General features: G+C 35.2%; 1 protein-coding gene across 1 annotated transcript; it reads right to left on the bottom strand.

Moving 5' to 3' along the window:
- Positions 1 to 26625: 26625 nt before the first annotated feature.
- Positions 26626 to 57277, bottom strand: LOC101892965 (histone-lysine N-methyltransferase, H3 lysine-79 specific). Its single transcript, XM_059127046.1, has 5 exons — positions 55093 to 57277; positions 33620 to 33771; positions 33323 to 33457; positions 32932 to 33189; positions 26626 to 28804 (listed from the first exon to the last, which is right to left on the bottom strand). The coding sequence occupies exons 1-5, from the start codon at positions 57261 to 57263 to the stop codon at positions 27207 to 27209; spliced, it is 4314 nt and encodes a 1437-aa protein (XP_058983029.1). The 5' UTR covers positions 57264 to 57277; the 3' UTR covers positions 26626 to 27206.
- Between the last annotated feature and the right edge of the window lie 14812 nt (positions 57278 to 72089).

The following is a 72089-nucleotide window of genomic DNA, read 5'->3' as shown; positions in this document are numbered from 1 at the left end:
TTAAAATATTGACCGATATCAGGTCACAGTAGGTAATTTGTATGAGAACCTTTCGATATCGGTCAAGATATTTATAATAGACCCTACAAAGTATGTATATTCTGGATCAGCGTAAAATTCTAAAACGATCTGTCCGCCTTTTCGGCTGTCCGCTATCTTTCGAACGAATTGAGATAGAAGGTTAACATTTTGCATACATGCATAGTTTACAAGTAGGCAGGTTAATTTCGTAAATGGGCCATGTCAGTCCACGTTTTCGTATACCCTCCAAATAACGGTACTTCCCGATATTCGGAATTTTCATGATTTTAGCTACAGTATTGACCGGCATTAATTGAAACTTCATATTTAAAGTTCGTAATGAGTACTACTTTATATTCTTGGACAAAATTTCCAAACCAAACTCAATACATCGTACTAACTTTTCAGCTGCACCAGTTATCTAGAATTCTAGAAACCAAGAGTGACCTCAATATTCAAGTTTCAGAATTCAAGCTCTGTCAATTAACTCAACGGTAAATTTAGTAACATTTAGAGCTTTTTGAACAATCATAGTACGCATTCCCAAATCACCGCCACTCCTACTCCCTTCTCATTAAACTTTATAACAACAGTGACCTTTATATCAAATTTCAGAATTCCAGCTCTCTCCTAGGACACATGTCCAAGATCACCTCATTCTCTCCACTCCAGACGCCACAGTGACCACGATACTTAATTTCAGAATTCCACTTCTATTATTATTGTCTAACACCCAAAAACGCATTCTGTGCCATTTTGCACTTTTCGTTCGTTCATAGTAGGCACTTTCAAGACCAAATCCTTCTCTCAAGTACAGGACACCTTCTTTCAAGTACAGGACACCATATTAAATATCCATATTAAATATCAGTATTTCAGCTCTATTCCATCTACCAATACCATTTGCAGTAACATTCCTTTATAACAGTTTAAGTACGTATTTTCAAAACAATGTCCATATTTTAACCTCATACAACAACAGTTTGTACAATTTAAAGGTTTGAACTCTTTATTTTTCCCATTACCAAATTTAGTTCTATTTAGTATAATTTGAGTACGCATATCCAAAGCAGACTTAACCACAGACACCAACAGTGATATCCATATAAAATTTTAGAATTTCAGATCTACTCCTTCACCCAATATCACATTTAGAAATATTTAGTACTGTTAGCAAAATTATAGCAAAACTTTCCACACTCAACTCGATCTCTCAATCCCAAATGCCAACAAAGACCTCAATAACAAATTTCAGGATTTCAGCTCTGCAATTCCCACTATAACCAAATAGTGACAGCCATATCAAATTTCGGTATTTCCTTCACCTAACACCAAACATAGTAACATTCAGTACTTCTCGCACAATTATAGTACACCTTTCTTAAACCACCTCTATATCTCAATTCCAGGTACCAATAGAGACCTCAATATCAAAATTGAAGATTCCACTGCTATCTCTTCACCCAATTACAAAATTTAGTACAATTTAGTACATTCCGTACAAATTACAGAAATTTATCTCTATCCCTTCGCCCAATGCCAAAAATGGTACCAAGCAGTACTGTTCGTAAATTATAGTAGACATTTCCGAAACCATCTACATATGTTCAGGCTAGACATGAATAGCGACTTTATTACCAAATTTCAGATTTCAAGCAAATATATTACTATTTAGTACTTTTTGTGCACTTGTAGTACACATTTACAAACCCACTTCTATGTCAGAAACCTACAAACAACAGAGACCCCAATACACAATTTTTAAAACTCCAGCTTTATCCGTTCAGCGTAAATCAAACTGTTCCAAGTTTAGTACAGTTCGCACACTTAGTACACATTTCCAAAACCACTTTCATACAGGGTGAGATACAAAAAACAAACGACAACAAAGTCAAAAGCCATCATTTTTAGCATTTTTTAAAATTTTATTGAATGAAAGCAAACAATGTCGGAAATGGCATCAAATTTCAGAATAAGTAAAGATTTGTTCAAATTGTTCAACTTTGGCACGAATTATGGCCTTAAAAACGGCCAATGAAACCGTTACACCCTGCCCGAATGTTGCTCTGTAGTATTTTGGCCCATTCCCGGCGAAGCGCTTGCTTGAAGTGATTGACACTTTGTTATTTTTTAGTGCCAACCTAGCTTTCCAATATACTTCGGACACAATAGTCCAACAGAATGGTATCCTGAGATTTTGGTGGCCATTGTGCGCTGGAAATGAAGCGAGAAGCCTCATTTTGTTACCATTCTTGGATGGCGCGTGCTGAGTGCGATGGTGCTGAGTCCTGTTGGAAAGTCCAAGGTCTCCTGCCAAAATGTTTGCGTGCCCAAGGCTTTAATAGACCCTCCAGAATATTATCACGATAATATTCAGAATTTATTCTGATCCCACGGTCGATTAATACGAGCGGAAAGCTACTTTCGGCTGTTATGGCGGCCCACACCATCACCATGGCCGGCGCTTGAGTTCTGGTGGCCAACCGAAAGTGCACATTTTCAGCTGACCTCTTTGGCAAGTAAACATTGCTGGACGTCGAATGTTTTCTCATCGGAGAAAACCAAATTTGGCAGTTCACCACTTTCGAAATTTTATCGAGATCGGTTCAGATTTGGATATATCTCTCATATATAACTTCGTCTGATTTACCTTTTATTGTGCACCAAACGTCTAATATTTGTCTAAATGGGACGGAACTTGGCACTTACGACCGAATTGAGCCTAGAAGCTAGTATGTCAAATTTGGTGAAGATCGGTTCAGATATAGCTATAGCTTCCATATATATTATTCATCCGATTTGTTATATTTGTGACCCACAACCGTAATATGCACTCCTTAACAACGATATTCAGGGAATATTGCTCCGAAATATCTTTGCTAAATTTTATCGAGATCGGTTCAGATTTGGATATAGCTCCCATATATATCTTTTTCCGATTTTAAATTAATTGTGCACCAAATGGGCAATACAATTCCGAATTTAAAAGATACAAATGCTTCGGCATTTTTTTATTCTTTTGAACTTTAAATTATGATTATAATCATGGCGTGTATGATTGAATTCTCCCATAAAAACTTTTAATTGTTATGCGCAACTCTACTAAATTAGCAAAGTGGTGTAGGGTATCATAAAGTCGGCCCGCCCGACTTTAAGACTTTCTTTACTGGTTTCTTTATGTTGCGGTGTAAGTTCTTTACTTTTTTGAATTTCAATGGCTCATTTTTCAATATTTACCGAATGGAATATTGCGATATGTTCAGCTCACGAGCCATTTTTCGGCCATTGCGACGCGGATTTCGATCAAGTCGCTTCTTTACATTTCGAACCATTTCTGCTGATGTTGCTGTTTTCTTCCATCAACTTCTTTGACGTCGGGCTACGCGACCAGTACCACGGTAACGAGCGACGGTACGAGACACAAAAGATTTATTAACATTTAAATGCCAGCCAAATATAAGTAAATCACACTATCACGCTTGTATTCCATCATGAACAACCAAAAAGCGTTTGTACGCTTGTAAACAATATAATGAGCTGTCATTGGAATAATTTTAGCAGCTGTCGGACGATTGAAGAAATGACAGCAGTCTGAAGTTGGTTGCAGTTTTTTCATCTCACCCTGTATATCAAACTTACTTTCCAACCTAGGTTCTCACACCAAATTTCAAGGTGTTAGCACTATCCGTTCACATAACACCAGGAAGATTATTACCATTTTATAACTTTTCGTAAACTTAAAGTTCTTCTAAAATTTCTAAAAATCCTTTGGTATATTTATCCAGCACTCCATCAGTGACTCATATTCTAAATTGCATTTAATCTCAAATACAAAGTGTTTAATTTTTAGCGAATGTTCGTACTCTCTTAGTACGGATTTCTAAAAATCACACGCCCACGCACCAAGACTGACTTTTGAACATTTACTGAGTTTTCTCGTAATTCTTTAGGAAATCGATTTCCTTACACAGTGCAATGTTTTGTGTGTCTGCTTGTGGGAAAAATTAAAAGCATGTTTAATTTTTTAACCAACGATTCCGGAAAATTTTTCCATTGCCCAAAAAAGAGTAATTTTAATATATGAGAAACAAGTATTGTAAAATGATCTCTATATGTATTTTAGACATTTGAAGAAGACATATTGTCAGGCATAAATTCAACGTCTACCGCAAATAATTCCCCTCATAAACCAACTTCACAATATATTCTCAAGGTATAAATTGTTTTGCCACAAAACTGCTGTGTGAAAAAAAACTTTTATTTTCAACATAGTTTTAACAATTCAATTACGGTTTTCGTGCACGGACATTATTATATGTAACGGAAATCTATGGACAAATCTAAAATTTGAATACGTCCAACACAAACGAACGAACTAACAACCAAACAGGGTCATTAAAATTCTTCGGATGTTTGCGACATGTTTCGAAGAATATTAAACAAATCCCTCCGCTCTAAGTCTTTCACTGGGATGTTCTTCTAAATTTAATTGTTTTAGAATTGTTTCGAAATTGTTGGCCAAAAACCAACGAAAAATCCTACAAAATAATGACGACATTTTGTAGAGCGGCGGCGATAAAGTTCAAAATAAAAAGTCATTGGCGTGGAACAAGAAATTTTAATGGTCAACAATGTACTTTATTTTCAATAAAAACCGCGAATATAAAATGCAAAGGAATGCTCACTGGTGCTGCTGCAAGTGATAAATGTTAAATGTTATACCCTTTAATTTAAAGTTGTGGTTTTCCATAAGAAAGCGAATGTCACGCGAAGCAATTAAATGTTATTATCCGTAATTGCAGTGGGATACATTCTATTTGAAAAGAGGTGTTGGCAAGGCTTGTAATATAATTAAATATTTATATCGTTGGTGAATTTATAGCCGCCCAGATGTCAGTACAAGTATTCAACTTTATATTTGAGTATTTAACGTTTGAAATGTCCAATACACAGGATATCAAGTCCATTTTAAGATAGCAACAATTTGATGAGGATATTTGTGATTTAAGCATTGCTTGTATTGACAACTATATATCCCAGTAAGATATAAGATAATGAGTTATTCTTAAGAAAATTTACAAGGCAAAATGAATTATTTTTATCAAATATAAAGAGTAAAGGCTGTACAAAACGGAAGGTCAGAGGTTTGAATCCATGGCGTCAGCAAAAAACAAAAATCGTGACACATGTACGTAGTAAAACAACTATAAATGTTAGAAACATTATCTGAGTGCATGGTTCGCCAAACCACATATAAGAAGATGGATCGGGTACATCAAACCATAAAAAAACCAGTAAAAAATGTCAAAAGTCTTGTAGTGCCGACTATGCGATACCCTACACCAATATGCATATTTATTAGAGCTCCCGTAACAAAAGAATTTATTTAAAGTAAATCAGATCACCTCTCAACATTTGGCTTTAGACCAGTTATATTTTGCTATATAGTGTATGATATTACTTGGAGAAGGGTTATATTAAACAAGTAAAATAGCAGTAAGTTTGGCGGGGACGAAATCTGAATACCCTCCACCATTTTTAACGAATTCGGAAATTTTGGAAAAAATTAAAATCCATTAAAAATTCTGTTATATTTTTAAAAGTACCGAATATCGGAAGGTGCCGATACATGGGGATATACGATATTGTGGACCTATATAGACAATTCTCTTTCAGGGGGTTAAGTACTCACAAGGGACTCCTTGTGTGGAATTTCAGACAATTTCATTGAAATCATAACAAGTAAAAAAGCAGTAAGTTCGGCCGGGCCGAACTTTGAATACCCTCCACCAGTTGGAACGAATTAGAAAATTTTCAAAAAATAAAATCCACTAAAAATTCTTTTAAATATCTAATATAGGATAGGATATAAAATATCTAATATAGGAAGGTGCCGATATATGGGGGGATATACGATATTGTGGACCTATAAAGACAAATCGATGTCTGCGTGTAAAGTACTTACAAGGAACTCCTTGTGTGGATTTTCAGATAATTCTATTGGAAAAAGTGGCTAAAATCATCAAAATACCGAATATCGGGGGTACAGTTATATGGGGGATATACGATATCGTGGACCTATATAGACAATTCTTTTTGAGGGGGTTAAATGCCCACAAGGGACTCTTTTTGTGGAATTTGAGACAATTCCATTGAAAAATGTGGATAAAATCGTCAAAATACCAAATATCGGGGGTACCGTAATATGGGGGCTATACGATATCGTGAATCTATATAGATAATTCTCTGCCGAGGGGGAGGGGGTACCGTTATATGGGGGCTATACGATATTGTGGATCTATATAGATAATTCTCTGTCGAGGTATAAAGTACCCACAAGGAACTCCTTGTGTGGATTTTCAGGCAATTCCGTTGATAAATGTGGGTAAAATCATCAAATACCGAATATCGGGGGTACCGTTATATGGGGGCTATACGATATGGTGGACCTATATAAATAATTCTCTGCCGAGGTATAAAGTATCCACAAGGAACTCCTTGTGTGGATTTTCAGACAATTCCGTTGAAAAATGTGGGTAAAATCATCAAAATACCGAATATCAGGGGTACCGTTATATGGTGGCTATACGATATTGTGAACCTATATAGATAATTCTCTGCCGAGGTATAAAGTACCCGCAAGGAACTCTTTGTGTGGATTTTCAGACAATTCCGTTGAAAAATGTGGGTAAAATCATCAAAATACCGAATATCGGGGGGTACCGTTATATGGGGGCTATACGATATTGTGGACCTATATAGATAATTCTCTGCCGAGGCATAAAGTATCCACAAGGAACTCCTTGTGTGGATTTTCAGACAATTCCGTTGAAAAATGTGGGTAAAATCATCAAAATACCGAATATCAGGGGTACCGTTATATGGGGGCTATACGATATCGTGGACCGATATAGCCCATCTTCGAGCTTGACCTGCCTGCAGATAAAAGAGAGATCTGTGCAAAATGTTAGCTTCCTATCTTAATTCGGTTAGACTGTAGCGTGATTACAACAGACGGACAGACGGACGGACAGGGATTAATCGTATAGAACATAGAATTTTACGCTGATCAAGAATATATACTTTGTTGGTTCTAAAATGATTATTTCGATGAGTTACAAACGGAATGACGAACTTAATATACCCTACATACTTTTTTGGTGGAGGGTATAAAAATACCGAATATCGGGGGTACCGTTATATTGGGACTATGCGATATCGTGGACCGACATAGCCCATAATCGTACTTGACCTACCCGCATACAAAAGACAGGTCTGTGCAAAATGAAATATTTTTATATTGGAGCTATAGCTATATCTGAACCGATTTTCTTCAAATTTGATTAACTTGCTGCCAGACTGAATTCGGTGGGATGTACCGAAATACAGGTCATTTTGACTTATATTAGCCATTCGGTTCCAAATCGGTTGAAGATATATGGAAGCTATATCTTAATCTGATTTTTTGTAAAAATGTTGATCTTTGGACCTTTGAGCAGAAGAATTAGACCAATATTGTCCATCTCCCAACTCGATCTAAGTTCGATAAAAATATTACGATGTACCAAGATTGTACTAAATCGCATACTCCCTTCGAAAGTTATGGAAATGGGTCCGAAACCTTTACTTTGATGTGACACGTTTCGGCCGTACCATTAACCACTCTTTGGAGAAAGTACGATATGATTGATTTAATCAAGAAATATTGGTCATAGACCCACCATTTAGCTGGCGTTAACCATGTCTCAACGAGCTGAATTGCTCTAGCTACGTGTATCCATTTGTATGTCTTTTATGTATTTTTTGTATAATCCTGCGAGTCCTAAATATAACCCAGACCACACCTATATATTGGAAATTTTGATTTTGTAGATTTTTCAAAACCTCTGGGCTATAACTTTATCAAAATTCTTAACAGAAAGTTTGTATATATTTTACATATCCGAAACAATCAAAGTATTTCATCCCTTGATATCGATAATGAAATTTGAAACCTTTACAAAAATTGACCTTACCACATCACTGTCTACTCCTTTTGTCCGGTCAGCACATGCCATTACTAATGGACGGTTGAACAAACCACAGAGCTCCGGTTATGCAACCATAACCAACCAATTCAATGTCCATCACATCACACACTGGGATGCGCCACAAAGTTTACACCCATTTTGGCAACCATCAGCCAGCTATGCGATTCAAGCGGCATACTTTCTAGCGTTCTCTCCTTCTACATGACCGATGTCCATACCCCTTATGTCTCTGTGTGTATGAGCGTGAATGTATGTATATGTATATAGTGTTTAAATATTGAACGAAGATTTATTGTAATGCCATCGTGTCCAAGTGGAAATAAATCAAATATTTTTTCATGTGGAAATTGTAGCAACGAAGAAGAAACGCACAAATGAGACGAGAGGAGAAATCTAAATCAAATTTTGTGTTGCAGGAAAAAAAAAAATGGAAAACGATGAGGAAAAACTAAACTTAAAATGACACATGAAATGACCTCTCTAGTGTAAGGATGTACATACATGCTTGGGTGTGGATGTGCATTGTGAACGGAGTGAGTGTGTGTGTGAGAATAATTACGTATATTATGTTAATGTTACGAAACGAGCAACGTAGAGATATAACAAGCTTCCGAAGGACATTTTTTTTTGGTGCATATATGTCGCTTTCTTATTTAAGTTTATAGGGATGCTGCTTAAATAGTACAACTGTTTGGGATGAAAATGGTCATGCCACCTTATAATTGTCTAGATATTTATTAAAACAAGTAAGCACAGGCTATAGTCGTGCGAGGCCGAGGATGTTTTACCCTTCAACACTACAATATTTTAGAAGCCCCTTATGTCCAAATCCATTTTAGAAGATTCCGCTTTAAAATTAGGATTTTGACAAGGGACATTTGCCCATTCTTTTACAGCTAAATATAATTCAATGGGCACCCAAAATGCTAGAATTCTTCAGTGTCCTTAACTTTTTTCTCCTGCGTGTCGAATGGCTTAATTGTGTGATGAGAAAATGTTTTCTGCTTTTGGTTCACTTGAACCCCTGAATATTTTGCAATCCTCTCCAAAAGCCAGAAGCCCCTCTGTATCCCCAAATTTTGACTCATCTATATGATTTTCTAGTCTACGATATTTGGTTATATTAGTCAACGAAATCAGCATAAAAAAGTCAAAAGTTCGCCTTATGTGTATTTCGGATATTGCCTGTAAGTAATTCTGGTATTTTAAACTCTAACTTCATGCTGCTGCAAAATCAGGAAAATTTTTAGTTTTTGGTCCATTTCAACCTATAGGCCTATTGTTTTCAAAGATGTCCGCAATATCTTTGAAAACAATAGCATAGCCCTTCTGAGCCCTACCCTTGTGAAAATTTTCGTGAGGATCGGACGATATTTGCAATCTTTATATAATAACCCCAACATCTCTTGTAAGGTGAAAAAATATTACAAAATATTATAAGTCAAATTGAACCAGTAAGGAAAGCTCAAAAGTCGGGCGGGGCCGACTATATGATACCCTACACCACTATGCATATTTAGTAGAGCTCTCGTAAAAAGGTTTATACAGGGCATTTCAGAGCTCTATGAGATATTTGGTAAAAAATCAAAATCTATCTAATTCTATCGTGCATTTTACGAACTATAGCTATCTCTGAACCGGGTTTCTCCAAATTTGACGTATTAGCTTCTAGACTGAATTCGGTCTTATGTACGAAAATTCATGCCATTTGGGCTGATATTGGCCATTTGATGCACAATTAACATGAAATCGGATGAAGATATATATGGGAGCTATAGCTATATCTGAACCGATTTTTACTAAAATTGGTGTACTTGATTCTAAGCTGGTTTCGGTCGGATTTGCCAAAATTGATGCTATTACGGCCATTTGGTGGTCAATCACCCGAAATCGGATGAAGATATATATGGGAGCTATATCCTAATCTGAACCGATTTCGGTAAAATTTAAAACAGCTATTCCTGTGCTCCATCTAATACCTGGTACCAAATATCACGGTTGTGGAGTGAATATTACGAATGTAAGGGACTAAAGCACTAAATCAGATGAAACATATATATGGTTGCTATATCTATATCTGAACCGATTTTCACTAAATTTGATATATTTGCTTCTAGGCTGAATTTGGTCCGATGTACTAAAATTCAGTCCATTTGGACTTATATCGGCCATTTGGTGCACAATTAACCCGAAATCGGATGAAAATATATATATGGGAGCTATATCCAAATCTGAACCGATTTCGATAAAATTTAAAACAGCTATTTCTGTGCTCCATCTAATACCTGGTACCAAATATCACGGTTGTGGAGTGCATAGTAGGAATGTGAGGGACTTAAAGATCAAATCGGATGGAAGATATATATGGGAGCTATAGCTATATCTGAACCGATTTTCTCCAAATTTGATATACTTGCGTGTAGGCCGAACTCGGTTGGGTGTGCCTAAATTCAGGTAATTTGGACTGATAGTGGACATTTGGTGCACATTTAACCCGAAATCGGATGAAGATATATATGGGAGCTATATCTAAATTTGATCCGATTTTCACCAATTTCAATAGGGTTTGTCCTTGGGCCAAAAAAATATTGTTTGGAAAATTTCATCTCAATCGGATAATAAATGCGACCTGCATTTTGTTCACAAGAATACATGGACAGACGGACGGACGGACGGACGGACGGACGGACGGACGGACGGACGGACGGACGGACGGACGGACAGACGGACTGACATGCATAAATCGACTCAGAAAGTGATTCTGTGAAGGTTCTCAAAAGTAACTATGGGTCTATCTCGTTTCCTTCTCCATGTTACAAACAAATGCACAAAGACATAATACCCTTACCACTATGTGGAGATACATTTGGAGATGATCGCAAAATATTTAGGAGTTCAAATAAACCAAAAGCAGAAAAACTTTCCTGATCACATAATTGAAACGAATCGACGCGAAATTTTGCCTGAAAAGAGAGTTAAGGACAGGGAAGAAGTCTAGAAATTTGGATAACCATTGGATTATAATTAGCTGTTGAATGGACCACAACAACTAACAGCACGACGGAGAGCTGAGGGTAATATCTGGGCAGTGCTCTATGATATAAATTCAAAAGCGAAATCTTCCATAAGGCATAAGGGGTCTTCTATCATGTTGTAGTGTAGTAGGGTATCACATGGTCGGCCCGCACGACTATAGCCTTTACTTACTTGTTAATTCTTAAATTTGTTTTTTGAGAACCACAAAATATTTGAATAAAAAGTTTTGAATGCATATAAAACGAACGGAGTAGCGAAGCGCGCCGGGTTCAGCCAATCTCTCTTTAAATGTGAAAAAATTATCAGACTCTCTTGAAATTTCCACATTCGAACATTTTTGGCCACCTATCTCGACTGTATACCTATAGGCTCACCCAAATCCTAATTGCTCCAAACTTAGTACTACTTAGTATAATAGTTGAAATTTACATTCAACAGAATAAGTCAATTGTGAAAACTCAACGTGCTTTTAAAACAATAAAAAATGTGAGAAGTGCGCCTTCTAATAACATCATTAAGCGTTTATACGAAAAATTTTCGACTGGTAAGGCTCTTTCTAATCCGAAGGGGGCATATAAAAGTCGACCAAGGCGATCGGCCGAGAATATCGCTGCCGTACGAGCCAGTGTTGAGAGGTTCCCAAGAACATCCCAAAAACGCCGTTCTCAGCAGTTGGGCATGGCTCTGTCCACTTTACAACGGATTATTCGCATTGATTTGCATTTGTTCCCGTACAAAATTCAATTGACGCAAAGAATGTTGCCTGCGGACAAGCCTCGTCGATTGGAATGGGCCCAAAGAGTCATCGAAATGGCCGAAGATGACGAGCAATTTTGGAACAAAATTATCATGTCCGATGAAGCCCATTTCACATTGAATGGGACCGTAAATAAGCAAAACTGCCATTTTTACGCCACTGAAAATCCTCAGGAGATTCAAGAAGTGCCTCTTCATGACGAAAAAGTCACAGTTTGGTGCGCCGTTAGTGCGAAAACGGTCATTGGGCCGTTTTTCTTCCAAAATGAAAATGGCCATGCTGTCACCATCAGAAGCGTTATCGCGACATGATGACCAATTGTGTGACGCTCCACCGCACACAAGTCGCATAACAATCGATTTTCTGAAGAATTTGTTTCCGGGCCGCTTGATGTCGAAAAGTGGTGATTTGGACTGGCCACCGCGTTCGCCCGATTTGACGCCGCCTGACTTCTTCTTGTGGGGATATTTGAAGTCAAAGGTTTACGTTGACAAGCCAAGGACCGTAGAAGAGCTCAAGGACAACATTCGTGAAGAAATAGCCGCTATTCCGGCCGAAATGTTGGCAAAAACGATGGAAAATGCAGCAAAAAGGGCACAATACGTCATCAACGCCAGAGCCGGCCATTTGAGAGATATCATATTCAAAAATTGATGTAAACAAATCTACTTGGAACAAATTAAATGATTAACATTGCCAACCGCCAAATTTTTTCTTTGATTTAAAAATAAAAAACATGGGTCCGTCGAATATGGGCAACCCTATACATAACACAGTCAAATAGAAATCTTATTTTCAAGTTTCAGGATTCCACCTTTGCCGGTTCACACAAATGTTCAATTGTACCAAATTTATTACCATTTAGTACTCACAAGTACGAATTTCCTACATATCTCAGTCCTACAATGCAATATTAATCTTATTTCCCGATTTCAGGAATCCAACTCTATTGGGTCTCCCAAAATGTAAATTGTACCAAACTTAGAACCAATTAGTACATATTAGTTTCTGTATTCCCCAGTCCTAGAATGAAATGGTAATCTCATTTCTAAGTTTCAGAATTCCAGCTATATCGGTCCACCCAAATCGAAATTGTACCACTATTTAGTAATTTTAGTGCACATAGGTACAAATTTCGAAAACTTCCTCCATATCCCAATCATACACTCCGCCAGTAATGTTCATTTCAAATTTCAGGATTCCAGTTCCATCCGTTCATTCAAATTCAAATTATACTAAATTTAGTACTTCTTAGTATAGCCTTATCTGACCGCTTTGGACCAACAGTGACCCTCACTCAAAATTTCAAGATTCTAGTTTCAGCCGTTTCATCTGGGCGTTGATGAATCGTTATGTAAGTCAGTTAATTTACTCTTTAATTAATATAGATTTCAATACTACCCAAAGTCCGGAATTCCCATTTTCAGTCCTTTTATTCCAAGTGAAAATTAGTTACAACTTTTTTCCCATCACATTTTAAAATGATACCCTTTTTCTTATTTTAAAATACATATGGCAAATTTAAATTCATTTGAACTTTTGTTCATTTCGTTACTTAGTAAATGTCGACCAAAATCCGTTGTACTCTTATATTCTACTTTTTCATTTCGCACCTGTCACTGGGTGGAATTACTAAATCTATGTCCTTAATACACACGCCATGCAATCTTTGCCATGGTACGGAGTATGTAACGAGTCGTACCCGACTGGAACTTGTTTACTAACACTTTTGAGGGACTTACAGAATATGTAGTTAGTGGTTCGTTCCGTTTCGTTCCTTCATGTATATTTTGTAATTACAACCTAACAACAGAAGCAGCAGATCTAAGCCAAACACGAAATAACAAAAAAATATCCCTTCCATAGATCTGCAATGTGTGTGTGTGTGTATGTGTGCTGGTCTGTGCGTTGTTAAATGAAAATGTGTTTCGTTCTTTCGTATTTTGGACTTCATTTTAACCAAGTTAAGCTAAAGTAAAAATAACGACTACCGAATGGGTGCAAACAAAACAAAAAGGGGGAAAAAAACTTCACCAAACTCATTTGCATTTTCTTATGCTAATGTATGTTAATTATAGAGAAGTCCAGTGCAGGGAATTTGCATTTTCTCATTTCTTTCTAATTTTCGAAAGCTGTTTAATAAGAATCAAAAATGGAAATGTTTTTTTAAAGTTTTAAATGAAATGTTATGTCGTTTTATCATTACATGAGTGACGAATATTTGTTGTTTCTGGGAGATACATACCCCATCTTTGAAAACAAAAGTTGAGGAAGAAATATGAGATGATTATAGCTTTCTTATATTTAAAAGTGATTTATAGAAAACTGTAGCTAGATTGTTTTGTCTTATAAATGAACGATTGTGCTATTGAATTGAGAATGTTAAATTCTCATTTTTACACCCTACACCACATAGTGGTAAGGGCATTATGTCTTTGTGGATTTGTTTGTAACATGGAGAAGGAAGCGAATAGACCCATAGTTACTTTTGAGGATATTTATAGAATCACTTTCTGAGTCGATTTATGCATGTCAGTCCTTCTATCCGTCAATCATAACGTCTGTCCATATATTTTTGTGGACAAAATGCAAGTCACATTTATTATTCGATTGAGATAAAATTTTCCAAACAATATTTGTTTGGTCCAAGGACGAACCGTATTAAAATTGGGGATAATCGGTTCAAATTTTGATATGGCTCCAATATATTCCTTCAACCGATTTCGGGTTAATTGTGCACCAAATGGCTGAAATCAGTCAAAATAAAATTAATTTTGGTAAATCCGACCAATTTAGAGAAATTCGGTACATATATAGCTATAGCTGCCATATATATGTTTCATAAGATTTGGGGTTTTTAAGTCCCTCACATGCGTAGTATGCCCTCCAAAAAAACAATGATCTTTGGTATCAGATATCGGATACAGCCAGAAGCAAGCATTTCAAATTTTGGTGTAAATCGGTTCAGATATAGTTATAGCTCACATATATATGTTTCATAAGATTTGGGTTAAAGTCCCTCACATGCGTTATGTGCACTCTACAACAATAATATTCGATTTCACGATTATTTCCCACCAAATATGTAATATTAGCCACATTTTGTAATATAATTCTACTACAGGGTGAGATAGAACAACTGCAACAAAGTCAAAAGCCATAATTTTTTAAATTTTTTACCCTACAAAACTATGTGTCGGGGGTATTATTATACCCTACAACACTACGTGTTGGGGGTATTATAAGTTTGATTGGGCCAAAAATTATGTAACACCTCGAAATATTGATTTCCCACATAGGAAAGTATATATGGATCTTCCTATTTCGCCGGGCTGAGTCGATCTAGCTATGTATGTCCATCCGTCCGTCTGTCCATGTTAATTTGTAATCACTCTACCGGTCGCAATTATGGCCCGATTCTCACGAATGTGAAAATGTAGGTGGGGTTGTTTTTGGAGAGTGTATATTTTGTAATGTTTTTTCACCTTACAACACAGGTTGGGGTTATTATATACAGATTGCTATTTCGTCCCATCCTCACGAAAATTTTCTGAGGGCTAGGTCTATTATTTTTAAAGATGTCCGCAATATATTTAGGGGTTGAAATGAACCAACAACTAAAAATTTTCAGTTTTGCAGCCGTTATAAAGGTCACAAATAGAAACCAAAGTACACAGTACACGAAATCTCGCATGAAGTTAGAATTTAGGACGTGGAATGGACCACTACTTTTGTGTGGAAAAATACCAACATTTTCATTCTACCGAAACGCTGAAAATAACTTACAGGCGAAATCCAAAATACACAAAAGTCGAACTTCTGGCTTTTTATGCTGATTTCGTTGACGAATATAGTCAAATATTATAGAGAAGATTAGTTTAAATTTGGCGATACAGTGGAACCTCTTGTACAACAACTAACAACAGACCGAGTGCGTAAATATTGGGCAAATGCCCCTAAACAAAAAGCTAAGGGTAATATCTCTATTACATAATTTCAAAAGCGGAGTCTTCCAAAATGGATTTGGACATAAGGCTGCCTCTATCATATTATAGTGTTGTAAGGTATTCAACGGTCGGCCCCGCTCGACTGTAGCCTTTGCTTACTTGTTTTTTTCTGTTTTTGGTTCATTTGAACCCCTAAATATTTTGAGACCATCTCCAAAATCAAGAGGTCCCTCTGTATCTCCATATTTAGACTCATCTATATGATTTGCTTGTCTACGATTTTTGGCTATATTCGTCAACGAAATCAGCATAAAAAAGCCAGAAGTTCGCCGTTTGTGTTTTTCGGATATCGCATGTAAACAACAAAAGTTGTGGTCCATTCTACCTGCTGTCCTAAACTCTAACTTCATGTGTCCTTTGGTTTCTTTTTTTGTGACCCCTAAATATATTGCGGTCATTATAACAAGTGGGTTTAGCTAAGGCTGAGGTAAGTTCAGTCGCAGCCAGGGTCTACTCAAGGACCCTCAAACCTTAAGTTAAAACACGAGTGTGTTATATTCAATTCTTTATTATCACTTCTTGGTGTCTAAATTATGATAAACATGTGGATTTGTATGTAGTTGATGTAGTATAGGTTTTGAGTAAGTTGATGATTTATCTCTGCTGGGAGAATTTGTACTGTTAGCTCCATGACAAATGTCTTCGGGTTGAGGGCATGGCTTGACGAGAGCACTAGAAGGGATGTTGATAAGGCTGTAGCTGTCGGCTCGATAGTGCCTGGATGGTGTTGATCGGTAGAATGTCGAAGTTATTCGGTTCTAAGTAACCCGACTAGAAGAAAAGTGCTGACGACAATTGTCGGAAAGTCGAGTCGAGTGCAGGTTGGATTCGGATTAGGCTCGGCTTGAAGCCTCGATTAGATGATACTCGATTTGTAGTATTCGGCTCTGTTAGGGTATGTTCGCGCAGTTGTGATATTCGGGTGCTGAAGTCGTGTTGTTGGTGTTCGGCTCTTTTGGGCGGCAGTCGTATTCGGGTATGTTCGCTCGGTTGTTGTATTCGGGTGCTGCCACTCAGTTATTAAAGTTGTGTTGCTGGTGTTCGGCTCTTGTCGTCGGAATGGTGGTATTCGGAATAGTCCAGCTATTCGGTTTACTCAGTCTGAAGAAACAATAGCAGGAGGCTTCGGCTACGTTGGATATCGGGTCGACTGCGGACACTGTTTAACTCCTCGGTCTAACACCGGTACTGGTCGACAACTGAACTACTTATCCGGGGAGTTCAATGAAGTGAATGAGAATTATTTCCCACAACTGGGAGATAATTTAAATTGAACTGCAATAACTCCATAGGAGTGAGTGTTCTCGTTTGACCAAAGGTGAATTCGCTATTAGCGGGACATTGCTTATTAGGATGGTGCGTATATTAAGATGGTTGAGATAAATAATTGAATATTATTTACCGGGCAAAATGTAATGGTTACGTTATAACATCTTTGAAAACAATAGGCCAAGCCCTTCTGAGCCTAACCTTACCTTTGTGAAAAATTTCGTGAGCTTAACCTTTGTTGTAAGGTAAAAAAAAATATTTAAAAATGTACACTTCAAAATAATAAGTTAAATTGAAAAAATCACATGCGATAAATAATAAAAAATGTCACAAAATACTACAAAATCAATATTAACATTTTTTGCCACGAGGGCATTCTAAATTGAAATTGGAGATAATCGGTAAAAATTTAGATATAGCACCCATATATGTCTTTGTCCGATTTGCCTTTTATTGTGCACCAAACGTGTAATATCAGCCCGAATAGTATGGAATTTTCCACATACAATCAAATTAGGGCTGAAAAAAAGTATGCAAATTTGATTGAAATCGGTCTAGATATAGCTATAGCTCCCATATATACTGTTCAACCGATTTTTTTAATTTTGTCCTCTGCAGCCGTAAAATGCACTCTGTATCAACAATATTTGGGGAAATATATCAAATACAGCTCAGAAATAGTTTTGCTAAATTTTATCGAGATCGGGCCAGATTTGGATTGAGCTCCCATATATAACTTCGTCCGATTTGGCTTTTATTGTGCACCAAACGTGTAATATTAGACCAAATGGGATGGAATTTGGCACTTACGACCGAATTTAATCTAAAGCTAGTACGTTAAATTTCGTGAAGATCGGTTCAGATATAGCTATAGCTCCCATATATATTCTTCATTCGATTTGTTATATTTGTTCCCCACAGCCGTAATATGCACTCCGTAACAACAGGGACATATATCAAATACACCTCAGAAATATCTATGCCAATTTTTTTCGAGATCGGCTCAGATTTGGATATAGGTTTAATATATATCATTATCCGATTTCAAGTTTATTGTGCCCAAAATTGGCAATACAAGCCCCAATTGAAAAAGATATAAATTCTTCGGCATATTAAGTTCTTTGAACTTAAATTATAATTATAATCATAGCTTTTATGATTTAATTACCCATAAAAACTTTCAATAACAACTACTAAATATCCTAAGTGGTGTAGGGATCATAAAGTCGGCCCCGCCCGACTTTAAGACTTTCTTTACTGGTTTTTCTGTTGAAAATTATTTTTTGCTATTATTTAATTGGATACATTTTTTTATGAAATTCGCCAATCATCGAACTTACTGACTAAAGTGCAACAACATGAATGTTGCTATAAACAAAAAACTTCATTTTTAAGAAAAAAAAAAATATGAAAAATATTTAATTCTGAGAACTTGCCTCAGAATCGAATATACGATCCCAATTATTATTTTATGAATTGTCGATTGGTAAAACTGACTGAACCGAATTGCAATTTTAAATATATGTGTTTGTATGTATGTACGATATGTTGATTTTCATGCCAAAAAGATACATTTGTATATTTGTGCATCAATATATGCGGACGTATATGTTTGTATGTAAATACATAAATAAATACACACATTTATTGATATGAATGAATTTTCAATATTCATTTGTATATATAGTTTTCAAAAACACAACAGCAACAGCAACAAAATAATAACGGCAAAAATCATTGTTAGTTCGGTTTATGTATTGTGGCCAAGAAACACACAACAACTTCGTACATCGCACATACATTGTACAACAATAAATTGCATTTCATTCATTCATTCATTTATTCATTTAACTGGCAAATTTGAATTTGATATTTTTCACTTCAACAATGGCGGAATATTTCCTAGCTGAACGGCTCAAATTGGTGTCCAATGTAAAAATAAATGATTTTTTATTGTTATGCCCATCAACCTCAATTCAATGCAAATGGATGGACATTTATGTATGTAAATGACTGTATATTGGGTTGGAATGGATTTTTTCCGAAATTAAAAATTGGGGGGAAATATGTATGTATTTTTCACAGTAGAGGATCATATAATACTAATTCTTAATAGCAAAGTATTGTTTGTTTGTACAGCATAAGTTTGTTTCTGTTTGTTTCACCAGATGGGATACCGATGATAATATCTTGTCGACTCGATCTAGCTATGTGTTATATACCGTTCGTCTAGCGTTAGGATTGGAATAGAAGCCCATGGGTTTTGAAGATGTTCGCAACACTTTAGTGGATGAAATGGGCCTAAAACTGTTTTTATATCCTCCACCAAAAAAAGTATGGAGGGTATATTAAGTTCGTCATTCCGTTTGTAACTCATCGAAATAATCATTTTAGACCCAACAAAGTATATATATTCTTGATCAGCGTAAAATTCTAAGACGATTTAGCCCTGTCCGTCCGTCTGTCCGTCCGTCCGTCTGTTGTAATCACGCTACAGTCTAAACGAATTAAGATAGGAAGCTAAAACTTTGCACAGATCTCTCTTTTGTCTGCAGGCAGGTCAAGTTCGAAGATGGGCTATATCGGTCCACGATATCGTATAGCCCCCATATAACGGTAGCCCCACGGTATTCGGTATTTTGATGATTTTAGCCACATTTTTCAATGGAATTGTCTGAAATTCCACAAAAGGAGTCCCTTGTGGACATTTTACCCCCTCAAAAAGAATTGTTTATATAGGTCCATGATATCGTATATCCCCCATATAACTGTACCCCCCGATATTCGGTATTTTGATGATGTTAGCCACATTTTTCAATGGAATTGTCTTAAAATCCACACAAATAGTTCCTTGTGAGTACTTTACCCTCTGAAAGAGAATTGTCTATACAGGTCCACGATATCGTATATCCCCCATATAACTGTTCCCCCAATATTCGGTATTTTGATGATTTTACCCACATTTTTCATCGTAATTGTCTGAAAATCCACACAAGGAGTTCCTTGTGGGTACTTTATACCTCGGCAGAGAATTATCTGTATAGGTCCACCATATCGTATAGCCCCCATATAACGGTACCCCCGATATTTGGTATTTTGATGATTTTATCCTCATTTTTCAATGGAATTGTCTGAAAATCCACACAAGGAGTTCCTTGTATGTACTTTATCCCTTGGAAGAGAATTATCTATATAGGTCCACGATATCGTTAGCCCCCCATATAACGGTACTCGCTATTTTCATGATTTTACTTACATTTTTCAACGGAATTTTCTGAAATTGTACACAAGAGGTTCTTTGTGAGCAGTTTACCCCCTGGCAGAGAATTCTCTATATAGGTTCCTATATATCGGCACCTTCCGATATTCGATATATTAAACATTTTAACAGAATTTTTAATGGATTTTATTTTTTGAACATTTTCTAATTCGTTCCATATGGTGGAGGGTATTCAAAGTTCGGCCCCGCCGAATTTACTGTTTTTTTACTTGTTTTTTCTTACTTGCTATCACTTTACATATCCGACTTATAAGAGTCACGAACCGATCTATGCAAGATAGAGGGATTACATCTTTTGTGTGAAAAATGATTTGAAATATGGCCTTCAATATCGTTATATAACTGCAGTACCAAAATATGGTATATTTATACCCTCCACCATAGCATATCCTTCCGTTTGTAACACCTCGAAATATACACTTTAGACCCCACAAAGTACACATATTCTTGATCAACATAATATTCTATGTCGATTTAGCTATGCCCGCCTATCCGTCTGTGGAAATCACTCTAGCTTCTTAAGGAAATGAAGTAGATTGATCAATTTATACTGAAATGTATATTATGTCTTCAAGGCTTTTGGTATTTGGCCATGTAGGTCTACGTTTTGGTATAGCCGCCATATAATGGTACCTCCCTATTTTCGATATTTTGATGATATAGCGAAATTATTCAACGGATTTTTTTTTTAGATTTGGTATTTTAAGTTCGTAATGGATACTACAGCCTATGACAGAAAATTGCCTGTTCAGGTCCACGACTTCGTATAGCCCCCACATAATGGTATCTCCCGATATTCGGTAGTTTGATGATTTTAGTGACATTATTCAACTGAATTGTTTCAAATTTGGTATTTTAAGTTCGTAATGGATACTACAGCCTATGACAGAAAATTGTCTATGCATCTCCACGTCTTCGTATATCCCACATATAACGGTACCTCCCTATTTTCGGTATTTTGGTGATTAAAGCGACATTATTCACTGGAAATATTTCAGATTTGGTATTTGAATTTCGTAATAGATACTGCATCCTATGACAGAAAATTGTCCGTGCAGGTCTACGCCTTCGTATAGCCCCCATATAACGGCTCCTAACGATATTCGTTAATTTGATGATTTTAGCTACATTATTCACTGGAATTGTTTTAAATTTGGTATACGATATTCGTAATGGATACTACAGCCTATGACGTAAAATTGGCTGTTCAGGTCCACATCTTCGTATAGGCCCCACAAAACGGTACCTGCCGATATTCGGTATTTTGATGATTTTAGCGACATCATTCAACTGGACATTCCAACATGACTTACTACCCACGCACTCAGCATGCGCCATCCAAAAATGGTATCAAAATCAGGTTCTTTGCTTCATTTCCAGCGCACAATGGTCACCAAAATCTTCGGATACCAATCCGTTGGACTATTGTATCTGGAGTATTTTGGAAAGCAAGGTTGACACTAAAAAATACCAAATGTGTCGATCACCTTAAGCAAGCGCTTCGCCGGGAATGGACCAAAATACCGCAGAGCAACATTCAGGCAGTGTGTGACGGTTTCATTGGCCGTTTGAAGGCCATAATTCGTGCCAAAGGTGGCCAATTCGAACAAATCTAAACTTAATCTAAAATTTGATGCTATTTCTAATTTTTTTGCTTTCATTCAATAAAATTAAAAAGAAAATGAAAATGTATGGCGTTTGACTTGCGTTTTTTTATCTCACATTGTATGTGCGCTATAGGAGAACATGGAGCTAGATATTCAATGTTTTGCCACGGATACCGTTATATAATGTTCCGCCACAGGAGCTAGAACCCATTATTACCTACAAATACAAATTTTTAGACAATTCCCTGAAAAAAGGTGGTAAAAATCATAAAAATATCGATTATCGGTGGACATCGTTATATGGGGGCTATGGAGCCAAATTTTGAAGCTCTATTTTGGTTTTGTTTTCAAAAAAGCCGGATGTAAATAATTATGTTAATTAAAGTATATCTTAAGATAATTTTCTAAATAAATAAGGTGTGGCATTAAATATCTCTAAGAATATAATTTTTTAATACACAAACAAATGCATTAGAATCCTTATTCTACAGTGTGTTTTTTTTCAAAACTATGATATTTTGGAATTTTCAATTGTAATATAGCACTCTTTGGGTGTTACGGCCACAACCCACTCGCTTTTGTATTAATTGATTTTATTTTGAAACATTTTTCGTCACACTCTTGTGCTTAGATATTCTGATTGAAGTGTCCACTTGTGTCCATCGAATTGAATATTTTTTTTGGGGGGGAGGGGGAGCATATAAGGGATTTTTTCGATGGGTGGTGAATGCATTTAATGGTCACAAACATTTGCATCTAAAATCTAAATACATTTGCTGTCGAATACGTATTGAAGTGTTACAAATGTTAAAAGCCAAATATAGCGCATGAAATGCATGACCACCGCTGATTATATTAGAGGGTCAGAATTATTGATTCCTTAATACCCTACGGCAGGTTATTGACAACTTTTCGTAATTTTTTGAGAACAAAGGTGGTCAAATTTTGATACGTTCGACCTAAAAAAATTAATTTAATTAAATTAATTCGTTGTCATTTCATATAACATATTTTTTGTTTTTTACTTTCTTTTTAAGAGAATTGTTGGTATTTAACTTTTCTAGTAATACCAAAATTTTCTTTAACAAAAACCAAAAAATAAAAATATTTTTTGTTAAAGAGCACATATAATTCGACTAGAACCATTTATGATTTTCCTCTATAAAAAATTTTTGCCATGTTGTACGTCAAAGTGCATACATCGCTGAATAAGGCATTGATGTGACGAGTTTCTGTCAACGTTTGAAAATAAAACATTTGACAAATTTCATTTATATTCCGTTTTGCAAAGTTTTTTTTTTGATAAATGGGAAATTTATTTTAAGGGCAAAATTAGTAAAAGATCGCACTCTCAAACCAATTCAGAGCGAGAAGGAAAACTAAAAAAAATATTGAATTTCTCAATCTCCATATTGCCTAATCACTTCTTTCAAAAGTTAAATAGGTCTGACTTTATGATAACCCAAACCAGTCGAGTTATTTAGAAAATGCGTTTTTTTTAAGAAATTTGTGATTAGATTTTTGTACCCTCTAACAGGGACGTACGCAAAATGGCCTTTTCTGAGATTTTTATACATTTTATATGTAATCGTTAATATTTGTAGACGAGAGCCCAATCCCAGAAATGGCGTTTAAATTATTATATTAGTATGAATGGTTCATATGTCTTTACAGGGCGAGATAAAAAAACTGCATCAAAGCCAATCGCCATTGGCTTTGATATCGGAAGTAGCATCGAATTTTAGAATAAGTTTAGATTTTTTCGATTTGGTCACCTTTGGCACGAGTTATATCCTTCAAACGGCCAATGAACGCGACCCATGCTGCCCGAATGTTGCTCTGCGGTATTTTGACCCATTTCCGGGGAAGCGCTTGCTTGAGGTGATCGACACTTTGGTATTTTTTAGTGCCAACCTTGCTTTCCAAAATACACCAGACACAATAGTCAAACGGATTGCTATCCGGAGATTTTGGTTGCCATTGTGCGCTGGAAATGAAGCGAGCAAGCTCATTTTGTAACCATTATTGGGTGGCGCGTGCTGAGAGCGATGGTGCTGAGTCCTGTTGGAATGACCAAGGTCTGCGGCCAAAATGTTTGCGTTCCAAATATTTTCGCGATAATATTCGCCAGTATATTTTCGCGATAATATTCTGATGCCACGGTCGATACGAGCGGAGAGCGACCATCGGCTGTAATGGCTGCCCACGCCATCTCCTTGGACGAACTTTGCTATATCCCTTGCAAATTGAAAGAGAATTTTTGTCGCCACAATGGACAGACACACAGTGCTAAGTCGTCTCTGTTCGAGATGTGTATGATCCAGTATAAGGAGGTAGTTTTTGAAGTGTGTACTCATTAATACGAAAGGTACTAAACGGTACTAAATTTGGTACAATTCGAATTTGGAGGAACTGATGGAGCTGGAAACCTTAAGTTTGAAATTAACATTACTGGCGGAGTGTAGGATTGGGGTATGGACGTAATTTTCAAAATTTCTACATATGTGCATGAACGATACTAAATGGTACTAAATTTGGTACAATTTGGATTTGGGTTAACCGATAGAGCTGGAATCCCTAAATTTGGAAATAAGATTATTTTGCATTGTAGGAATGGGATATGTAGGTCGTTTTGTAAATTCGTACGTATGTGTACTAAGTGGTACCACACATGGCACAATTTAAATTTTGGGAGAACTGATAGAGTAGGAATTCTGAAACTTGGAAATAAGATTTCTAGTGCAGTCTACGACTGAGATATGTAGGTAGTTTTGAAAATTCGTTGGAATTATGATATTTGAAAATGAGATTAATATTGCATTGTAGGACTGGGGTATTTTAGTGAATTCGTGCACATGTGTACTAAATAGTACTGAGTTTGGTAGAATTTAAATTTTGGATGAGATGATTAAGTATAAGATTTCTATTAGATTGTGTGATGTAAGTATTTTTGTAAATTCGTACTTAGGTGTACTATATGGTACTAAATTTGGTACAATTTGGATTTAGATGAACCGATGCAGCTCTAACCCAGAAATTGAGAATTAAGATTACTGTTGGAGTGTAGAATTGTATTATGCAGGGAGTTTAGGAAATTCGTACTTATCTTTCATTAGGGTTAATTTAGAGTTAGGAGGTGTTTTTTTTTTTACGGGAAATACTAAATATGGAATTCGATATTTGGGAAGGGATATGAATCTTAAATTAATGTGCATTGAAATTAGTCATCCAATTTGTAACTTGATTTTAATAAATTGTGGTAATTTATTTAATACATTCTACTTGGGGGGAACCACTTGGCTGAACATAAATTAACCTAATATAAATTCATTATTCCACAACGAAGTAGCGGGTACTTGCCAGTTTTTAATTTTATTGTAATACCCCAACTTGGAAAATGTGAAGATCCCAGATCTTAAAGTGTAGAATTTTAGTCTAAAACACATCTTTTTTTTACGATTTAGTATGAATTAAAAAAAAAAAAAAAAATAAAAACAAGTTCGGTCCGGCCGAACTTTTAATAACCTCCAACTAGAACCAATTATGACCCTAGAACCAATTATGACTCACAAATACGAATTTTTAGACATATTCGTGGGAAAATTTGGCAAAAATCATCAAAATACCGAATATCGGGAGGTACCGCTATATAGGGCTATAGAAAAGCGTGGACCTATACATACAATATTTCGCCAACGAAGCTAGAACTCATTATGACAAACAAATTCCAATTTTTAGACAAATCCGTGATAAAATGTGACAAAAACCATCAAAATACCGAGTATCGGAAGATACCGTTTTATGGAGGCTATACCAAAACGTAGACCTATACATACAATGTTTCGCCACCGGAGCTAGAACCCATTATGACCAACAAATACCAATTTTTAGACAAATCCATGAAAAAATGTGGTAAAAATCATCAAAATATCGAAGATCGGGAGGTACCGTTATATGAGGAGGAGGTACCTCCTTTCCAAGATGGAGGGTATAAAAACGCCCTCCTTTATCACCCAACTATAAACTATGATTTAAAAATTCTAGTTATAGCCGTTTCATCTGGGCGTTGATGAGAGAATCAAAAACTCATCTTTTTACATATGTTACATATATATTTCAGATTTCTATATCTGAAAGGATAATATATTGTAGTTTTTTGATCAAAATATGAATTTTGAAGATTTTGGCTCTAAAATAAGAAGTACGCCTTTTTGTTCAAATTTCGAATAGCGATCGTAATTTTCGTGCGAAATTTCAAACCACTAGCTCTAAAAATATAGGATTTAATCACAAAATATTGTTTACGCCTTTTTTAGTAAGAATTTTCAAAATACGAGCTAATCTGAGTACAGAATATAAACCGTGTGAAAAAGGTTTTTTGGTACTATTTAGTACCTATGGTTTCGAATCTTCAAAAACCCCAAATTATCCAATGTCTTGTATAAAATGTAACCTAGAACTGAATTTTGAAGACTTTAGCTCTGAATGATTAGTAGAAAGTTCCGAAAGCCCCGCCCTATCTCGGCTCTAGCCTTTTGAAATGGCACTTAGCCACTCATCTTTATCATTGCAGATATATTGACTCTGAACTATTTATTAAAAAAATTCAAATAAAATCTTCGGTGTTTTTGCACTTTATTTTCATTTTTTTTTTTCTTCTTTGAAGTACAAAATTAAAAGATTTTCTTTTTATTTCGGGAATAATTTCGCAACAACAAAACTTTAAGTTTTCTTTGTTTTTGTTTTTTTTTTTTTAAATATATATAAATAAATAAATTTTGATACATCAACTAAAACTAGTCAACGAATTATGAATAGAATTTGTTTTAGAATCGTTTTGCAGATCACTTAGAGAATAAGGAAATAAATAATAATACACATTAGAAATACAAAAATAGAGTAAGGTCCACGTGCTTACGTAGAGAATCGTACAAAATATTGAAATATTTTACAAAAAAAGAGAGACGACTGGTGATGGTTTATGTGCGGGGTGGAGGATAAATGGTGGCTGGCAGGGGGTGCTTGGTGCATGGGACACATGCAGTCGCGGCGCCACCCCCCATATGGTAGTGTAGAAGCATCTGATACAAATGTTGTACATGACAAATCACCCTTTGTGATTTGGAACGGCCAACAACTGGCCTCTGTTGGGGCCGCACAGTCACATCCGCCATTTTCAATCATTTTGTTGGCCGTCGCTTACATGGCGGTAATCATGTGGCTGTCATCCTGCTGGTTGTCGGCGATCAGTTTCGACTTGGTCTTCGAAATGTCGACAATCTGTTGTTTTTTGCTGTCATCTGTGCGGTTGGTGTTGTTGGCATCGACGTCATCCTCATTGATGGTGTCCGACGCATATGAATTGGGTGGTGGTGAATCTCGTTCCTCGTTTTCTTCGTAGATAACGTCGCAATTTGTGGGTATCGACTTGGGTGGTGGCTTCTTGACTTGCTTTGTCTTTTTATTGTTGTTGCTGTTGTTGTTGTTCATGTTGGCGTTGTTCTGTTGCAACTCATTCATTTGGATTTGCATTTCACGCAGGCGATCAGTCAACAGATACATATCACGTTCCTGAGACTCACAGCGTTCCCGTAGCTCGGCAATTTCCCGTAAGTCTTCAGGACGAGGATCACGTCGTTCATAGCGCATACGCATCTCCTCAAAGAGATTGGTGAGACAGCGACATTTTCGATGTAGCTGTTCGATTTCGTTGGCGTTGCTAATGTCCCGTTTGTCGAGAGCGATCTTTTCAGCATCGTAGGCAGCTTTGAGATCTTTCAAGTCACGTTTGTAGCGCAGTTCGATTTCTTTGATTTTCTCCTCGGCATCGAACATTTTCTGTCGATGTCTTTCGGCCAGTTCTTGGAGGGCTTGTTCCTTTTCGGCTGTCAATTTGACTTTAAGTTTTTGCAGCTCCTTTTCGTGCTCTCGCGTTAATTCTTGGGTATTTATTTGTAACTCTTTGGCAAATTCTTCTTTAACTTGGCCTAAACGTTCACGGAATTTTTCCTCCATTTCTTGCTTCTCCTCCTCGAATTCGTTGCGCAATTTCAATTCCAAAGCTTCCCGTCTTTCTTCTTCCTGACACATGGCTTTTTGGAAGTCACGATCTGCCCGGTCCAAATGCATGCGAGTCTGTAGCAAAGCCTGATCAGATTTTTCTCTTAATTCCAAGAATTCTCTCGATTTACGTTCCAGTGCCTCCTGGGCTTCGGTCAACTCTGCTCGCAGCTCTTCCTCGTTGGCGGTATAACGATTTGTGAGGGCCTTTAACTCTTCAACATGCTCCACTTGCAGCTTATCCAAGGCATCGCGTCGCTCGTCCACATAAACAGATTCAAGTTCATTTTTCAGTCTTGTCATCTCTGTGTACAGTTTATCTTCCCAAAATGCGGCAGCTTCGTTGCGTACTTCATCGATTCGATAAATCATTTGACGTTCCTTATCATAGAGAGCATTATCACAATGGAATTTTATTTTGGTAACAGCCTCAATTTGTTCCTGCAGACTAGTGTTGGCTGTCTCTAACTCTGTCTTCAGAGATTCGATTTGTGACATCAGAGTTTGTATGGATGTGGCCTGTTCATTGACAACACCGCGCAACGAGGTAACCTGTTTCTGATAGATTTTCAAATCATCGGCTTCTTTGCTCAACGCTTCCAGTTCATTTTCGAGAAGTTCGACATTTTCAAAGGCTTCCTTACGTGCTGCCTCGACTTTATCTATACGTTCTTTGCATTGCTTTTGCGTTTCACGCAATTGCCATTCACAGTCGGTCATTATGGATTCTTCACGTTCTGGAAAAGAAGAGAAGAAGTTAATGTTAAAGGGAGTAATGGACATATTTGAGAAATTTGGGACCTTAAAGAATTTCAAAATTGGAATCGGAATCTAATTAGGTTATTTCAGATATATGTAGGACCGTGGAAATATCATAGAATAAAAAAAATATAATTGGTTTTTAACGATTTTTTTTCTCAAAATATTAGATTGCGGATTTTTTTTTTTAAGAAATTTGAGTTTTGTTTAACAATGCCGACGTTTTCAGACATTATTTTATGTAAAATCTTGATAGCTACAGACATCGGCTCATGCAATGTTGAGAAATAAAATTTAAATTAAATAAAATCTTAAATCTAAGAGCGGTTATCCAAACAGAGAATAGTTGAATTAACAGAATATTTAAAACAGTGAGAGTAATCTAAAGTTTAAACAAACTTAAGTTTTAGTTCAGATCCCGGATCCCATATTTTCATTAACAGAAATTTAATTTTCAATTTATTGAGCAAAATATTTACGGATTGTTCAGAGAATAACATTAAGAGACTTAAAATATAGGATTGCAGATTTTTTAGAACATCATTCCGCTACTATTATATCTAGGGTAATGCATTTCTAAATATGAATTTAAGGGACTATGATCGTGGAGAATTTGCAGGGCCAAACAGGATTGTGTATTATTTAGGACAATTTGCAGGCCCGGTCTGAATCGCGGATTGTTTAGAATAATTGACCTAATGACCATACCAGGGATCGTGGATTTTGAGAAGATATTTCAGGGACCGCCAAATCAAGAACTGTTGGTTTATGAGGAGAAACTTAAGAGACAATTAGATCAAAGATCGAAATATTTTGACAACAAAGTTCAAGGACAAAAAGATCAAGGCTTTGCATTTTTGAGAGTTATATTTTGGAGCCACAATGATTCTTGATCGACATAGAAAATTGAAAAGAAATTTCAGGGACCATTTCAGAGACCAAAAAAGGTGATGTTTTTGAAAAAAAAAAAAAAAAAAAAAAAAAACTGGGATAATCTGGTCCACGATTGTAGAACAACAGACTAAGAATGGGTGGTTGTTGTGAAGAAATTGCAGGGACCAACAGGTCAAAGTTTCTGGAAATTTCGGGCACCACGACTATGAACTCAAGGATGGTGTACTTACCAGAAGAACTTTCAGGGGCCACCGTAACAACGGTAGCATATTTTTGAAAGAAAAATTCAAAGATTATGAATTTTGAAGGATTATAAGGAACTTAAAATGCATTATTTAAAAAAACAAGTAAAAAAGCAGCTAAGTTCGACCGGGCCTCAACCATTTCGAAGGAAATTGAAAAATTTAAAAAAATCCGAAAACTACCACTTAAATGAAAATCGTTATTTGGGGACTATACGAAGACGTGGACCTGCATACGAATTTTTTTTCATAGGCTGTAGTGTCCATTAAGAACTTCAAATACGAAATTTGTTACAATTGCGGTGAAAAATGACGCAAACATCATGCAAATATGGAGAATAGGGAGGTACAGTCATATGAAGGCTATACGAACATATGGACCTGCATATGAATTTTTTGGCCATAAGTTGTAGTACCAATTCCGGTGAATAATGTTGCCGAAATCGTCATAATACTGACTATATACATGGGGGCAATACGAAGACGTGGACCTACATATAAAAATTGTTGTCATAAGCTGTAGTACCCGTTACGAACTTCAAATACGAAATTCGAATAATGAAAATACCGAATATCGGGAGGTACCGTTATATGGGGGCTATACGAAGATCTGAACCTGCATACAAACATTTTTGCCAGGCTGTAGTACCCATTGGCATCTTCCAGTACGAAATTTGAAACGATGCCGGTAAAATATGTTGCTGAAATCATCAAAATATCGAATATCGTGAGGTGCCCTTATATGGGGGCTATACGAAAACGTGGACCGACATGGCCCATTTACAAACCTAACCTGCCTACTATGTATAAACTATGCATGCATGCAAAATTTTAGCCTTCTATCTCAATTCGTTCCAAAGATAGAGTGATTACAACAGACGGACAGACATACAGACGGACATCGCTAGATCGTCTTAGAATTTTACGCTGATCCAGAATATATGAATATTTCGAGGAGAAATGACAAACGTTATAACCCTCCATAGAATGGTGGATGGTATAAAAATAATTTTCAAGACTATCTGGTCTAGGTCTGGATTCTTCAGAAAAAATTTTTGGATCAAAGATTTTTAACAAAAAATTTCAGGGACAAGGTGAGCAAGGTTCTGGATTCTTGAGAGTGAATTCAGAAACCATCATGCTCCGTGGTCATCCTGCATAATTAAAAATAACTTTTAGAGATCACCAGATCAAGGATAGTAGACTTTTGAGAATAAGTTACAATGACCACAATATCAATGATTTTTGAAGAAATTTCTGGAACCAGATACAGATCCAGAATATTTAAGAACACCAGGGCAAGAATAGGGGTTTTTTGCAAAGACAGTAGCAGATTTTTCAGATGGTTTTAAGACTATCAATTCTGGGTCGGAGATTTTTAAAGCCGTGGATTTTAAAGAAAATTTTACAAAGTAATCAAATCCAGGATGAGGCATTTTACAGAGGAAATATTTCAAATAATCAGATCGTTAATTTTAATAACGAATTTTTTAAACAATCAGATCTAGAATATTGGATTTTTAAAAATAATTTCAAAGGACTTTCAGATGTGTGTTCATTGATTATACCCTACACCACATAGTGGTAAGGGTATTATGTCTTTGTGCATTTGTTTGTAACATGGAGAAGGAAACGAGTTAGACCCATAGTTACTTTTGAGAACCTTCATAGAATCACTTTCTGAGTCGATTTATGCATGTCCGTCCGTCTGTCCGTCCGTCCGTCCGTCCGTCCGTCCGTCTGTCCATGTATTCTTGTGAACAAAATGCAGGTCGCATTTATTATCCGATTGAGATGAAATTTTCCAAACAATATTTTTTTGGCCCAAGGACGAACCCTATTGAAATTGGTGAGAATCGGATCAAATTTAGATATAGCTCCCATATATATCTTCATCCGATTTCGGGTTAATTGACCACCAAATGGCCAATATCAGCCCAAATGGCCCGAATTTTGGCACACGTGACCGAGATTAGCCTTAAAGCAAATACAACAAATTTGGAGAAAATCGGTTCAGGAACAGCTATAGCTCCCATATATATGTTTTATCCGATTTGGTGTTTAAGCCTCTCACATTCGTAATATGCACTCCACAAGAATGATATTTGGTACCAGATATAAGATACAGCCCAGAAATAGCTGTTTGTAATTTTATCGAAATCGGTTCAGATTTGGATATAGCTCCCATATATATCTTCATCCGATTTCGGGTTAATTGGGCACCAAATGGCCGATATAAGTCCAAATGGACTGAATTTTAGTACATCGGACCAAATTCAGCCTAAAAGCAAGTATATCAAATTTAGTGAAAATCGGTTCAGATATAGATATAGCAACCATATATATGTTTCATCCGATTTAGTGTTTTAGTCCCATACATTCGTAATATTCACTCCACAACCGTGATATTTGGTACCAGGTATTAGATGGAGCACAGGAATAGCTGTTTTAAATTTTATCGAAATCGGTTCAGATTTGAATATAGCTCCCATATATATCTTCATCCGATTTAGGGTTAAATGTGCACTAAATGGTCAATATCAGCCCAAATCACCTGAATTTTCGTACATAAGACCGAATTCAGTCTAGAAGCTAATACGTAAAATTTGGAGAACCCCGGTTCAGAGATAGCTATAGAATTAGATAGATTTTGTACCAAATATCTCATAGAGCTCTGAAATGCACTGTATAAACCTTTTTACGAGAGCTCTACTAAATATGCATAGTGGTGTAGGGTATCATATAGTCGGCCCCGCCCGACTTTTGAGCTTTCCTTACTGGTTTTTAAAAAGAGTTTTCAGGGGCTATAAATTCTAGGATCGCGGACTTTAAAAGAGAATGTTCCAAGTAATAGTTTAAAATTACTTTTGCGAGCTCTCCGGCAAAAATCTAAATTCCCATTTTTTGCCATATTTCGCATATTTGTCATTAATTTTCCATTCTTAAGTTTAAATTTGCCTTCAACTCACCCATATTTTGTGTCCGAAGCATTTCAAATTCTCTTTGCCATTTATCCTCACATATTTTCCTCTCATTTTCCGAATTTTCCAGAGCACTCTTCAGCAAAGCTACCTGTTCTTCCAGTGATGTGCGTATCCTTTCGACTTCATCGCGCTGTTCCTGGGCATCGGTTTGGGCTTGAGCCAATTGGGTTTGTAAATTACTAGCCAACGCTTGCGTTTGTTTATATTTTTCTTGTAATTCGTTATACTGAGTTTCGAGTTCATCTGTGTAAGAAAAACAGAAACAAACATAGAATGGGGGATATACAAAAGGCTAGAATTACTGAACATTGGCCAATTGCACCCTTTGCAAATTAAAAACGAAAAAGATAAGGGTTAAAAAAGAACGACTACAAACCATATTTCGCTTTCAACTCATCTTCGCAGTCGTGAAAACGATGGCGTAGATTTGTCTTTTCATCCTCCAGTACTTTCAGTTTTTGGCGGACATATTCATCATCCCGTTGAGCTGCATTTAATTCTCCCTGTAATCCTATTGCATTGAAAGAAATTGCATTAAGTTTTTTGTTCTACGTTTTGTTTTTCATTTCGGTTTCTTTCGTTGGGGCTTAGCGGGCGTGGGTGTGCAAGCATATCGGTTTGCTAACCCCTTTTTTCGGCGGCCCCTTTGTGAGCACTACACCCTGACACTTACTTTCAACATTCCAGGTTTTGGTGGATAATTCTTGTTCTAAGGTTTCAATTTTCATTTGCATTTCATTGATTTTCGTTTGCAGTTGATTCACATTTTTGTGCGCATCTTCCAGTTGTAGCGTAAATTGAGTTTTCTGCTCCAAGAGTTCCTTTCTGCAATGGAAAAGAAAGAGAAAAGGGCTCCAATTGTGAAAATATGTTAATGGAAATTAAAGTGCAGAACATTGATCTTAGATTGTTTTAATCTCGTTTTTATTCGAACGGGGAGAAATTTGTTTTCTTATCTGTGGGAATGAATATTTAAGAGAGTGAGCTTAAATCGATTTTGAATATTTTTTCAATAAATTTTAATGTAGAAATAGATGCTCTATAGCAGTTTTTACCTAAGGAATTTATTTAGATTTTTAATGCAGAGATAGTGTTCTAAATAATTTAAGGATAACAATGGAATTTGGAAAATGCTTCAAATATAAAAATTCGTATGTTTTGGGGAGCGCAGAATGCAGTATTTCAATCAAATAGTTTGAAGCCTGTAAGAAAAGTTCAAATTCAATATCATTATTAAATTAGCATTACGGTCTGAGTCCAGAGAGAGTTATATCTTAATCTGAATAGTTTTTCGGCAAATATGACAGAAATTTTTCTAAGCTCGTTCCATATATCATTTACTTTATAAGTTTTACACATTTTTAGAAATTATGAGCTCCTGTAAGAATACAATACAATGATAATGGCAGAATGCATCTCCGCTGGTAAAAATATAGCTAAATAGAAAAAATTAAGTGAAACTCCAAAAAATTAAATATTTTTCTTTGTAAAGCCAAAATTTTAGGTCTGCATCTCAACTGTCGTGTTGTTTTCTAGTACAACCCGTTTTGCTGGCCCTTCTAAAGAATACATTTTATATGTACTATTTGTTTATCATTCAAAACAATATTAATTTCGCTTTAATTGTCCCGTTTCTGCCTTTGATCGATTTAACATCAATATAATTTAATGTGATTTTTGTTCAAATACGGTGTTTTGACACTTATGCTCAGCATTTGACCACATGTTTATATACAGTGTGAGATAAATAAAACTGCAACAAAGTCAAAAGCCATAATTTTTAAATTTTTTTAAAATTTTATTAAATGAAAGCAAAAAATTTCGGAAAAAGCATCCAATTTTGGAATAAGTTTAGAATTACACGAATTGATCATCTTTGGCACGAATTATGGCCTTCAAACGGCCAACCGAATATTGCTCTGCAGTATTTTGGTCCATTCCCGACGAAGCGTTTGCTTGAGGTGATCGACACTTTTGTATTTTTTAGTGCCAACCTTGCTTTCCAAAATGCTCAAGACACAATAGTCCAACGGATTGGTATCCGGAGATTTTGGTGGCCATTGTGTGCTGGAAATGAAGCGAGGAACCTAAATTCGTAACCATTCTTGGATGGCGCGTGTTGAGTGCTATGGTGATGAGTTTTGTTGGAGTTTCCAAGTTCTGCGGCCAATATGTTTGGGTGCCAAAGGCTTTAATACACCCTCCAGAATATTTTTGCGATAATATTCGGCATTTATTCTGATGCCACGGTCGATTAATACTAGCGGAGAGCGACCATCGGCTGTTATGGCGTGATGGTGTGCACCATGGCCGGCGCTTAAGTTCTGGTGGCCAACCAAAGGTGCACATTTTCAGCTGATCTCTTAGGCAAATAAACACGATCATTTTATTTGTTTATAAACAGTTGGACAATGAATGTTTTCTCATCGGAGAAAACCACATTCGGCAGTTCACCACTTTCGGCCAAGCGGAGCAACTCTTTAGCTCTTTTGAGTCTATTTTCTTGCCTTTGCGGTGTAAGTTCTTGCACTTTTTGGAATATCAATGCGTTTACCCCGAGGTCATTTTTATACCCTGCAACACTATGTGTTTGGGGGTATTATAAGTATGGTTGGGCCAAAAATTATGTAACACCTCGAAATATTGGTTCCCCTTATAGGAAAGTATAAATCTATCTTCCTATCTCGCCGAGTTGATTCGATCTAGCCATGTATGTCCGTCCGTCCGACTGTCCATGTTAATTTGTAATCACTCACTCTATATTATGGCTCGAACTTCACGAAATTTTGGATTGGGCTAGAATAGAAGCCTATTGCTTTTGGAGATGATCGCATAATATTTAGGGCTTGAAATAGACCAAGAACTGAAAAATTTCCTGATTTTACAATTGCTCTACAGGTCGCAATAACGGACCAATCGACGGAAGTTAGGGCTGGGCAGATGTCTCCCAAATAGCGAAATATTTACAATGAGTATATACAAAGGAAAGGGATGTTAGCTAAAATGTTTATATCTCAAGAATGGCTGGACAGATTTTGACAAATTTTGTCAATTCTGAATGGCCCCTTGGCTTAATAGAATAAAATCTAAAAAAATCACATAAAAAGATGCTAATAATGATGTTAATATAGATTTTGTAGTATTTGTGACATTCTTTTTATTTCATGCATGCAATTTTTTCAATTTGACTTAATATTGAAGTGTATATTTTGTAATATTTTTATACCCTACACAACAAGGTGGTCAGGGTATTATGTCTTTGTGCATTTGTTTTTTACAGGCAAAAGGAGATAACCCCATAGTTCCTTTTGATGATCTGCATAGAATCACATTCTTAGTCGATTTCTGCATGTACGTCCGTCCGTCCATCTGTCCGTCTGTCCATGTATTTTTTTAAACAAAGTACAGTTCGCATTTATTGCCCTATCCAGATGAAATTTTGCACAAATCATTTGCTTGGCCCAAGGACGAACCCTATCGAAATTGGAGATTATCGGTCAAAATTTAGATATAGATCCCACATATATCTTCGTCCGATTTGCTTTTTATTGTGCATAAAACGTGTAATATCAGCCCGAATAGTATGAAATTTTGCACAAATTAGGTCTGAAAATAAGTATGCCAAATTTTATCAAGATCGGTTCAGATTTGGATATAGCTCCTATATAAAACTTCGACCGATTTACGTTTTATTGTTCACCACACATTTAATATTTGTCCAAATGGGATGGCACTTACGACCGAATTGAGTCTAAAAGCTAGTATGTTAAATTTGGTGAAGATCGGTTCAGATATAGCTATAGCTTCCATATATACTGTTCATCCGATTTGTTATATTTGTTACCCACAGCCGTAATATGCACTCCGTAACAACGATATTCAGGGAAATATATCAAATACAGCTCAGATGCTGATGCTGCTGATGTTGCAGTTTTCTTCCGTCCACTTGACTTGACGTCGGGCTTCGCTACCAGTATCACGGTAACGAGCGATGGTACGAGTCACAAAAATTTATTCACATTTCAATGCTGGAGAGTAGCTGGTCTGAATCTCAGTGTCAGCAATCAGTAATCATACAAAAACGAACTACCAAATATAAGATCGCAAGTCCACCCCATCGGTCATAAAAAACAACAACGCTTTAAATAAACGCTAGTGTTGTTAAAACACATAGACTTCTATTTTGAACTATTTATTGGCTCTTGGCAGCAGTTTGAAAAATATATAATTCTTTGGCATTTCCATTCTTTGGCTAGATTGAAAAACCCCTATGTTCCTGAAAAATATTACATATTTATAAAATTTATCAACTATATCCTAATCTGAACTGATTGTCACAAAATTTTATATAAATTGGACACGAATTCGAAATGTATATTCCTAACAAGATACATGGAGAGATACACTGTAGATCAAATATGTAATTTTACTGCTGAATATTAAAAATTCATGCATTTTTTGTTACCATATTGTCAAAAAAAATCAATCATACTTCCAAAATTTAAATTTGGACCCTAAAAATTACCATAGTTTTAAAATTAATTGTTGTTTTTTTCTCAATCTTTCAAAGCATTATAGCATTTTTTACAAAATTATAATTTTTTTTGTTTTCTGGTTGGGCAGATGCAGTTTTTATAAATTTGTAGCTTTTGATCTGTTTGGCATATAGTGAGATGAATTTAGAGAGTGAAATATCAATTAATAAATTAATTGCTATATTCCTCAAATAGTTCCATTTCCGTTATTTTAACGAACTGTCGTTCACATTTCTTTGCCACTCTTTATGGACCGACAATCTATTCAACCTATAATCCCACGAACAGAAAACAATATGTTTTTGAACTTCAACATTTTATGATCTCCATATAGACGTCATTTAATTTTTTTCTTTCTTTCTTACAATGGAATTTACTTAAGACGCAAAGTCCACTCACTCACATACACGCTTTTCTTATACTCTTGTCTGTTCTGTTTTCAATTAACATGGGTCGCTCAACGGACAGTAGTGGGGTATGAAAACAAAGAAATTGTTCCCATTATTTCATTGTTGTTTTAAATGGTTTTTCTTCATTTGGAAAAATATGCAAATACAATTAAGTAAATAATGTGAATTTTATCGTAATTAAGATCGATTTATTTATTGCCTTGTAGCGTGGAAAATATGGAATGGACTTGATGGCCGCAATTAGAAGACGTCATACCAACTATGTGGCAAGTTTTTTCCACTTCTACGCCTTCAATTAAATGTTTAAGTTGTATTGATGGTTTTTGTTCTATTGTGCGTTCTCGTTTTCGAAGAAAATAAAATATTAAAAGTTTATGATTATAAATCACTGTTCTACAAAAAAAATCTATTTTTGCAAACATTTTTTACAGGCGATTTGTTTATTTTCATGGCAAAGTAATTTATACGTCAAGTGAGCTAAATTTGGAAAACTACACAAATTCATCACTCATGATCTTTGATAGTTTGAAATTTTCTTTGATTTTATCAAAATAAATTGCTCCCAGAAAAATAAAATTTTAAAATGAACAAAACGTTTGATTTTTGAAAAAAAAAAAACAAAACTTATTTTAATAGCAACAGTTATATTTATACCCAACAACACTGTGTGTTGTACTGTTATAAGTTTGATTGGGCCAAAAATTATGTAACACCTCAAAATATTGGTTTCCCACATAGGAAAGTATATATGGATCTTCCTATCTCGCCGAGCTGAGTCGATCTAGTTATGTGTGTCCGTCCGTCCGTCTGTCCATGTTAATTTAAAATCACGCCACAGATCGCAATTATGGCCGGATCCTCACGAAATTGAAAGTGGAGTTGGGAATAGGGTCAGCATAGAACCCTATTGTCTTTGGAAATGATATCAAAAAATTTAGGGGTTGAAATGGAACAAAAAATGTTTTTTTCCTGATTTTGCAGTTGCTCTACAGGTCGCAATTATAGACCAGTCGACGCGACAGTTTGCATGGGGCTAGAGCTTTGGGCTGGGCAGAAACCTTCCAATTTGGTTGGTCATCGGGTAATATTTAGCGGGTGAAATAAACCATAACATTTGTGTTAAATAAAAGTCAAATTTCCCATTAAACCGCAAATATTTTTAATCCAGGCGAAATCACAAATAGGCGAAAAGGTCTATTCTGACCGTTACGTAGTTGTCGAAAGTAAATAGATCGGATATATATAACGAAATATATACAATGTTTCTATACAATGGAAGGGGATGTTAGATAGAATGCTTATATCTCAAAAATGGCTGGACCGATTTTGACAAATTTTGTAAATTCTTCTGAATGCCCTCTTGGCACATATAAGACAATCGGCACATATAGCTTTTGTAGTATTTTGTGATATACTTTTTATTTTGTCATATTTTTATAGCATGCGATTTTTTCAATTGAATTATAATATTGAAGTGTATATTTTGTAATATTTTCCCACCTTACAACACTGGTTAAGGTTATTATATTATTATATATATTGTAATTATCGTCCGAACCTCACGAAAATTCATAAGGGTAGGGTTAGACTTAGAAGTGCTACTGTTTTTAAACATGTCCGCAATATAACAACTTCAAATGTTCCTGATTTTGCAGCCGTTACAAGGTCACAAATAGAAACTAAAGGACATGAAATCTCGCATGAAGTTAGAGTTTAGGACAGCAGGTATTAAAGACCACTACTTTTGTGTGAAAAAAATACCAACATTTCCATTCTACCGAAACGAAGAAAATAACTTACAGGCGAAAATCCAAAATACACAAAAGGAGAACTTCTGGTTTCTTACGCTGATTTTGTTGAAGAATATGAGAAGAGTGTTAAGGACAGGGAAGAAGTTTAACATTTTGGATGACCACTGGATTATATGTAACTATAAAGTGGACCACAACACCTAGCAGCACGACGGAGTGCATCAATATTGGGCAAATAACCCTGGTCAAAAAGCTAAGGGTAATATCTGGGCAGTGCTCTATTACATAATTTCAAGAGCGAAATCTTTCAAAATGGATTTGGACGAAAGCGGGCTTCTAAAATATTGTAGTGTTGTAGGGTATCACATAGTCGGCTCCGCACGACTATATCCTTAGCCATGCTTTCGTATAGCCCCGTAAAACAGTACTTCCCAATATTCGGTATTTAGATGATTTTAGCTACATTTTTCTCCAGAATTATCTCGAACTTGGTATTTGGAATTCGTAATAGGCGTCCCATTCTCTGACAGATAATTGACTACAGTAGTATCTCAATATATTCTCTCTTTTAAATGATATTGGTTTTAATTTAATGAAATTGAAGTTTAATATGTATGATGTTCTTAAAAATAAACCTTTGTGGTCAAGATACCAAAGGGAGCAAAAACTATGTATGTATCCCAAAATCGGTCATCATCTTAATTCAGTTGAGGTACTAAGAGTGTCAAATTTATGGAAAACTGGAAACTAAAACCAAAGACATCACAAAGTTGTTCGGAATAAAAGTCTATATCGATTTACCAATGTCCGTCCGTCTCGCTGGGGAAATCACTCCGAACGAAATGAAAAAGGTTGATGAAATTTTACTCAGATGGGTCTGCAGGACTTTTGGTATTGACAATTTCAGATTTCAATCACTATCTGTTCACCCACTACCAAATCGTACTAAAGTTAGTTCAATCCGGAACTTTCCATACAATTCTAGTACACAATTTAGTACCCGATAGTACTTTTCGACCAATTTCAGTATACAATTCCAAAACCACGTCAATATCTCAACCACCAACAGTGACATCTACATCATATTTAGTACCAATCACCGCCAAGTCTCAAACACAGATACCATCAGCAATTAGATTTTTTATGAATCGGAATAATCATTTATGTGTGATGTAGGGCATGAAAACGGCAATATAGCAGGTCTATGAGCACCTTCCAAAAAAATGGTTATAATGTCGTCTACTAAATCTCTCATATCTACACTTTAATAGTTTCTTTTTCAACATTTGATTATATCATTATATTTTGTTTTGTTTAAATAACGGCTGGATTATGTGGTCAAATTTTATTTGAGGAAAATAGGGATTATCGTGAAAATATTGCCATGTCATCGATGGTCCGACTAATGCTATTACTCATAATGCTTAAGTCAAACGTATATTTATATATGTTAAGAATATTAGAAAAAATAACAAAACATTAACAAAAGGCATATTGCAAATATGTTTTTTTCTTGAATCCAACACGTGAGTTATTCATTTACTTTGGAGTGATTAATTCTAATGATTTATTAAAAACTAAGTTATACACAACTGCAAATAATTGAAAGAGGTATATTTTCAGGATTGCAAATACATCGTCTGATTACTAAGATATTATAAATTGCTTAAGTATTGAACTAAATATTAAACTAATATGTCTACCAAAATTATATATGTATATATAATTTTGTAGCCAAAACCAAAACCTATTCTGGGTGATAAATATAACATCAGTCCGCCAGATCCCACCAACCCCTTCCGTAATTAAATTTTATTTTATATAGTAAATTCCCGTCACACAAATAGTGTGTATTATATAAATAAAAAGTCTCTGTTCTTAAAGAAAATGAAAATAAACAAAGATTAAGGCACACATTTTTCTTCAAAATCATACGCTTTGTTTCTATATTTACTGTCCATTTAAATATTAGCGATTGCGAATTTGTGAGAAAACGATATGACGGAAATAATTTTTTATCTTCTCTAATGACAATTTTAGAAAAAAATCCATTTAACGAAATGTGAACGGAAATATGCGTTCATATTTTAAAATAAATCAATTGGGAAAATGTGGCTAGTGACGGATTAAAGAAAGCAAAAGAAAACACAATTGATAGTATTGCCGTGCAAAATGTTTTTTTTTACCTAACAGATACAAAAATACGAAATTACTTTGAAATGTGTAGAGTAGTTAGTGTCGGGAATGAGAACCCAAAATGCCAAGCGCAGGCAAAAAAAACTTCAATGATTTAAAAATACCCCAAAATTTTCCGGGTTTTTGATCGCGCATGTTGGTTTGGAATATAAGTTTTCTATCTATAGGAAATTCTATAGAAAACATATTAAACTAGAAAAATCCAAAAAAAAAAAAAAAAATGTCAAGATTTTTGTAAATATAGCCGTGATGTTCCATTAAGGGTGATTTTTCTTTTTCCGTCCTTTTTATTATCCATAGAAAGGAATAACTATTTCTCAGAAAGTATTATCCATAAAGGGTTATCATTATTTGACAGCAAGTGAAGACTGTGGCCTAAATTTGGTAAATTATTTCAAATCCTTTTTAATACCCTACGCCACATAGTGTTAAGGGTATTATGTATTTGTGCATTTGTTTGAAACATGAAGAAGGAAGAGAGATAGACCCATTGTTACACTTGAGGATCTTCATAAATTCACTTTCGGTTTTGATGTATGCTTGCCATTCCGTCTCGTCTGTCCATATATTTTTATGAACAAACTGTAGGTCGCATTTATTATCCGATTTAGATGAGATTTTAAACACAATATTTGTTTTCACCAAGGACGAACCCTATTGAAGTTGGTGAGAATCGGTTAAATCGATATAGCTTTTATATATATCTCCAACCGATTTCTGGTTAATTGTGCACCAAATGACCGATAACTGAAATAACCAATAAATTACCTGAATTTTGATACATCCAACCGAACTCAATTTTGAAGCAAGTATATCAAATTTGGAGAACATCTGTTCAGATATAGCTATAGCTCCCATATACTGGTTGAGACAAAAAAACTGCATCCAATTTCAGACTGCTGTCATTTCTAAGCCACTGTTCCGACAGCTGTTAAGTGACAGCCCATTGTATTGTTTACAAGTGTACAAAAGCATTTTGGTGAGAATTTTCCAGAAAAAAAGTTATTCGTTATGGAATTCAAGCGTGATAGTGTGATTTCTTTATATTTGGCTGGAAAACGACTAGTGGCTATAGTTAGAGCACTCCAGCATTTAAATGTGAATAAATATTTTGTGTCTCGTATCATCGCTTGTTACCGTGATACCGGTAGCGTAGCCCGACGTCAAGGAAGTGGACGGAAGAAAACAGCAACATCAGGAGAAATGGTTCTAAAAGTAAAGAAGCGACTCGATCGAAACCCGCGTCGCAATCTTCTATTCGGCAAATATTGAAAAATGAGCTCGGGGTATAGCCATTGAAATTCCAAGAAGAAAATGGACTCAACGCAACGGAAAGAAAATAGACTCAAAAGAACTATATGCTTCGCGTGGCCGAAAGTGGTGAACTGCCGAATTTGGTTTTCTCCGATGAGAAAACATTCGTTATCCAGAAGTTTGTAAACAAACAAAATGATCGTGTTTGCTTGCAAAGAGGTCACCTGAAAATGTGCACCTTCAGTTGGCCACCAGAACTCAAGCGCCGGCCATGGTGATGGTATGGGCCGCCATAACAGCCGCAAGTATTAATCGACCATGGCATCAGAATAAAGGCCATAATTCGTGCCAAAGGTGACCAATTCGAACAAATCTAAACTTATTCTAAAATTTGATGCTATTTCCGACATTCTTTGCTTTCATTCAATAAAATTAAAAAAAGTTTAAAAATTATGGCGTTTGACTTTGTTGCAGTTTTTTTTATCTCACCTGTTTCCTCTGCCAAATTCAAATTTTTATTGGTCTTCAATATACATATTCATCCGATTTTACGGTTACTGTCCACCATACATGTAATATCAGCCCAAATTGGATATATTTTTCATATTCAATCGAATTTTTCTATGTGGTGAAACTCTCTTTTTCTCCAATAGATATTTATACCCTACACCACATAGTGGTAAGTGTATTATGTCTTTGTGCATTTGTTACAGATGGAGAAGGAAGCGAGATAGACCCATAGTTACTTTCGACGATGTTCATAGAGTCACTTTCTTTGAAAAAAAAGTTTCAGATATATCTATAGCTCCCATATATTTGTTTCGTCCGATTTGTATTTAAGTCCCTCACATTCGTACTTCACATAAATTCCCAAATCATATAAACTTTTTTGTTACAGGAGTTCTACCAAATACGCAAAGTTGTGTAGGGTATCATAAGGTCGGCCCGCTCGACCTTTCCTGGTTTTTCTTTGTCCCCTGCTGGTATTGAGATAGAAATCTTTTGATTTATAGCTGAAAACGCTGCGCCAGGGTTACGCCTAGTCCGTTTTGTAGCCGCCCACAGTCTGTTCTGGTGTAAATTATTACTTGGTAATTAAATTTGTTTATTATACCCTCCACCTTTAAAAGAAGGGTTTTTTATTGTGTCCACGGTGTTTGGTATTGAAAACCGAGATATATCGGTCCACGTTTTGGCATAGCCGCCATATAACGGTACATACCGATATTCGGTATTTTTTATGATTTTTACCACATTTTTTCACGGATTTGTCTCAAAATTGCTATTTGTAGGTAATAATGGGTTGTAGTTCATGTGGCGAAACATGTATAGGTCCACTTTTTGATATAGCCCCCATATAACAGTACCTCCCCATATTCGGTATTTTGATAATTTTTGCCACATTTTTATACCCTACAACACAAGGTGTATGGTATTATGTCTTTGTGCATTTGTTTGTAACAGGCAAAAGGAAACGAGATAGACCCATAGTTCCTTTCGATGATCCGCATAGAATCACATTCTGAGTCGATTTCTGCATGTCCGATCGTCCGCCTGTCCGTCCGTCTGTGCATGTATTTTTGTAAACAAAGTACAGTTCGCAATTATTGCCCGATCCAGATGAAATTTTGCAGAAATCATTTGTTTGGCCCTATTGAAATTGGAGATAATCGGTAAAAATTTAGATATAGCTCCCATATATATTCGTTCGATTTGCCTTTTATTGTGCACAAAACGTCTAATATCAGCTCGAATAGTATGGAATTTTGCGCATACAACCAAATTAGGCCTGAAAATAAGTATGCAAAATTTGATCGAAATCGGTTGAGATATAGCTATAGCTCCCATATATATTGTTCATCCGATTTGTTATTTTTGTCCTTCGCAGCCGTAATATGCACTCTGTTACAACAATATTTGGGGAAATATATCAAGTACAGCCCAGAAATACATGTGCCAAATTCTGTCGAGATCGGTTCAGATTTGGATATAGCTCCCATATATAACTTCGTCCGATTTACCTTATATTGTGCACCAAACGTCTAATATTTGTCCAAATGGGATGGAATTTGGTACATACGACCGAATTGAGTCTAGAAGGTAGTATGCCAATTTTTGTGATTGTAACAGATATAGCTATAGCTCCCATATATACTGTTCATCCGATTTGTTATATTTGTTACCCACAGCCGTAATATGCACTTCGTAACAACCATATTCAGGGAAATATATCAAATACAGCTCAGAAATATCTTAAGGCTTTCTTTACTGGTTTTTCGCGGATTTGTCCTAACATTGATATTTGTTGGTCCTAATGGATTCTAGCTCCGTTGGCGAAACATTTTATGTATAGGTCTAGATTTTTTATAGCCCCATATAGCGGTACCCCATATGGGTTCTAATGTTTCCTTTACCCTAAAGTGGAGGGTATTAAAAGTTCGGCCGACCGAACTTAATGTTTTTTACTTGTTTTAGATTAACCTATTATTTTTACCCCACAGGTAATGCAGAACGATGTTTCCTTAACTACCTTTTAATTGGTTGTCCTGCTCATACAGCTTCCAAGTTGTTAATGTCTGGAACTTTGAAGAAACAAATGAATTTTCTCAAACTATGTGCTATTTTGATCGTCTAGTGGTATTGGACGCAAACGTCTCAGCCTCATACAAATCAAAGATATGTTCACATTTTAGTTAAGATCCACTCGATCCATCCTATTTATTATCGTATCTCATACAAGCAAGTGATATTCGTAGAAAAACATTTGGAAATCTAAGTAGTCTTCGGTCTCATCGAATACGATTTCGGTCAATGGATAATTCCATTTTTAAAACACTTGTTCTCAATTTATTTTTTTGTTTGACATCCTTTTACAGATTGATTGTTTTTAAATTTTATGCTCAATTTCCTGCAGTAATCTGATGGGCAGATGGGATTTTTTTCACAACAACACAACATCCCCCATACATATTTCCCAATGCATATGTGAAGAACAACAAATGTATGCACGAAAATAATTTATTACCAAATTATGTGCAAATTGAAAATATATTTCGCCAATTTATTTTTACATTTCCATACATTATTTAAAATGTAAACTTAAAATAGATTTGAACAAGAAACGTGCTATTTTTTACTTGAATGCAACAGAAATAACACAGCTTTTTTCCTCTCTGTATTCTGTAGATATGGACCACTTTTTTGTGTTTTAGTTTGCCGGCTAAATTGGGAACAAGCTCTGTAAAGAAAACATAATTCTTTACAATGTTCATTTCATCGTTTATAAACATAGATATAAGCATTGTATGTGTGCATGTTTTTCGCAGCCCAATTGTAAAAAAATATATAATTTTGCATTCAAAATTCACTTTTAGATGTTTTGTTCTCTATACGGCACAAGCGTGGGAATGTCAGACGTGTTGTTTTTTTTTTCTTTCGGTGATTATTATTTGTTTGTTTGCATTCAGTCGGCAATCGCAAGAAATCTGAAGAAGAAAATTAGGAATTTCAAACGAAACATTCTTCTTTCGATAAGTATAGATTTGACTATGAAATTTGGCACGTTCCATTGAAGATGCCGAAACACAGCGGGAGCGAATCAACGAGAAAAAAATAACATGACGAGAATATTTATTTATATATGCCATGTATATGTGTGTATTTTACATATGCAAAATTTTCAAATCCCCCCCCCCCAAAAAAAAAATTTTGTTATTATTTCGGTACATTTGGGCCTTATGTTTTCCTTTTTTTTCTTTTTCGCTTGAATGTTTTTAAAATGTTGTTTTTACTAGAATCAAATATGATTCAGATGTGCATACATATATATTTTCATGATATCTCTATTATTTTATGGACTAAATATTTTTTTTTTTTTTATCAAAATAACACACACATACACCTATTGAATAAGAGTTGCCGCTAAGATATTGTGTTATTTTGATTGAAAACTTGCAAAAATATTTCCAAAAGAGAAAAAAAACGATATAAGAAAAATACATTTCAAGGTGTAATAATCAAAAGGGGATCGGGATAACTTTTATAGTCATCACAACTTAGTGGATTGAGTATTATGAGTTTGTTTTGGCATACGAATAAACTGAATAAACTTAAATTCAGTTGAAAATTTTTTAAAATATATACAAAACGTAAAAAAACGATATCTGAACAAGTTAAAAAGCAGTAAGTTCGGCCGGGCCGAACTTTTAATACCCTCCACCATTTGCAACGAATTTGAAATTTTCAAAAAAATAAAATCCTTAAAAAATTCTGTTTAAATTTTAAAAATACCGAATATAGATGATTTATTGGGGTCTATACGACGTGGACCTACATAGGCATTGTTTGTCATAAGCCATTACCATATTCAAATTCGAAAACTTGAAATAAACGTTGAATAATGTAGCTAAAATCATCAAAATATCGTATATAGGGAGGTACCGTTATATCGGAGATGTGCGAAGACCTGGACTAGCGTAGATATTTTTCTGTCTATTACGAAGTTCAAATACGACATCTCAAATAATTTCGGTGGGTATTGTACCTAAACTCGTCAAAATACCGAATATAGGGAGGTACTGATATATGGGACCTATACGAAAACCTGGACCTGCACAGACAATTTTCTGTCACAGACTGTAGATCCCATTACGAATTCTAAATACGTAATTTGAAACATTTCCAGTGAACAATGACGATAAAATCATCCAAGTACCGAATATTGGGAGGTACCGTTATATGGGGGCTATACGAAGACGTGGACCTGCACAGACAATTTTCTGCCTTAGGCTGTAGTATCTATTGCGAACTTCAAATACCAAATTCCGGTTAATAATGTCGCTAAAATCATCAAAATACCGAATATCGGGAAGTACCGTTATATGGGGGCTATATGAAGACGTGGACGTGCACAAACAATTTTCTGTCTTAGGCTGTAATATCCCTTTGGAACATCAAATACTAAATTTGAAACAATTCTGGTGAATAATGTAGCTAAAATCATCAAAAAACCGAATAGCGGGTGGTACCGTTATATGGGGGCTATACGAAGACGTGGATCTACATGGCCCATTTACGAACTTAACCTGCCTACTGGAAAAATAAACATGTGTCCCAAATTTTAGCCTTCTATCTCAATTCGTTCGAAAAATAGCGTGATTACAACAGATAGACGGACAGACAGACAGACATACAAACAGACGGACAACGCTAAATCGACTTAGAATTTTACGCTGATCAAGAATATATATACTTTGTTGGGTCTGACATGAGTATTTCGAGGAGTTACAAACGGAATGACAAAGTTAATATACCCTCCATAGTATGGTGGAGGGTATAAAAATATATTTAAAGGTGTGATAATAAAGGCAACAAAAGTTTTTTCCAATGTCTTCATTATATTTAAAAATATTTCATATTCAAAAAAATGTAAAAATTCGATTGAATATGAAAAAATCTATCCAATATGGGCTGATATTACATATATGGTGGACAATAACCCTAAAATCGGATGAAGAGCCGATCTCGATAATATTTGGGAAATGATGATGTTCGGTATCAATTATCATTGTTGTGGAGGAACATGTGAGGAACTTTAACACCAAATCTGAACCGATTTTCACCAAAATCTGATGCGCTTGCTTTTAGGCTGAATTCTGTCTTAAGTGTCATGTATTAGCAATTTGACAACATTTTAAACACGTATTTGAACTGTATCTGATATCTGGTACCAAAGATCATTGCATTGTGGAGTGCATATTAGGCATGTGAGGGACTTTAACACCAAATCGGATGAAACATATAAAATCTGACGCACTTGCTTTAAGGTTGAATTTCGTCGCAATTGCTAAAATTCAGTACATTTGGGCTGATATTATCTAGTACCAAATACCATTTTGTGGACTCCATATTACGCTTGTGAGGGACTTTAAAACCTCAAATCGGATGAAATAAATATATGGTAGCTATAGCTATATCTCAACCGATTTACACCAAATTTGAAGTACAAGTTTATAGGGTGAATTGAGTCGTAATTGCCAACATTTTGTTAATTTGGGCTGATATTAGCCATTTGGTGCACAATAAACTGATCTTGATAAAATTTGGCGTACGTATTTTCGAGATATCTAATTGCGGCAGGTCTATTTAAAATTGTAGGTAAAATCTTCTAACAACCAAAAATCGGCAGGGAACCAAGTGGGATATAAGTCATCTTGGACATAAAAACAGTTGTGACAAATTTCAAAGCTCTATTGAAGTAATGTGGGCTCTATCTTGACTTGAAAAAAAAAACAAGTAAAAAAGCTGTAAATTCGGCCGGGCCGAACTTTGAAAACCCTCCACCATTTGAAACGAATTTGGCAATTTTCAAAAAAAAAAAAAAATAAAATCAGTTAAAAATTCTGTAAAAATATTAAAAATACCAATGTAGCCGTTAAATTAGGGTATTTACGATGATGTGGGCCTGCATAGGCCACTTTTGTCATAAGCCATTCCAATGCTCAAATGCGAAACTTAAAAAAAAGGCAAATAAAGTAGCTAAAATCATCAAAATACCGAATATCGGGAGGTACCGTTTTATGAGGGCTATACGAAGACATGGACCTGCACAGACAACTTTTTGTAATATGTTGTAAAATCCATTACCAACTTCAAATACCAAATTTGAAACAATTCCGGTGTATAATGTCGATAAAATCATCAAACTACCGAATATCGGGTGGTACAGTTATATGGGGGCTATACGAAGATGTGGACCTGCACGGATAATTTTCTGTCATAGACTGTAGTAGCCATTACGAACCTAAAATACCAAATTTGAAGTTCGTAATGGCTATTACATGACCTATTTTCAATACAAAAAGTTCTGCAGACATAATATATTTTTGAGTAAAATTTTATTAACCTATCATCAACAATAGTGCTTTAAAAAAGTAGTTTTATAAGAAAATAATATTTTTTGATTTATAACTTTGTTTGAAGTATACCTTAGAAATAATATAGATAGATATACGTCTGTATTTTCGTAACCATTATTTTGTTAAGTTTTTGATTTAATTTTATCAATAGTTGAGCTGCTCGTCGCAACCCCAATAATATGAAAACTTATCAAAAAAATGTAAAATAAAACAGAAAATGTCGTGAAAACCTTTGAAGATTGTGGACCTGCAAGATGCGCCAACAAAATGTTAATGTGTTAAAACAGTTCATATATATTAAGTCCCCATTATACGCATTTAATTTGGGCATCAAACGTTCAATTTGTGTTCAAAAAGATAGGTCTCTTCATATCGTTTTTTTTTTGCTTACCCAAAAATACAAGGGGAAGTAAAAGCTTTCGTGCGTATGTCACTGACTTAAAAATCATTCGCTTCTAAAACCCAAATAATTTTTTCAGTCGTCAAATTTGAGAATGATTTGCAAAAATATAGCTACAAAACAAGACTCTACCAATCAAAATTCTACGATTTTTTCTGATCGAAATATACCAAAATGGCAACACTCATTCTGAATTTGTTTGAAGAGCAATAAAACAATATATAAGAGATAGACATACACATGTACATTCATACACTTGAACATCTGTACTTGAAATAGACACCCTCACAAATTTAAGAAAAAAAATTGACGCGTATGTACATTTATTATTGAATATTGTGTTTATATAAAAAACCAAGTGGACATGTGCTTTACAATCATTGATGTAGTTCTTAGAAAACGTAAATTTTTTTCATTTTCCAGATTATCGTTAATTTATTTTAAGTCTTTCATTCTTATTTAAAATGTTCAGTCATCTGTTATTGAGAATTTTGAATTTTTCATATGGCTGATCATAATTCAAATAAATTGCCAGATTTCCATTTAAAAATTTAACTAAGGCGCCGAAGATTTTTTTTCAATAACATTAAATAAAAACCAGTAAGGAATGCTCAAAAGTCGGGCGGGGCAGACTATATGATACCCTACACCACTATGCATATTTAGTAGATCTCTCGTAAAATAAAGGTTTATATTGGGCATTTCTGAGCTCTCACAGGTATCTGGTACAAAATACGATTATGGTAGAGTGCATATTCCGAAAATTGAAAATTTAAACACCAAATCGGATGAAACATATATATGGGAGCAATAGCTATATCTGAAACGATTTTCACCTAATTTTAAGTATTTACTTCTTGAATGATTTCGCTTGGAAGTGCAACATTTCACTCACTTTGGGCTGATATTAGCCATTTGGTGCACAAGAAACCTAAAATCGGACGAAGATATATAGGGGGGCTATATCCAAATCTGAACCGATCTTGATAAAATTTGAATCATGTATTGCTGGGCTGAATCTAATATCTGGTAGTAAATATCATTTTTGTGGGGTGTATATTACGAATGTGAGGGACTTAAACATTTGATAACGTTTGATCTAAGAATTGCAAGGCTGTATCTTATATTTGATGCTAAATACCAGTCTTGTGGAGTGCATATAACGAATGTAAGGAACTTAAACCACAAAATCAGATGAAACATGTAAATGGGAGCTATAGCTATATCTAAAACCGATTTTCACCAAATTTGAAGCACATGCTTGTATGCTGAATTCGGTCGGATATAGCAAAATTCACATAATCTGGACTGATATTAGCCATTTGGTGCACAAGAAACCTAAAGTCTGATAAAGATACATATGGGAGCTATATCTAAATTTGGACCGATTTTCACCAATTTCAATAGGGTTTGTCCTTGAGCCAAAAAATAAAAATAAATAAGTGTGCGGACAAGAGACAACTGAATATATATAAAACAAAATTAAAATGAAGCTGATCATCTGAAAAATCAAAAAACTAATTAAACAATGAAAAAAATCGGTCAATGGCATCCCTTGGAAGAGCGACACTATAAATTACAGGCGTATTATATGTATTGTGAAATTATCTGCATCGAACGAACTATTCCTTAAGAGTGATAACTATACCGTAAGAGGGATATTGAAAAGCGGAACTAAGTCGAAAAAAGGATAAAGATACAATAAGTATGAAAAAAGGGGATTTCCCAACTCAACGATTTATAAAATATAATGACTCTCGGCTCTTGTACAATTTTGTTTTGTATTTTTTATCCCAGAGACAAATACCTCAAATTTGGTGAAAATCAGTTCAGATAAAGCAGTAGCTCTCATATAAATCTGCCAAATTTTTTCGAAATTGGTTAAGACTGGGTATTTTTTCATCCGAATTTTTCCATTTGGTTGAACTCGTCTACGATATTTTTTCTACTATCTATCTACTTCCTACAAATTCCCAATATAAACGTTAGATAAAAATTAAACGGGAATTATAACTTACTTGCTGAATCCCGGTGCGCTTCGCTACCCCTTTTGATTTTATATGCATTGAAAATTTTATATACGAATATTTGTTGGTTTAAAAAGAATAATACAAATACAAAAATTAAAAAACGTAATTATTGTAATACTTTAATGCGTAAACAGCCAAATAGCTCGGTCTACCAACGCGTGAACATGCCAGGCACACCTGGCCATGAAGAAAGCTGGAACATGCCAAGGACAAACTCTTCGTGTATGCGGACTAAATACACGAAGAGTTTGTCCTTCGAATTTATTAATTTCATAGTTTAATTTATTTTTAATTATTAATTTAGAAGTTGAAGTGGAATTTCTGTTGCAATTTGTGAATTCGAGGTTGCAACATACTTCCCCGTAATAATCGTATCCTCAATAAAATTGTTGTGTAGTTTTTTACTGTTAGCCTAATACCATTGCAAAGGCTTTCTGGGTCAATGCTTCTTAATAAAATCATATTCCAAATCTGAACCGATTTCAATATAATTTGACAAATTTATTTTTGTTCCCAATTCCGTTACTCATTCCAAATTTCATTGAAATTAGAGATACATAGGGTGTTTGGTGCAACAAATACATGAAATCGGCCGAAAATGTATATGTATTTCAATATTATTACGCAACCACATTTTTTAGACAAATTCCATCAAACGCTTCATATTGCGGCGTACCCAGCGTGTTTAATGCATCAATAACATGAAATCGGTCGAAAACATATGTGGGAGCTATATCCAAATCTGAACCGATTTCAATATAATTAAGCAAATTTAACTCTGTTCCAAATTCCATTACGTATTCCAATTTTGGAGACTGTATCATATAATATCTAAATTTTTGGGAGATACCTCCGATTCTGATGCTATATCTCCAGTTTCAAGTGGAATTTCAAAAATTTATATGGACTATGTTACTTTCAGCGATGTTGTAGTATACTTGGAAATTTTCAGGAAAATCTGTGCAGCGCTTTTCGAGTCCATATATTACAAACAAACATACAAACATTTTCCCCTTTATATAGAAAGAAGAAATAGCGAACTTCAAATATCAAATGTCTGACAATTCCATCGAAGTTGTGAAATTGTTCTCCATATTTTAAACTATACACAAATTTGAAATTTTCTAGAATTTTTTCCCAGAGAAATTAAGAGTTTCACATATTGAATTCCAGACATTTCTATTAAAAAGTCTGATTGAAATCATAAAAATATAGAAAATCCTAAGATAATTTTTTTTGCCGAGTTCCCTTTACAAACTTCAAATGCAAATTTTTTAATAAATTTCACATAAAACATGACGTTAATCATCAAAATTCCGAATATCGGGGGGTAATATATGCGGTCGTACGAAAATGTAAGCCTATAGATCCGATATATTTTTATACCCTCCCACCTTGAAAAGGATGTACTACCTTTGTCATTCCGTATGTAACATCCCTAAATGTTCATCGTAGACCCCATACGGTACATATATTCATGATCATAAGGGTGATCATATACAGGGTGAGATGAAAAAACTGGAACAAAATTAAGACTGCCACTCGTCCGACAGCTGTTAAAATTATTCCAGTGACAGTTCATTATATTGTTTACAAGCGTTCAAAAGCATTCTGGTGAGAATTTTCCAGAAAATAGTTATTTGTGATGGAATGTGTGATTTCTTTTTATTTGGCTGGAAAACCACAAGTGGCTATCGTTAGAACACTCCAGTATTTAAATATGAATAAATATTTTGTGTCTCCTACCATCGCTCGTTACCGTGATACTGGTAGTCGAATAGGCCAAAATACCGCAGAGCAACATTCGGGCAGCGTGCGACGGTTTCATTGGCCGTTTGAAGGCCATAATTCGTGTCAAAGGTGTCCAATTCGAACAAATCTAAACTTATTCTAAAAATTGATGCTATTTCCGACATTTTTGGTTTAATTTTATTGGCGTTTAATTTTGTGCAGTTGTTTTATCTCACCCTGTATTTTTATATGAGTTATTTTCCAAATGGTAAAGTCTATAAAAGGTCGGCCAATTCGAAAATGTTGACCTTTTATGGGGGAGATAAAAGAAGGAATGAGCCAAACTTGTTAATTTTAACACTTGACCTAAGCCGCATCTAAACATTACGTTGTGCCAAATTTATCGCAAACTTGTTGAACTCTTGTGAGGGAGGGGCCAAGAGGAGTGGTGCGATATTGCCCATATCCGAGGTGGATCTAAGTTTGGGAAAAAATTAAGATGGTCCAAGTTTGAAACAAATCGAAAACTCACTTCGAGGTTTATAGTGCACATGAACCGGTCAGAAAGAATATCTGATTTCCTCCGAAGGATCGTAGTAGGTAGTAATTCAATCTTTATTACAACATTTTCCTTACATTGTTTCAGCTATGACCCTGATTTTGGAATGCCTTCAACCGATTTAGTTGAACGTAACTTTGCTTATATCTGCGTAGTAGAGATTCGGGTCGCTCCTTGTTTTTATTTATCCATGGAGATTTCATATCTTGCTTTTTTGTAGCTCACTGCAGTCGTCAAAATATCATAAATTTTATTTTTCATGGGGTGGAATTTTCGCTAATAATTTTATTTCGTTAAAATATTTCTCCCCTTCAAAGACGTAGACGAAATGAGAATTTCAAAAATTCAAAGATTTTTACTTACTTCAAACTTTCAGCTTTTAAATCGTTTTGTTGATTTGACTTGTGTGCCATATTAAACTGTGGCATTTCGGTGACATCTTCGATTATTTCAATTGTTGCCTTGCCACTGCCAACAACACTGTCGTCAACACTTTGCTTCCTTGGCGACGAACGGCCGCTGCCACTGCCCTCCACATGTATGGGTATGAAGTGAACATTGCCCATGGCATTACCGGTGGCGCCATTAATATTAATAATATCGCGTTCCTCACCTGAAGCTGCGTCTGAGGAAGCATTATTCGATGAGGATGCACCGCCACCACCGACGCTGCTGCTGTGCGACGATGATGTATTGCCACAAGAGTTTGTTGACTCGACAACAACATCTGGTAGGCTAATGCTTTCGATGCACACCAAACGTTCGGAGGGATCGAGAAATTCAGTTGTTGTGTCAACAAAATCAATTAATTCTTCGCAATGTGTTAGAGTTTCGTCGCAGTCGGTGGAGTCGGTGCCATCTCGAACAAAATGTTGCTGGTGTTTCATATAGTGTTGTTGCTGTTGTTGTTGTTGTTGTGACTGCATGGAGGGAGTGGTGTAACTGCGACCATTTGACGATGCAATCGATTCACCCATACCCGAATCGGGATAGCTGGTGCTCAAATTAGAATCTGTACTATTATTGCTGTGATTTATTTCAATGCTTCTGGCGTACTGCTGGCGATCTGGACTGAGCGATGCCGAGTTCTTGCGCTGAAGAAATTCATTGTCAAGGTTGTGGTTGTTGTTGTGATGTGATAATGTTGTTGCAAATGTGGCATTTGTTTTTACGTTGTTCTGTTGTGTTTTATGTTTTGCTGTCGCACCTTCATCGGTTTCATTGCCCTCATCCGTGTCATCGTCATCATCGATGTCTTCCTCATATTCCTCTTCCTCTTGTTCGGGTACATCTTCTAGTTTCACATAATTATAACGCATTTGCGAGTACATTGACGTTGGCGAAGGCGACCGATGATACGATGATGTTGAACTTGAGGCTGGTGAAGATAATGATGCCGTACTGTGGCCCTCCATTTGGCCAGCGGATTCTTTGTTTGTTCCAGACATTGTGTTGTTGCTGTGATCATTGAACTCTTGCTTTGCCTGTCCAACATGATCATAATATTCCCTGCCGCCATTGTCACACCTCTGCGAGTACGCAGACTGTGTGGGATTGGGGTACAGAGGTGTACTGGTGTTGGTGGTAGCGGTACTACAATCCGACACGGTTATGGTTGGTAAACCGGGCGATTGTAGCCGTGCATTTCCGGTATTTTCGGCTGGTATAGATGATTCGCGAAATTCCCGTAAATGTGCGGAACTTGACGATGGTGACATTTCGCCACCTTTGGTATTCTTTTGACCCATTGTTATTGTTGCTGTGGTTATTAAAATATCGCGATCTTGATCACATACCGTCGTTACTTGGCTCAATGGACCATCACGATTGTCCGCTAAACGTTGATCGTTATTCTTCGGCGTTACTTGTGCGATCACACTAACGCTATGCTCGATGACCGGAGAACGATTAATGTAACAATTCTCATTGCTGTTGTTATTACTCAAATCCTGCTCACTGCTCTCATACTCTTCTCTTGGCTGAAGAGATGATGATGCTTGTCCATTTGCTGCTACTCGCGATTGTGTCGTTTCCGTGGGCAGACAGCGATCAGTTGGGGAGATCTCTTGCTCTCCGGCTGAATTACTTTCGTCTGGTTGCTGAGTAGGAAGAGTAGTGTTGTTCCTTTTGTTTTGGCTGAAATCCGTATGGCTATTATTAGACATAGTCATTTGATAAGTGTGTGTAGTGGTGGAGGGGTCGCCGTTCATTTCAAGGTGTGTTTTTATGGCAATTCCATCACCATTGCCGGCAGGGGAAGGGATGGCATTGGCAGCGACATCATTACTATGATCATCATCAGCATTGGCATCATTATTATCGTGATTTTCATAATTATTACTTTTATTATTATTATTTTGGCCATAACTTTCAGAATTTGTGGAGGGCGTATGGGGTTGATCTAAATTGTGCTGGCTGCCGGGGCCGCCACCAACGCCGACTACCACTTCTTCTTCATTGTTGCCGCTGTTGTATTCTTGATAGATGACGGCAACAGGTGCATCGGAGGCATTTGTTGATAGCATTTGCTGCATTTGGCAGCCTGAAAGCTGAGGGTGCTGCTGCTGTTGTTGATAAATGAAATGCTTCTGTAGACTCTGCTTCTGTTGATGGTGGTGGTGCTGCTGCTGCTGCTGAGTACTTTGATTCTGTTGATTTCGATTGCGATTGTGATTACGTCCACGCGCCATATATACGTAATATTTTCCTTTCTATAATTACTTCCTGCACTTTTTTCTCTTTTTTATTTTCCTTCGTTATTTTTTTTTTCTTTTTTTTTTTAATTCAATTTTTTTTTCGATGGAATTTTCCCAAAATAAATAAGTTTTCACTCATTAACACACATATCACTTTTAATTTATTTCGATGCAAAATGACACTGAACAATACTTGAATAATTATTATATATTCTTTTTGTTGCTGTTGCAAACATTTTGGCATTCATAGCTGGCCCAAGGTTAACTTTTTCGAATTCCAATAGTTTCACATAATTTCACTTTCACCTTCACAACACATGCTTTTTTTGCTTGGTGTAGTTGCTGTCGTTTTTTTTGTTGGTTTTCATGTACTAACAAAAGCCCTAAACGGCCATAATCCCAGCAATGTCTGCCTCTTGGTCTATTCTTTATATGCAAAAAATGTTTTGGGGGATTGGGTCTGTATTGCCTAAATATTATTTGTCGACTGCATCGTGAAAAGAGATTGTGGTTCATGAAAGTCGTTCATCTATCTTTAGACTCTTCTTCTTCTTGTATATTTCGAATTTCTTTAGCAGGTATTTTTTATAATTTTGTTTTTATTTCGTTGCTTTTGTTTTTTTTTTGTTATTCACTTCGTTAATGGATCATTGATTCACTTCGATTTGTTTTAGGTTCTGTTTTTATTTTGTTTTAATGTTTTGGCAATTAACTTTAGTTTTAGTATTTTTCTAGTAATTCACAACAACCGAAAAAATACTATAATTATTCAAAGTTCGCCAATTAGTTGAATAAATACAACAACAAAAATTTAGTAGAACCACAAAACACTTAGAATTTGTCTGCCACTGCTATTCCATTCGGCCTGTTCGTTTCGACTATACTGTTTGGTATTATAAAACATTGCCAGCATTAATCTTAGAAGTGTTTATTTAGATAAATACCCAGCAAACAAAAACAAACAAACTTATATGTAAATTTAATATTTGAATAGTATACAAATGAGAATTTGAAAACAATATTTTCTACTCCAACTTCTGAGACTTCACATTGGTATAAAGAACATATAAAACTAGCTGGCCCGGTCCGAATTGCCGGTCCGTACTTTTAGTCTTTAATGCATATTTCTTAAAGCATAATAAATCACAGATCTGACTTATGTAAGAAGCACAATTTTTATTATAAGTAATGACTCCATAGTAATTTCTAAATAGAAAGATATAATCATGGCAAACATTTTAATAGATACTCACCTACAGTCGGTTTATATATTTTGAATAGCCTAATGTTATTTTTCAGCCATAGACTTTAATTTGAGTATTTAAAACCTATATGATATAGAACGTCTATAATAGCCCCAGGTGAAAATTTAGCTCAATTTTGGTTTTGTAAAGAGTTTGACAACATTTTCTATTCAAATGAGCTGCAATCCACACCCATTTTTATTTTGCGCTCTAGACCCCATAAAGTCCATATTTATCATCATAGTATAATTCTATGACGATATTCGTAATCATGCCCTACAACACAAGGTGATCAGGGCATTATGTCTTTGTAACAAGCAAAAGGAAACGAGATAGACCCATAGTTCCTTTTAATGATCTGAATAGAATCACATTTTGAGTCGATTTATGCATGTACGTCCGTCTGTCCATGTATTTTTGTGAACAAATTTTGCACAAATCATTTGTTTGGACCAAGGATGAACCCTATTGAAATTGGAGATAATCGGTAAAAATTTAGATATAGCCCCCATATATATTCGTCCGATTTGCTTTTTAATGTGCACCAATCGTGTAATATCAGCCTGAATAATATGGAATTTTGCGCATACAACCAAATTACTTAAAAAAAGTATGCCAAATTTGATCGAAATCGGTTCAGATATAGCTATAGCTCCACTATATATTTTGTTCATCCGATTTGTATTTTAGTCCTCAGCAGCCGTAGTATGCACTCTTTAACAACAATATTTGGGGAAATTTATCAAATACTGCTCAGAAATACCTTTGCTAAATGTTATCGAGATCGGATCGGTGGATATATCTCCCATATGTAACTTCGTCCTATTTACTTTTTATTGTGCACCAAACGTCTAATATTTTCCCAAATAGGATGAAATTGGGCACTTACGACCGAATTGGGCTTAAAAGCTAGTATGCCAAATTTGGTGAAGATCGGTTCAGATATAGCTATAGTTCCCATATATATATATTGTTCATCCGATTTGTAATATTTGTTACCTACAGCCGTAATATGCACACCGTAACTACGATATTAAAGAAAATATATGAAATAGAGCTCAGAAATATATTTGCCAAATTTTATCAAGATCGGTTCAGATTTGGATATAGCTCCCATATATATCAAATGGGCAATACGAGTCCGAATTTAAAAGATACAAATGCTTCGGCATATTTAGTCTTTTGAACTTTAAATTATAATTATAATTATAATCATAGCGTGTATGATTGAATTCTCCCATAAACACAATTGTTATGTGGAGCTCTACTAAATTAGCAAAGAGGTCAAGACCAGGACATAATTCGGTGCTACTCTTCAATGTAACTCGCCTGCAGTTTCAGTTTTCAAGAAATTGTGTCAATTAAATAAAGTTAACCAAATTGGAAGAAAAACGTTCATACATGGTAAAATATTGATTTTCTTTTTTTCGTTGCTTATTATCTTTTGAAGTGATATTATTCGTATACTTCCACTTACACAATAAATACAAAACGACTACAAATCATATTAAAATTCTCCAAAAAAAAAAAAAACACTACAAAAATACATTTCAAAATAGTAAGTCAAGTACAATTTAAAAGTCAAAATTAAAATGTTAAAATGTAACGCGATTTTTTTCGATTATATCCGACAACTCCGAGTTTGTCTGAATCGTTAAAATCAGAGCAGCGTTTCGTGAGTTATAAGCGAACATCCAATTTGTTGTTTTTTTTTTTCATTCTTTACACAATGATTTATTCCAGGGTAATAACTATAAATCTGATCATTAATTCATTAATTAATTAATATGTGGGGTCTGTGGGAGTTTAGATTTTGAGTTCGAAAAAAATGGAGTTGTTCTGATCTGCGCTAGTGCCGAGCTATTATTGTTATACCCTACTACACTGTGCGTTTGGGTTATTATATGTTTGATGTAACAACTCGAAATATTGATTCTGCCACAGGGACAATGATACACGCAATTGACGCAAATATTTTTAATCTCACTTCTGACTTTTTTTATTTCTTGTCATATTTTTCATAGCATGATATTATTTCACTTTGACTTACACTTTGTATACATTTTTCCATCATTATATTCAGGTCGCAATTATAATCCAATCTTTTCGAAATCTTGCATGGAGGTGGGGTTAGGTTCAGAATAGAAACAAATTGTTTTTGAAAATATTCGCAAAATACTTTGTGTTTAAATGGATCAAAAACCTAAGAATTTTCTAAATTTTGCAGTTGCCCTACAGTTCTTGTCTTAAGACCAATAGACATGGAATTGGTTATGATGTTAGAGTTTAGGACAGCGCTGAAGCCTAGCGTTTTGGATTGTTATCAGATAATACTTACCTGGTGAAATGAACCACAAAATTGCGTGAATAAAAACCATAATTACCGAAATCTCAAATTCTTTCCGAGTGAGCGAATTAGGTTTAGACTTTCTAAGAGATCGTGAGACTGCAACCAACTTCAGACTGCTATCATTTCTAAGCCACTTGTCCGACAGCTGTTAAAATTGTTACAGTGACAGCTGATTATATTGTTTACAAGCTCGTTGACTCAAAAGAGCTTCGGGCAGCGTGTGACGGTTTCATTGGCAGTCTGAAGGCCATAATTCGTGCCAAAGGTGACCAGTTCGATCAAATCTAAGCTTATTCAAAAAGTTGATGCTATTTCCGACATTCTTTGCTTTTATTCAATAAAATTGAAAAAAATGAAGTTCGTAATGGGTACTACAGCCTATGACAAAAATGTTTGTATCCAGGTCTTAGTCTTCGTATAGCCCCCAAATAACGGTACCTCCCAGAATTTTATTTCTGAGTTATGTTGCTTACATTGTTTGGTGGGATATTCTTTTGGTCTATGCAAATATTTTTCTGATTATTGCTGAATTAGATTTGCGTTTTGTATCTTTATCTCATTTTGGTTTGTTATTTTTGTGGTTTTGTCTATTATACAAACAAATTTATGTTCATACACTAATGAGCAATATGTCAAGAACACTACAGCAGTTTTTTATAAATGATATTATAAAATGATTAAAAATTATGAAGTTGAAATTCTTCTCGTCTTTGCAAATCTGTTATTTTTTTATAAATTATACACCAAAGTTTATATGTCATTTGGGGACCTGTGAAACAGGTCAAATTAGTTTTCTTTCTTTTATGACTCTTTACTTTGAACTACCTAGAATATTGGTAGATAAAACCGATTTCTAGTTGGATTTTATTCTGGTATAAATATTATGACCGATTTGGACAATATCGAATATTTCCCCTCTTTTTTAAATCTTGAACTTTGTGTGGTAAGTCCCAGAAAGAGTCGACCAATATATGCAATATTATGGATTTATGGTTGATAAAAATAATGAAATACAATAAGTAATTCGGTGACTTGTTTAGCATGCTATGAGACTTGTAAATATTGAACATTTTGACCGCTTGTGGGAAAATATAAGAAGGTTATGCACATTAGATCTTGTGTTGTGGCACGAATTGATATGTAATAATTTCAAAAAATCGAATACTTATTTTGCGTTTTATGAGGGTTATGGGCATTGAAAAGTTTATCCATTTGGAGGTGTATATACCAAAAGAAGTGATCTGGCCTATCTCATCTTCATACCAGATCACCAATACAAGATTGGGAAGTTCCCAGTCGAAAGGTACAAGAAGGATTGTCCGATATATCTCATGTTCAACCAAATTTTGTGTTGGTAGAAGTATTGGTGATTAAGAGGTCTATCACATTTCAAACCCTTAGTGATTATTAAAAATGTTGACCCTTTGGGTGAGGTACTAGAAGGAGCCATCTGATATTGCCTATTTTCGTACCTGACCTAGAATTGAAAAAATTAACAGTTGCAAAGTTTGAATAAATTCGGAAGATCCTATCTCATTCTACATGGTCAATCATTGTCTTTCTATAATTTTAGCATTTGTGCGGGAGGTACCAGAAGGAATGGACCAATATTTCCCATATCCGATCTCCATTTATGTTTGATAATAATATCACAATGTACCAAGTTTAAATGAAATCGGATACTCCCTTCGAGAGTTACAGTGCACACCAGCCAGACGGATGGATGGACGGAAACCCCTAGATCGACCTCAAATGTCCTGGAATGGATATGGCCGTATCAAATTATATATACCTTCTAGCCATATGGCTGTGGGTAAAACAATTAATTCATTCCATGCACCATGGAACGATATGGGCCTTTGACAAAACTTTGACTCAATCACATAAAATTGAGTTGAAGAACCCAATATAGGACGTGAACATTATTGGCCGCAAATTATGCCGTTGTCGGTCGTCCTTTTGGTAGTCAGAGTTAAAGTAAAGTTTTGAACATTATGAAATTTCCAAAATACAGAATACCGGGCGATACTCATCAAACATACATAGCGTTATTTCAAGAAGCCGAGGAAGAAATGTCCACGATAATTCTCATGAATTTATAAAAAAACAATCATAATTACGATAATCGGTTCAGATTTCGACTCAACTTCGAATTAATGTTTTTGGCTCTAATGAAAAAATTAAAAACAAATAAAAAAGCTGTAAGTTCGCCCGGGCTTTGAATATCCTCCACCATTTGGAACGAATATGGCAATTTCCAAAAAAATAAAATCCGTTAAAAATGCTGTTAAGATCTTTAAAATATAAAATGTTGCCGTCATATTAGGGTCTTAACGACTGAACTGGATATACTATTATGTGGGGGCTACACAAAAATGTTGAGCTGCACAGGCAGTTTTCAACCTTAGGCTGCAGTATCCATTACGAACTTTTAATACCAAATTTCAACCAATTCCGATTAATAATGTCGTTAAAATCATCAAAATGCCGAATATAGGAAGGTACCGTTATATGGGGGCTATACGAAGACGTGGATCTGCACAAATAATTTTCTGTCTTTGACTCTAGTGTCCATTACGAACTTCAAACACCAAATTTGAAACAATTCCGGTAAATAATGTAGCTAAAATCATCAAATTACCGAATATCAGGAGGTACCGTTATATGGGGCTATACGAAGACGTGAACCTGCACAGACAATCTCCTATCATAGGCTGTAGCATCCATTACGAACATCAAATACCAAATTTAAAAGAATTCCAGTGAATAATGCCGCCAAAATCAACAAAATATCGAATATAAGGAGGTACCGTTATATGGAGATATACGAAGACGTGGACCTGCACACACAATTTTCTATCATAGGCTGTAGTATTCATTGCGAACCTTAAAATACCAAATTTGAAACAATTCCGATTTGTAGCTAAAATCATCAAAATACCGAATAATGGGAGGACCTACATTGCCCATTTTCAATACCAAAATTCCTTCAGACATAATATACATTTGAGTAAAATTTTTATCAATCTGCTTCAAATCTTCCGGAAGTTAGAGTGATTTCCACAGACGGACATCGCTAAATCAACATAGAATGTTGTGCTGATCATGAATATATATACTTTGTGGGGTCTAAAATGTATATTTCGAGGTGTTACAAACGGAATGACAAAAATACCGTGCCGTTGTGTAGGATGGTGGACCTACATAGACATTTTTTTTTTGCAGGAGGTAAAGTACTCACACGGAATTTCTTGTGGGGATTTTCAGACTATTCAATTGAAAAATTTGGCTACAATCATCAAATCAATCATAACTATGATAATCGGTTCAGATTTCGACCCAACTTCGAATACAAAAAATTCCTAATTAATGTTTTTGGCTCAAAATGACAATACTTAAGACTTTTTAATATATACTTAAATATAATCATTTTGATTTTATGTAAAAATTAAACATATTTAAAACAATGTGGTGGCACTATTGCCCTATTCAAATGATCACGTGTGTTCCAACATGTATGCGATCATGTTGTGTATGCTAAAATTAAACATAGTTTTTCTTTCCCATAGACATTTCAATGTGTGATTTTGACAAACATAAGTGGTAGCGTCGTTTTCCACGCCATGTAACAAACAAAATGTTTTTCACAGCCACGACTAGCCAGCAAGCAGCGTGCGTTGTCTGTACTTTCGCACATTTACTTTGTCAGTTCGTATGAACGCACACACTGCGTGCGTGAGTTCGAACGAAAGTTGGTGTGAGCAGTTTTTTTTTACAGCGACATAACTCAGTCAAGCAAGGGAAAAATACCCCCATTAGGGAGCTACATAGAGGAAAAAACACAACAAATGAAAATCGGTGGCAAAGATGTTCTCATTAGATGCCGATTAATAATTATGTATTTGTTTACTTAATATGTTCTTAGTTGTTATGGTAGTATTTGTTGCCCAGACACAAAATCCTTTGTTGATTGTTGTTAGAGTTGCCAGCAGTTATTAATTTGATGTGCTTGAATTATAGTTTGAATAATAATTGATGTATAGATTTTCCGGTTCAGCAATATTGTTTGGGGGTTTCCTATCAACCATAAAATGTTTGTTCCCAAATTATTTGCACAGCTTTACGAAAAATACATATATTTGTTCCTAGTTTAAAATAATAAAACAAGGAATGTTTAATTTCATTAAGATCATTCACTGCGAAAATGTCTATTACTTTTAGCTTAAATTTTAGTATAAATAGTTTTCATGAAATCCTTAAAATTTGTAATTGGCCATGGGTCAAAATTGTAAAAATACTTAATTATACCCTCCACCATAGTATAGAGGATATATTAAGTATGTCATTCCGTTTATAACACTTCGATATATACATTTTAGACCCCACCAAGTAAATATATTCTTGATCAGCATAAAATTCTATGTCGATTTAGCGATGTCCGTCCGTCTATATGTCTGGGGAAATCACTGTTGCTTCCGAACTAACTGAGGTTGATAAAATATACCGTGATGTAGGTCCACGTTTTGGTATAGCCCCATATAATGGTACCTCCCTTTTTTCGGTATTTTGGTGATTTAAGCAACATTATTCACTGGAAATGTTTCAAATTTGGTATTTGAAGTTCGTAATGGGTACTACAGTTTATGACAGAAATTTGTCTGTGCAGCTCCACGTCTTCATATAGCGACATCATTCATCTGAAATGTTCCAAATTTGATGTTTGAAGTTCGTAACGGATGCTACAGCCCATGACAGAAAATTGTCTGTGAAAGTCTACATCTTCATATAGCCCCCATATAACGGTACCCCCCGATATTCGGTATTTTGATGATTTTAGCGACATTACTCACCGGAATTGTTTCAAATGTGGCGTTTGAAGTTCGTAATGGATACTACAGCCTATGACAGAAAATTGTGTGTACAGGTCCACGGACCTGATTTTATTTTTTTGAAAATTGCCATAATCGTTCCAACTGGTGGACGCTATTCGAAGATCGGCCGCCCGACTTTAAGACTTTCTTTACTTTTTTTTTATTTTATTTAAATTAAAAATGTGGTTCGTACCTTCGAATTCCCGTTATCGGATGAATGTTATATGGGGCCTTATGAGCAATTTACGGGTGGATGTTTTGTTTTTTGGATTTTGAAATATCAAATCATAGAAATACCTAAAAAAGAAAAATACAATTAAATCTCTATTAAATCTCTCTATTTTGTAAGCATGACAACTTTCAGCTAAAAATGCTGAACCGTTATATGAGCCTACAGCAAATATTGGGTCTATATGGAATATTTTTTTTGCGTGGAGTCATTCTAACCAATTATAATCCGAAACATCTAATTGTTGCTATGTATGTGGGATATAACTCAAAACTACAATTGCGCTCTGTTTAAGTAATGCGGGCTCTATCTCGATTTGAAAAACAGAAAGACAGACGAACATCATTCAATCACTTACAGTTTTTTTAATTATCAATAATATATTCTTTGTGGGGTCTAGGATAAATATTTCAAAAATTTATGAAAACACTTTAATTCGTTTTAGTATCATCATGGTAGATTAATACAGGTAACAGCTATTGTTGTGGCACAACAAACGTAACAACAACCACACACAAATTTGTTTAATGTACATAGTACAAGTGTCATAGATATATATCCAAAAATGTAACCAAAACAATTTTTTCAATAAATTATTTCAATTTCAAAATTTTTTAGAATTTGGATTATTAAATTTAAAATGCAGAAAAATAGTTTTTAAAATATTTTATTTTAAAAAAAGTTTATGTACCATCGCCGTTGGCGTTTTGTTAAGCATAACAGCGAATATTCCTATTATTAGGCAAAAAATGTTCTTTCATTTTCCTGCAGTGAAATATTATATCGAGAAAGGGTATACCTATTGTGTATCAAGAAATGGAATGAAATCAATAGACAATATATGGCATTTGACACTAGTATTACTATAGAGTCAAATCAGCTGGGGGTTTGCTTCTACCTGTAATAATTATGCTATGTGCTGTCATATAAATGTTTCAAAAATGCAAAACAGCTCTGCTTTATACATTCCTCACAGTTACCCACATTTTTTAGCGAGTTTGTTTAAAATTCGGTATTTGTACTTCTAATTTGTTCTATCTCCGGCGATGGAATATTACCTGTATTCCTGTAGCCCCATATAACGGTTCAGTGTGATATTTGCTATTTTGGTGATTTTAGTACTACTTTTTCACACAGTTATTTGAAATTTGGAAACTCGCAATATATAACAATCAATCTGGTACATCACACATATTTCAATATTTTCCAAAAATTATCATATATCTCATATTAAGAGATATAATCCAAATATGGCGCGTTGTAATAGTAATATCGGGCTTAGGTCAGATAAGAAATGAGCAATATTGGCCCACACTTTGAATTTTGGTGATATTATAATTATGTTTATTCATTATCATTTTAATCCAAGATGGCGGCCGCTACAAAATGGCGGATAACTTAGGTTTTATCAATCCCATCAACATGGATATCAAATGAAAAGTCTCAATAAGTAGAATACAATTAACTATGCAAAATTGAAATCTAAGATGGTCGTCGCTACCAAATGGCTGATAACAATTTTTATATCAATCCCACCAATATGGGTATTAAATAAATGGGCTTAACAGGAAAAATACAGTGCACTATACAACCTCAATATTCAAGATGGGCGCAGCCACTAAATGGCGTACAATAATCCACCACCCGAGTCAAGATTTTGTATCGTGTTGAGGGTTGTGTGGCTTTAGGGTGGTTAAAAATGATACGTCTTTAGCGGTACACCACCCAAGTTTAGGTGAAAGGTTAAAACGCGCCGAGAATTGTATGGCATTAAGGTGGATATATATAGTGTAATAGTCCATAACATTTGTGTTAAATAAAAGTTAAAATTTCCATTAAACCGTGAATATTTTTAATCCCGGCGAAATCACAAATAGACGAAGAGGTCAATTCTGACCGTTACGTAGATGCTGATAGTAAATATATCGGATATATGTAGCGAAATATATACAATGCAAAATATTTAGCGGTTCAAATGCACCGAAAACCGAAAAAAAAATTCTGATCACACAATTGAAGCCAATTGACATGCCTGACAAAAGAGTCAAGGAAGAATTCTAGCATTTTGGATGACTATTGCATTATATTTAGCTGTAAAATGAACCACAGCAACTAACAGCAGGACGAAGTGCGTAAATACTGGGCAAATGTACCTGGTTGAAAAGCTAATGATAATATTGGGCAGTGCTCCATGACATTCAAAAGCGAAATCTTCCAAAATGGATTTGGTAATAGGGGAGCTTCTAACATACTGTAGTGTTGCTGGGTATCACATGGTCGGCCTCGCACGACAATAGCCTTTGCTTACTTGTTTTTTTATACCCTACACCACAAGGTGGTCAGGGTATTATGTCTTTGTGCATTTGTTTGTAACAGGCAAAAGGAAAGGAGATAGACCCATAGTTCCTTTTGATGATCTGCATAGAATCACATTCTGAGTCGATTTATGCATGTCCGTCCGTCCGTCTGTCCGTCCGTCTGTCCATGTATTTTTGTAAACAAAGTACAGTTCGCATTTATTGCCCGAACCAGATGAAATTTTGCACAAATCATTTGTTTGGACCAAGGACGAACCCTATTGAAATTGGAGATAATCGGTCAAAATTTAGATATAGCTCCCATATATATCTTCGTCCGATTTGCCTTTTATTGTGCACCAAACATGTAATATCAGTCCGAATAATATGGAATTTTGCACATACAACAAAATTAGGCCTGGAAATAAGTATGCCAAATTTGATCGAAATCGGTTCAGATATAGCTATAGCTCCCATATATATTATTCATCCGATTTGTTATTTTTGTCCTCCGCAGCCGTAATATGCACTCTGTAACAACAATATTTGGGGAAATATATCAAATACAGCTCAGAAATACATTTGCTAAATTTTATCGAGATCGGTTCAGATTTGGATACAGCTCCCATATATAACATCGTCCGATTTACCTTTTATTGTGCACCAAACGTCTAATATTTGTCCAAATTGGATGAAATTTGGCACTTACAACCGAATTGAGTCTAGAAGCTAGTATGTCAAATTTGGTGAAGATCGGTTCAGATATAGCTATAGCTCCCATATATAGTGTTCATCCGATTTGTCATATTTTTTACCCACAGACGTAATATGCACTCCGTAACAACGATATTCAGGGAAATATATCAAATACAGCACAGAAATATATTTGCTAAATTTTATCGAGATCGGTTCCGATTCGGATGTAGCTCCCATATATATATCTTTATCCGATTTCAAATTAATTGAGCACCAAATGGGCAATATTAGTCCGAATTTAAAAGATACGAATGCTTCGGAATATTTAGCCCCTGAACTTTAAACTATAATTATAATCATAGCGTGTATGATTGAATTCTCCCATAACAACTTTTGTTATGCTACTAAATTAGTAAAGTGGTGTAGGGTATTATGAAGTCGGCCCCGCCCGACTTTACGACTTCCTTTACTATTTTTTTTTTGAATTTGGTATTTAATGTTTGTAATAGATTTTTTCATTTAGAACCACGATTTCTTATATCCCCCATATAACGGTACATATAGATATTCGGTTTTTGACAATTTATGTCACATTTTCTATTCGATTTCCCAAATAGTTGGTATAGTTCATAATGGGTTCTATCCCCTGCGATGTTAATATTGGTCCAGGGATTCCATATAACGCCACGACACAGTATTCGGCTTTTAGATGATTTCAGCCACATTTCTTCACGGAATTGTTTCAAATTTGTAATTTAAGACACGTAATAAGTAACAATCCTTGTAACATAAAATTGTTTATGTAGTTTGAAATGTTGGTATAAGGGTTCCACGCACATTATTGTATTTTTAACTGCATTATTCAACCAATGTTACTGATGTTTGCAATTTAAAGTGAAACGCGTTTAAATTCACATACTTTTATTTCGAAAGCTATAGGTGGAGTGCGAAGAGTAATGAACTTAATGTTTGTTTGCTTTTACAGCGATGACTAAAATAACCGTAAATACCTAAAATCTGCGGTATGGGGACTGAATGGCTCAAAAATTCTTCGAACCCAAAATACATCCTACTCCATATCGTTCCGAAACTTGAGTGATTTCCACAAATGGACATGGCTAAATCCACTCAGAATGAATATTTCGAGGAATTACACATGGAATGACAAACTTAATACCTTCCACACCACGATGGAAGATATAACAAGTTCGGCCGGGCCGAACTTTTAATACCCTCCACCATTCGGTACAAATTTGGCAATTTTCAAAAAAAAAAAAAAAAAAAAAAAAAAAAAAAAACATAATAATAATAATAATAATAATAAAATTCGTTAAAAATATTAAAAATACCGAATACACATACGACGACATGGACCTGCATAGGCAACTTTTGTCATAAGTTATCACAATATTTAAATGCGAAACTTGTAGAAAAATCTGTTTACAATGTAGCTAAAATCATCAAAATACCGAATCTAGGGGTACCTTTATATGGGGGCTATACGAAGACGTGGACCTGCACAGACAATTTTCTGGCATGGGCTGAAGTATCACTTACGAACTTCACATGCGAAATTTGAAACAATCCCGGTAAATAATGTCGCTAAAAACATCAAAATACCGAATATCGCAGGGATACGGTATATGGGGGCTATACGAAGACGTGGACCTACATGGCCCATTTTCTGTTTTATGCAGTATCTATTACAAACTTCAAATACCAAATTTGAAACGATTCCGGCAAATAATGTCGCTAAAATCATCAAAATGCCGAATATCGGGGGGTACCACGAAGACGTTAACCTGCACAGATAATTTTCTGTCTTAGACGGTAGTATTCATTACGAACTTCAAATGCCAAATTTCAAACAATTCCGTTAAGTAATGTCGCTAAAATCATCAAAATACCGAATATAGGGAGGTACCGTTATATGGGGGCTATATGATAACTTAGACCTTCATGGCCCATTTACGAACTTAACCTGCCTACTGGCAAAATATACACGTCTGCAAAAATTTAGCCTTCTATCTCAATTTGTTCGAAAGATAGCGTGATTACAACAGACAGACAGACAAACAGACAGACACACAGACAGACATGGCTAAATCGTCTTAGAATTTTACGCTGATCATGAATATATATACTTTGATTGGTCTGACATGAGTATTTCGAGGAGTTACAAACGGAATGACAAAATTAATATACTCTCCATAGTATGGTGGAGGGTATAAAAACAACAAAAAGTAAGTAATACATAATCAAATATAATATTTTATTTAAAATCCTGTACTGTGCAATCACATGTCCCTCCATGACCATGTAAAATTGCGCATTATGGATTTTAAATTGATTCGTTGTTCGCTAAATATATCAATGATTTTGGAAGCGAAGAAAATTCAATGTAAAATTTGAGGGAAATTAACCACAGGCAGTGAGAGCCAATGGCAGAATCTCACAACATCCAACAAAATTCAGCTGAATATCGAAATTCCGGCACATAGAGAACAACAAGTTTTTTAAAAAAAATTAGTTCTCGGGAGAAATCATGGCGTACTGAGCATTTTCAAATGAAATCAAATTAAATTGTTTTCAAACAAGAAATTGAGATAAATTTGTTTTTTCTTCTCTCATTTTCTTCGTCATGTTTATCAGTCTTTGGTTTTTCTCCGAAGACTTTTCGCCTATTATTGGTCTTGGTGTTGTGTTGACGTCGGCTATTCTAAATTAAACATCACCGATTGTTTATAATTAATTTTATAGATTTTTTTCTACTTCTAATTCTGTTTTTTTTTTCTCTTTGTTAAGTTTATTTTTGCGATTTATTTTAAAGGAAAATAACAGAAAATCAAACAGGGAAAAAACAAACAGCTGAATATTTTGCCAAGTCGTGTAAACAAGAGGACTACATCTAATTTGGATAAGAACATTTTTTTGAAATAAAAATAGATTGCAGACACGTTTTTGGAATCGAGTGCAT

This window comes from Musca domestica, unplaced genomic scaffold, assembly GCF_030504385.1.
Source record: "Musca domestica strain aabys unplaced genomic scaffold, Musca_domestica.polishedcontigs.V.1.1 42, whole genome shotgun sequence".
Taxonomy (NCBI): domain Eukaryota; kingdom Metazoa; phylum Arthropoda; class Insecta; order Diptera; family Muscidae; genus Musca; species Musca domestica.
This window is presented reverse-complemented; position numbering and strand designations above follow the sequence as displayed.

Excerpts from the sequence above, each read along its gene's own strand:
- LOC101892965 (XM_059127046.1), bottom strand. The coding sequence starts at position 57,263 with ATGCAGCAAATGCTATCAACAAATGCCTCCGATGCACCTGTTGCCGTC. Across the intron at positions 33,458-33,619 it reads CAAAACCTGGAATGTTGAAA|GATTACAGGGAGAATTAAAT; the intron begins GTAAGTGTCAGG and ends TCAATGCAATAG. Across the intron at positions 28,805-32,931 it reads GCTTCGGACACAAAATATGG|AACGTGAAGAATCCATAATG; the intron begins GTGAGTTGAAGG and ends CTTCTTTTCCAG.